Source organism: Camelus dromedarius, chromosome 4 (assembly GCF_036321535.1).
Source record: "Camelus dromedarius isolate mCamDro1 chromosome 4, mCamDro1.pat, whole genome shotgun sequence".
NCBI classification, from domain to species: Eukaryota; Metazoa; Chordata; class Mammalia; order Artiodactyla; family Camelidae; genus Camelus; species Camelus dromedarius.
Window position 1 is genome coordinate 83,412,060 of NC_087439.1, and position 72,089 is coordinate 83,484,148.

Genomic DNA, 72,089 nt, shown 5'->3' on the forward strand with positions numbered 1-72,089 from the left:
AGAAAGCACTATAATATCCACATCTCCAAAACTTTCTCTTTCACATCTACAACTAGTCAAAGAAAGTAACACTTGCGAGGGAAAAGGACATTTTAGTTCATTTTGTGTTGGCACCTGGAATAACTAACTCACTTCAGACGCCTCAAAGAACATCGGTAGAGTAAAATGGGAAACGGATTTGGCCTCTCCAGTATCCTCTTTCCCTCCTTGTTCTATTAACAAGACCATTTTTTCCTGAAAGGAACCCATCAGTTTGGGTCAGGTGGTGCTAAACCCACTCCCTGTAACAGCAGCAGTCAGACTCTATATGACTCAAACAGTAATTGGTAAAGGATGGACATATGGTACAAACCAGACTTATTAGAATCTCCAGCAGAATGTTTCTGTAGGAACTATTAGAAATATCTATAGTTTCTGAGACCAGTAAAGCTGAAGAGATGACTACAGAGCTTTTCACTGCCATCTGTGACCTCCTTTGAAGAGAAAGTGTAAAAGAGATGACAGAAAGAGACAGAGTCTTGGTGACATATGTAAACCCCTGGATCCAGCTATACCTGAAGACATATCTGCCCAGGTACATGGATCAATAAATCCCTGGGTTTATTTAAACAAGTTTGACTTGGGTCACTGCCATGAACAATTGGAAAAAACCCACAAAATGAGAATCAATGACCCAGAGAAACTGCAAGCAATGGTAAGAAATATACCAGGGAAATCGGTTGCTGGCAGAAGTCAACAAAATGGACCATGATAGAGGACAAAGGAAATGCTGTAAGAAGAAAGAGAGATATGGTTGCCTGTAGCTACACATCAGACCCCCTAAGGATGTCATGAAAATGACAAGAAATGGTGAGTGGCATTCTAAATATTCTGCCAAGAGTCCACTGCAAAGGGTTACTGTTATTTTATTGTCCATCTGAAATTTTATCTTTCAGATTGGGGTGACATAGACAACCAAAGTTTATTATTGTTGAATAAAAGAGCTTTGACAGTTAACATTTGCAGAGGGGGCAAGCAGCAAATCATGGGGTATGACTTTCATTCAGCACACATCGAGTGAGTGCCAATTATGTGCTAAGTCTATGTCAAATGGACACTGGAAAGACAACAATATGACAGTTGGCATCCTTTCAAGTCAACCAAGGTGGCTACCAATGTATCGCATTCCTTGGCCCTTCCTGAAAAATTATAAAGGGAAAATCTGGGCACCAGGAGGTAGCTTTTGAGGGAATAAGAAAACAAAAACATAAAATGTTTCCTGAAGAATTTATATGAAAACAATAAGGCAACTTTGATTAATTTCAGCTGACTTTCTATTTGCGTGTATCATGGAGTGTTTTTAGCACTGGCTGGAGGCATCAGCTATTTCTCTCTCTTGCTCTGAACCCTGTCCTGTCTCACTTTCCAACCACCTGGCAACATGGCCTTGCAAAATGGTGGTTCAAGGCAGGGCAATCCTGTGAACTCCCTTCCTCCCTCTCCTGTCGGGAAAGCTCTCTGTCCTTGATGGAGAAATTACTCTAAAATGTCTTACCTTAAAAGACTTGCACTCAACACAGGAATGCTAGTAATAATAATGCCCATACTTTACGTAATGACACACAAATGCTTCAGTGAGGACTAGCACAAGTCATAAGAGACACTCTTTAAACCCTTCAAATTCCTCCCTTACCTTTGCCTCCAAATTTGTTACCTGGAGCAACCACCCTGCATTGAGTACATGGGGGTTTGATGTAGAAAGTGCACATGGTGTACTATGTATGAGCTATTAAGCTCATACATCTCAATAACAACAACAAAACAACAAATAGCCCAATCCAAAGATGAGCAGAAGACCCAAACAAACACTTCTCCAATTAAGACATACAAATGGCCAAAGTCACATGGAAAAAATGCTCACTATCACTAATTATCAGAGAAGTGCAAATCAAAACTACATTAAGGTATTGCCTCACACCCAGTCAGAATGGCCATTATTCAAAAGTCCACAAATGATAAGTGCTGGAAAGGGTATGGAGAAAAGGGAACCCTCCTATCCTGTTGGTGGAAATGTAGTTTGGTGCAGTCATTATAGAAAATAGTAAGGAAATTCCTTAAAAAGCTGAAAATAGACTTACCCTATGATCCAGTAATCTCACTCCTGGGCATATATTCAGAGGCATCAGCTATTTGAACTATAATTTGAAAAGATACTCTCACCCCAATGTTCACAGTAGCACTATTTATAATAGCCAAGCCATGGAAATAACTTAAATGTCCATCAACAGATGACTGGATGTAGAATTTGTGTGTGTGTGTGTGTGTGTGTGTGTGTGTGTGTGTGTGTGTGTGTGTAATGGAATACTACTCAGCCATAAAAAATAATGAAATCATGCCATTTGCAGTAACATGGATGGACCTGGAGATTGTCATACTGAGTGAAGTAAGCCAGAAAAAGAAAGAAAAATACCATATGATATCACTTATATGTGGAATCTTAAAAAAAAAAAAGGGAAAAAAAGGACACAAATGAACTTATTTATAAAACAGAGACAGACTCAGACATAGAAGACAAGCTTATGGTTACCAGTAGGGGAAGGAGGGGAGGGATAAATTGGGAGTTTGGGGTTTGCAGATACAAACTACTATTTATAAAATAGATAGACAACAAGGTCCTACTGTACAGCACAGGGAACTATATTCAATACCTAGTAATAGCCTATAATGAAAAAGAATATTAAAAGGAATATACACACGTATAACTGAACCACTATGCTCTACACCAGAAATTAACACATTATAAGTTGACTATAATTCAATGACGATCCTGAAGGAAATGTCTGCTCTCCGAGATTAATTCTGCCAGACAAAGTGGCACATGCAACTGGCACAGGAGTCCTCCAAAAGGGGTCTGAATAACCCATTTCCATCTGGATTTGACTTGTGTAACTCTGCCACTCTCTCTCCCTGACACTCACAGTCTTGCACTTTTCCACAAGGTACTGCAATGCTCAAAAGAAACAATTTTGCTGGCCCTGTTGCAGCCAAGAACAGGGTTCTCTGAGTAGCTTTGGACATGTGACCGGCCACCTCCGAGAACACAAGAGTACACCCTCCTCTCTGCTTCTGCAAAACACAAAAGAGGGAAAAGTTCTGAATGTCACTGTATCCTCTCACGAGAGGACAAAGAACAGAGCTTCTCAGAGTTTCCTACGGGCAGGCACACAGTTAATTTAAACACGTTCAAATTAACAGACTGTGTTGACTGAAGGGTGCATTTCTCTCTGTTTTGGATAAAAACTAATTTAAATGTGGTGGTACCAGGCTGTGAGCTCATTCCTACAATGAAGCAAACAAATGTTATTGCCTTCACTTAGACAGTCTTGCCCAATTAGGCTGATTAGAGTGATCACAGCGATGTCTCCTGAATGCACAAGAAAGTAGTCATGCTCAGATCTGTTATATAATATTTATAGACTCTGTGGTCTAACTTCAGACGAATTAAAATATACAATCTCGTATTTCTACGGACCCAGGGAACGAGAGTCACATGTTTGCCAAAAGCAGGAGACAGAGCCAGCAATTTCCCTGACATTTACGTTGAGAAGAATTTCTCTGAGAAATTGTAAACTCTGCTGTAAACTGCTATTTTAAACAACAGAGAAATAGCTCGTCTCTGTCACCTGGAAGTTTAACCCCAAATCACAGTTCGCTCTTTGCTTGACTTTAGAAATGGACTCTATCATTTTCTCCTACGTGGATCAACTTAAGACAGCCTGACTCCATAAGAAAATAACCTATGTTATCCCCTATTCAGTCTGATTATTTTATTATTATACCCAAAGTGTTATTAGGGACCTGATTTACTTAGATATTTCCAGGATTAAATATGGGCTTGACCGTGTTTCTGTGACTGGTAAATGGTATGTCAAGGTCACTAAGAAAAAGAAACACAATGTTTAAAACAGCAGTTCGTTTGACCAAGAGAACGTGTTCATGTTATAACAGAATAGATGAGAAAGTATGTATAATAAAAAGGCAGTGTTGCTGCACAGTGAAATTTTGGGTGAAGAATTTAACTCTCCTGGGCCCCTGTTCCCTCCTGTGAAATGATCGTTTTCATAGGTGACCTCATAGGTTTTTCCAGCCCTAACCATCTGTGGTCTTTGATTGTTAACACACTGGTGCTGTGGGTGGTAGTCAGGTCGAGGGGACCGAGCCCGAGAAGGCTAAGCTGTGACAAGCACAGGTCCAGAATGACCGTCATCTGTGGTTATTTGAAAACAAGAACAGAGTGTCCTCAAGGACAGGGTACAGACAAGACTGGAGGCGCTGCAAATGAATGAAATGGAGAAATACATATACACACATATACAGTTGGGAAGAAAATGCTTGCTTTTAAGGTAAACATTTGTTGCAATTTTTTTTTTGCATAATGTGTGCCTTGGGGGAGACAGCTTGTTGTTGAGGAAAAAAAGAATAAAAAATCCTCTGTGGATCTCTTTGGGTACAAAAACAAAACCTGGTTGTGAAACAGAAAAGAGCCAACGGGCCCTCCATCCCAACTCCACAAACGTCCCTCACATCTAAAAATGTAAGATAGTAACCAGTTTCAAGAGAGACGGTTTCCTGGCCAGCCTTGCACATTTGATTTCTGTGCTGTCTCTTCCACTTTCTGGCTGTGTGACCTGGGGCAAATGTCTTAACCTTTCTGAACCTCAGCTTCAGAAAGTGATGGCTGTGTTTATTATAAATATTTGTGCAGATGCTGATGACAGTGCCTGCCTGGTCTTTCACTTTACTTGAACTATGAAGTCAGAGAGATTTACCTGTGTGGACTCAGGAGCACCCACACGCTGAGATCACAGGGGAAGTCCAACCGCAGAATGCCTTTTGGTTTCTAAAGAAGGTAAAACGTAGAAAGAAAGAGGTAGAACATGAAAAGTCACAAGATTTAGCAGCATTCGTCTTAGTACCAGATGTCCTTTTGTTAAGGGCATCCCTCATTGATTTGTTGTCTTGAATTCCTGTGTTCCTAACCTGGAGCTGGATGGCTCCAGGTTAACAGGTTGCATGATTTTGATATTAGTATCAATACAGTTGTTTGTTCAGTTATTCCTTCCTTCATGCAATAATCATCTGCAAGCTACCAGACATTCTGGTGATCTTTCCTAGAAATTTTGGTTGAGTTGGGTAGATGAGAGCCAACAATTTTTTATTAAATTTTTATCATGCTTTCCAAACAACTCTCCTGTAGGTGATCTGAAGTTTCCATCTTGTGAAACTCAGACCTACAGTTTCTGTGGCTGAAGTCCACCAGCTTCACTGGAATCAGAGCCTTCTAATCTCTTCCAGGGCATACCTCCTACTCCACCTGTCTTTGCTCTGCCCAGGCTCTTGCCAGCTCTGCTGCTTGACCTCTGCACCTTCCTCAAGCTGCCCACAGACTGGCCCTGAACCTTAGCACAAAATGACACAAAGAGTAAATAATACGTAGGTTTGGCTACTTACAGAGTTGACATAAATTACAGAACTTTTGGGAAATAAATGCAACTGAATCTTTGACTCATCATGGCACAGAGTGAAGTGAAGGTTGGGTAGCCATCTGATGAATTTGATCAGTGTAGGCAGTTCACTTAGGTAAGGCAGATCCCAGTGTGTTCCAGGGACCTTTCTAGACTTAGACCTTTACAAAAACAAAACCACCTCCACTTGCTGTCACTGTGTGTAATCACAACTAGTGCTTAGCTGGGACTCACTTGTCCGTGATAGTACACATCATGTAGAGAACACAGAGACCTAGATTGCATCAGTTTAACAAAAAACTGTCATGCCTACATGTCTCATGGTATATAAAGAAGTTAAAAAAAATACTCAGCTAGTGGAGCTAGGATTAAGAGAGGCTGATGAGGTTAGTCAGATTAAGGTCAGATTTCAAAACAAAATAATCAATCAATCCAGTCATCAGTGTGCCCACAAACTTGTCTCGAGCGTATGTAGATAGATGCAGATTTGTATGTACCTGAGAAAACTATCCTAAGGATAGAAAAAGCACAGCTGGAAAATAAATTGGACAAAAAATTTCTGATCTTTGAGTATTTTGTTTGATTCATTCCTTTCTATAATTGTAAAATGCACATGGGAGTGAAATTTATGGTCCCCATGCAGTAGAATAGCATAATCTTAAACTAGGGAAATGATGGGACCAACTGCTGGTTTCTAAAATGTGGTTAGGGTGTGTGTTTAAAGAGGGCCCTATCAGGCCTTTATTCTATAAAATAGCTAGACAAATAAATCTGAGGCATCTGAGGATAATGGCATCTTGAAAGATAATGGATATTCAATCTGGGATATGGGAAGGAGATAAAGCATTGGCTAGGGTATGTTTAAAAAAAAAAATCAGACTGCCTGTTAAACTACTGGATAGACTAGTCCCTATAAATTTTCAAAGGAGTGTCCTGGGTTTCATCCAAGAGGCTATTGCAAATGAGATACTCACTGCTAAAACCCTCCACAGCTCTTCAGAAATTTTAGGGTCCGTTCATGTAACATATACCTCATGCCTGGGGTTAATCACCAGTAGTTCTTGGCAGACTGAAAGCTTTAATACTATTAAAGCAAACCCGTGAAAAAGTGGAAACATCTCCACTAGATTTTAATTCAAAGATGAGGTAGATTCTTTAAAAAATGTTACAAATGAATTTATTTACAAAACAGAAGTAGACTCACAGACATAGAAAACAAATTTGTGATTATCAAAGGGGAAAGTGGAATGGGGGTGGAGGGAGAGATAAATTAGGAGTTTGGGATTAACATACACACACTACTATACATAAAACAGATAAACAACAAGGACCTACTATATAGCATAGGGAAGTATATTCTATATCTTGTAATAACCTATAATGGAAAAGAATCTGAAAAAGAATATATATATACATATACATAAAAAATTGAATCATTTTGCTGTATACTTGAAATTAGCACAACACTGTAAACTAACTATACTTTAATCTGAAAAATGGTTAAAAAAAAAGACAGGATGGTTTCCTAACCCTATCCACTATCAGATATTTTCTAAATGCTAAAAGGAAAATTATGGGTAATCCTTACTATTGTTTTTCAAAATTTAACCACAGTTAAATTTACAATATTGTGTTAATTTCAGGTGTACAGCTTTAGGTTCTTTTCCTGATAGGTTATTACAAGATATCTTACTAGCGTTTTTGTTTGTTTCTGGGAAGACTGTGCTTCATCTACTCCATTTACTGAGAGCATCCGCTGTCAACCCACAGGACATAGGGCTTCAGTGTAATGCATTAAATGACTTTAAGGACATTCACAATCAACATCACTACCCTTTGGACAACTTCTCACATTTATAGAAAAATTTTTTCATAAATACTTCCCCCCATAAAAATTTGTATTAGTGGTGGAAGGATGGAAAGGGAGGTGCAAATATGTTCTCCCTCACTTTCTATTTGGCAAAGTGCAAAGAGTCTTTTCTCCTCCCTGTGTTCATGTTCTTTATGTCAATGTGACTTGGCTCTTCCTCCCATGAAGGGGTGAAATCTATTTCCCCATTCCTTGATTCTGGGCTGACCTTGTGAGTTCTTTGTCCCAAAGGAATGTGATTGAATAGCAGTGTGACAGTTCGGAACCTAGGACTCTTGAGGCTTTGAAGATTTCTCCTCCTCCTCTGGAACTCTGCCATTAGATCAAACCTGGCTAGGTGAATTGAGGATGAGAGACCAAATCAAGGGGAGCTCATCTGCCCCAACCAACATCTTGCCAGAGAAGCCTATGGGCAGCTGACCTCCAAAGATGTGAGAAAGTCCAGTCACAATCAACAGAGGCTTTATCTGACCTGTAACCAATAACAAACACACAAGCATGTCTAGTTGAGTCCAAAAGAATCAGCCGGTTGACTAGTAGAACTCACGGACAGTAATAAACGCTGACTGTTTTAAGCCATAAAGTTTCGAAGCTTTTGTTAAGCAATAGCTCATTAATAGAGTTGGTGGCACTAAAAATAAGAAAATGAAGGGAAGGAATCAAAATATGAGTTTCTGTCCTCAAGAAGCAAACATTTCTGTGTTTTTTAAGACTTCACATCATGTTTGGTGAGGGCCATCATGTTCTCCTAGCTTTAGATGTGGGAAGTACGCACGGTGATGATGACAATGGCATTGAGAAATTACAAGCTAAAAAGAAAATCCCAAAGAACTGTGGGTGGGGCTTATTTTGATGGGAGAAAATTTTGCACTCCTAATGATATTGCCTAAAAGGACTTTCAAATCTGTACCATACATTCAAGCCATGCATCTCATTATGCTATACATTTCATTAGGCTATAGGCTTCATTAGACACTTGAGTCAAGAATCTCATTACACACTCCAGACACACATCTCATTATACTATGCATCTCATTAAGCTCTCAGCCGAGAACAGATGTAAAATAGACAAATTTCACCAAGGCTTTGATTCCAGCCCACATGGCATTCTCATCAACAACGGAGCAAGGGTGGACCAACAATTGGGTGATTTCTGAATGACACTTGACAGAGAGGAACCGGTTCAAGCCGGCACTATTAAATGACCAAGGAGAAAAAATAGCTTGGTGTCAAATTCCACTTTGCTGTCCATTCTAGGAATGTGTTCCTACTGTCAATCAGGAATCACCTATCAGTGAAGAGCCAGCCGGAGATGTGGGGAAAGAGGGCATGTGTCTGTAACACTGCAGTCATCTGTCAGGAGGCAGACACTCAACAAAGGGGAGCATCAATGTCACCTTGAGTTTGGCTTTAGCAATTATATCTGTTCTGTGTCCCCCGCTGTAATCAGTTGTCTGGCATCTTCATGAATGGGTCCCTTGATGACGTCCTTGGTTAAGCAATACTTCTTTGGTCACCAGTGATAAAGACCCAACTCACACAACTTTAAGATTAAAATGGACTGAGCAACCCAGACATGTGGTTTATTTCAAGCCCAACTGTATCCAAAGGCTGAAGCAACATCACTAAGACCTTGATGCCTGCCTATCTCTCTGTTCTGCTTTGTTTTGTATTGCCTTCGTGCTTAGCACCCTTTCCTCATGAGATGGTTGCAGGGGGCTCTAAGCTTTCATCATCCTCTCAGCTATCAATTCTAGCAAAAGACAGTGTCCTTAGAAAGAGACAACTAAATCCTGGGAGATGACTCTCATTGCTCAGTTTCAGTCAAATGCCCATTCAGAAACCAATCTCTTGGTATCAGAAAGATGGAATAATCTGAATCCCCAGTCATCGGTCATATGCTTTCCCCTAAATATAGCCATAGATTGAAAATGGAGGGAGGGCTGGACACTGAAGGAATGATAGGGAGACAAAAATAACTCGTGTCTACTTTGCTTGCTCTGTCCTAGGGACACTCACAGGTCTGGTAAAAATTCTACAGTATATGTGCACTTTGCAAACTGGGGGGTTCTCCTTGGTCACCAGGAAAATACTTGTCACTAGTATTCAGATAAGAGTCATCTCTTAAGCAATCCAGGGGCTAGATGAATACCATGGATGTTTCTCAGTCTCTTGTGATACCACAAAGTGCAAACAATCATTGTCCTGGGAACTGAGGATGAAGCGAGTGTGCCAGAGATAGCATGATCCCGTATCCCATCAAGTCTTCTGTTTTGATGGCTAAACTAGTTCTTCTCGCTGCTGCCTCATGCCCGAATGTCTTTAGGAAAGTTAATTAGGGGAAATAAAAAATACAGAAAACAAACCAAACAGAGGGGAGAAAGTAGAGTTGACTTAATTCCACACTCAGATGCAAAAGACATCTTGAGTGCTCTCTTGAGAATAAATTGAGGGCAAGAAAAAGTAAAAAAGCACCCTCGAGAATATCAGAGATAGAGGAAGAGTAGAAGGCCAGGTAAGAAGACACGGAATAAAGGAGAGCAAGGAGGAGTGGAGAAAACCAGATGGTACTGAAGGCAAAATTCTTCAACGTCATGGTTTGCCTTGGGCAGTCCCCTAGACAGAGGTAGCACTCTGAAACTTTGAATAAATAAAAATTTTCTTTAATCTGAAAGGGTAATGATTTTGGTAGACAGCACTATGGAGGAATGTCCAACCAGAACCAGTTATTAAAGAATATTTGCACTGGAGTTTCTAGACAGCCTTACTCTGAGAAGACTGGATATCAATCCAGTCTTGAGCTTATAGGTCCCTATGAAACTTCTTGTGTGTGAAAATATTAGAGTTTAAACATTTCCTCCACATTCCTTTCAGATGAAGTGCAGCATCACCAATTGTCCAAAGTAGACAAAGCGGTTTCCTCTTCCAGCTTACCAGGTTTTTTTTCTAAAAAAAATTATTTCAAGGGAAGGTTTTAGAGCAGACCAGAGGTTGGAGTAGTAACCATTGTTATGGGTCAAATTCTAACTTCATGTAGTAATATATTCCCTCTGGTGCCACTTTTCGCTGAAACCAAATTATGTCTAATTTGCAGTTGATTTTTACCCCAAGAACATCCTAGAACCAGAGAAATTTGATCAGTTCATGTTAATAAGAGCAAACTTTTCACATACTTAAAAATAATCTCATCAGGTCTCATTTATTAAAAAGTAATAAAGTACATATGCTATTATTTTAAAATAGTGCCTTTTTGCTTTTTGTTTGATATGACTTGTTTTTGAGCTTTTTTGTTTGTATTCTTTCAATTAAATGCTTGGGTCCATCACACCATTCTTGAACACAAAGGTCAGCTGGTAAAGATTTAGCTCCTCTACTCTTTCTTGGCTTTTGGAAACATACCCTCATTCTTCCATCTACTTTCCAACAGCAGGTGATTAAGAGAGTTTGTGTGTTGTTAAAAATAAAGAATATGTGACTTTAATAGACATTTGATCTCACATTCAGAATCAGAAGCAAGCTATTGTCCCCTTTTTGCCTTATAAGTTCAACTCTGAAACCATAGACTAAGATGGTAATTATAGGGTAAAGGATAAAATGTAAAAGCCAATATGTTTTCCTGTGAAATTGGCCCCCTACAGTCCTGAAAACAAGGACACATGATTTTTCCCCCCTTTTTTCCTCTCTCTTTATTTATTTATTTGAAGTGTAGTCAATTTATAATGTGCCAATTTCTGGCATACAGCATAATATTTTAGTCATACATATACATATATATATATTCATTTTCATATTCTTTTTCAGTATAGGTTACTACAAGATAGTAAATATATTTCCTTGTGCTATACAGTAGAAACTTGTTATTTCTCTATTTTATATATACTAGTTAGTATCTACAAATCTCAAATTCCAAATTCCCAATTTATTCTTTCCGACCCCTTTCGCCCCTGGTAACCATAAGTTTGTTTTCAATGTCAGTGAATCTGTTTCTGTTTTGTAAATAAGTTCATTTGTGTCTTTTTTTTTTTTTTTTGATTCCATATATGCATGATATCATATGACATTTTTCTTTCTCTTTCTGGCTTACCTCACTTATAATGATGATCTCCAGGTCCATCCATGTTGCTGTAAATGGCATTATTTTTTCTTTTTTATGGCTGAATAGTATGGACACATGATTATGAAAGTCCATGCATCCCAGACCTCCTCCTTACATCCAGCTTTCTGAACAATATGGTAGATGGACAATGCAGTGGGTGTTAATGATAGTACAAGATAGCTCATGACCCCATTTCCAAATGATGCTTAGATTTTTTTCTTAATTAAAAAAAAATTGTCACAAAGACATTTAATATGAGATCTGTCTTTTTAAATTTTAAGTCTACAATACATTATGTTCACCATAGATATAGTATTGTAAGGAAAAATTTGGGAGTATACAGTAGGTCAATTTCAAGACAATAGTGAAAGAAATTAAGGGTCTTGGTGTCTGATTATCAATCTCATGCATTTTAGGAGAGCTTATTAGGCTGGAACACAGTTACTTGGTGGCCCACTTGACAAAAAGAAAAAATGATGTGAGCCTTTAACAGAAAATATCTACTTCAGAGTTTGGGGTCCTGTCCCTCTGAAATGCCTTTGCTCATCACAAGTCCAGGTAACACTTTTCTCTTTCCATTTTGTTGTGAAACTCTTGGCACTTGGATTTCATTTTACATACACTATTAAATAATATTTAGATATTCAAAGCTAAAAGGATTTGCTCACTTGGCTAAGGTGGTAGAATATATAGACTTTCCAAAAAAGGCGTTCTGACCTTTGGGTGAACAGTAGAACTTAAAATGCTTTTGTTATAACGTGGCATGGGGGAAGTGTGATTTAAATGTAAATCTTTTATCTCCAAAGCCATAACAGACTATGCCTTGGAGGTATGAGAAAATGCAAGCTCTAATGTGGAGCATATAAAAAAAAAATTAAAACATTTAGTGCAGCATCAAATCTGCTTTTCTGAACTGCATTTTGCTCATAAAATACTTAGAGTCTACAGTATTGTATTTATATTTAGAATGAACTGTTCTTTAACCATTTAGACTTCAGCGCCTTAGCCTCTGGTTCTGAAACTCAAGACAGCGCGCTGCCTGTGAACCCCACCTTTCTCCTCCTTCTAACCTCCAAACTCCCCATGTGCCTCTCAGCCTGCGGAGCGAGTGTCCTCATGGGCAGATCCGCCCCCTGGAAACACTCCAGCCTGGCCCCCACCTCCGTGAGCTGCGCGGATAGCGGGGAAGGACAAAGTCACTGTGGAAGGTCATAGCTCCATTTTTATTTCCTCGACCTGCCCCATGGCTTTGAGAAAAGAAATACAGTCCTGCAATTTGGACCAAGCTGTAGGCAGGACTGGGTTTATGACAGGTTTGTATATGGGCTACAGACTGGGCACAGTGGGAACTGGGGATCCTGCCCAGATCCTGCTCGCCGTTTTCCATATGGCTCTGCTGGTGTTAATCGTACGTCTCCAAGCCCACATACACGCTCCCTTTTAGGAAAATCCTGCCATTCCCTCGTGTGTTCACCGCCTGCTGGCTTATCTACTCCTGGCACCGGTCTCCCAGACGATTTTCTCTGATACCACATGCAGACCAGGCAGAAGTCTTCTCTCTTTGCCTCCAAAAGAAACAAATGTCTTCTGCAGCTCTGAGTGGAATATTTCACTTGGGTCCAAGTTCTCTGGGAGCAACGTGAATTAGAAACCAAGTCTTTTGTGTTCTCAGAACTGGCACATAATAGACACTTGAAAAGTTTGTTCAGTGAAGAAATGAGTATATTTCACATCCTTCTGACTTTTAGATTTAAACTTTAACCCTTTGTATAAGCTGAAGGAGTTATATTTTCAGAACATTTCCTGTTTCTTCTACCAGGAATCCTCTAGGATGCTATGTCTTCTTTCAGCTGCCCCTACATCCCAGGTTAGAAGTGGTCCCCTCTTGTAAACTCTTAATGCATCCAGCATTTTCTTTCTTAGCCCTAGTGCAACTAATTAAGTGGTGGTGTATGGAGTTGAACATCTGTTGTTCTCTTAACTAGACTGTAAGCCCATGAGAGCAAAGGGTCATATTTCTCTTATTCCTCACTGTACTTACAACACCAAGACAATGTTTGATGTATAAAAGGCATACTATTACATTTATCAGATGAACGATAGAGAATCAATCAATGATTTTCACAGTGTGTATATGATTGCTTGGTTTCCTGGTTTGCCTAAGATATCTTTAGTCACTCCTTTAACATCTCCTTTAAATTTCCCCGCAGATCTCCACTCCTGGCTCTGAATGTCTTTCTTGGCTCAGGGTTCTTTACGTCCACTTAGAGCTCTTTGCTAGGATGTTATAACATAACATTCATGCATATAGATAGATTCAGGACAATTCTAGTACATTCCCCGCATGTATTCTTGTCCACCCATAAAACTCTCCCTTGCATTCCATTCTCATGACAATTAAGCATTGCCCAGAAGTTTATCCTTATCCCTAGCATATACAATAATGTACATGATAATTATTCTTTCACTGTAAGACGGGAAGCCTGTAAGATGGCAGTGCCACCCCATTCTGCAGTGAAAGAATCTCAGGTTCCCTCACACACAGCAGAGTCATTGATTCACTCTGTGCTGTAGTGCAGGTCTCTTGGTCCAACATCATAATTTCTTTTTATAGTACTTTCCTTTTTTCTGTTCAGGTATTCACAGTCCTGAGCCAGATGCTGATTATTTCCAACTGGGGCTAAGAAACTTTTTCATTTCTAGAATGCTCTTTTTTTTTTTTTTTTAAGATCTGTCTTTTTCATTTCTTCTATCATTTTGTCTAAATATTAGAGCTTTAAAAAGTTCCCTGGTCATCATGCTGTGAGTTCTTTAAAGGGAAAATTCCCCAAAGGCGGACAGCTCAGCAAAGTATTTACTATCAAATATGATTAATAGATAACAATATCCTTAATATATAAAGAGCATATAAGATAAATATGAAAATTCTGAAGATTGTAATTGAAAAAAGAGGTAAGACTATAGATATCTAATCAAAGAAAGACCATAGTAGGTCAGTAAACATAAAGAAAAATATCCCTAGTAACTGGCAATAAAATAAGAGAATATAAAATTTGGGTTTTTGTTTTTTTTATGATTGTAGTTAATGTTTGTTATGTCTCATGAGTACTTCCTTAGATTTTCAGTCAGATGACCACCACTTTCAGCAAATTATAATAGTCATAAAAATATCTATGTCTATTAACCTCATAATCCTCCTCTTAGGAATCTAGCATAAAAAATATTATAAATTTAAATAAAGTATCATATAAAAATGTTCTTCACTGTGCTGGACTAGATCCTAGATTAAAAAAACAAAAAGAATTTGAAAATGGACTGTGGATTAGATAATGATATTATATCAGCATTAAAGTTTCAAATTTTAAAACTTGTTCTGTGGTTACTTAAGAGAGTGTTCTTGTTTTTAGGAAATCACACTGAAGTGTTTAGGTGTAAAGGGATAGTTTACTCTCAGTTCAAAAACATTTATGCAAGTTTAAATGTGTGTTTGTGGTGTGTGTGTGTGTGTGTGTGTGTGTGAAAGAGAGATAGAGAGAAACAGAATGATAAAGCTGGCTAAAAGCTATATGGGAATTTCTTATAATATTCTTACAACTTTTTCTGTAAGTTGGAAATTGTATCAAAGTAAAAAAAGTAACAAACATGCTCTTCACTGTGTTATTATAAAAATGAGAAAAAAATAGAAACAACCTACACGTTAAAAAGTAGAAAAGCTAATTAAACTATGACACAGCCTCATGATGAAACAATAAAGAACCTATTAACATTGTTTACAAAAAAGTTAAGAAAACAGAAGAATGCTTACAGTACACAGCAAAATGAAAAGATTTGAACAAAAATCACAAATACAACATGCCATTAGCTATGCAAAAACAGTATAAATTATTGATTGTTGGTGGAATGAATAGTGATTTTTATCTTTCTGTTATACTGTTCCTTATTTTTCATGTATTTAAAATGATAAGCATGCATTCATTTCATAAAGAAAGGGAAAGATTTCAATTTCTAATCTTCACTTTCCTTTTTCATTATCTATTTATTTATTTTCCAGGAAAGAAGAAATTGTCCACTTTGTTCCATGAAGCCCTTCACTAGAAGAGCAAGATCGGGGTCCAATGTCATCATAAAACCCTACGTTATGATGGCATTCGGCTTTTTAGATGCTCATCCACACCCACGCCCTCTTGTTTACACTGCAAACTTCCAGTGTGGGAGAACACACACTCATCACTAATTTCTAATAGCTCAGAATCACATGGCATATCTTGCTTCCGGATAATAGCGCTATTTTCCATTCTGGACCCTCGGTAAGTAGAATATTGGAGCCCTGGCTTGGAGGCCAGGAAAACCTCTGTTTGAAACTTGACTGCTAACTAACCATAAGGCCTTGAGGACATTTCTACATCTCTTTGAGCTTTAGTTTCCTCACCTGTAAAATGGGAATGTCAGGGCTTGACCTTTTAGGGTAGCTGTAAAGATTAAACGCAGTAACGTGTACAGAGGAGGTTGCCTGGTGCCTCCTCAGCTGGGGAGACGTTAGAGTCACTGTTGAGATCATCTCCTGATTTTTTTTTACAACTTGGGAGGTTGACTGAGAATTTGTCTTCTAATTCCCTAGAACAGACCAAGAAGAAACCGAAGCTCCAAGACTTGCACCTACATCCGGTCTCTTGACTCTGAGTTTTCAGTCATTAAAGACTAACAGGAACACAAGAGGGCAAATCAGGATATCATCATATGAATCCCCTTCAGGGTTCAACAAGTCACGCTTTTTTCTTGAACTTCAAAACCAGTCACCGACCTCTAAAGGAAGAGTGACTGTCCCGTGCCTTTCTTAAAGATCAGGCAATAAGGAAATGCCACAAAGCCAACCAAAGCGTCTCTCTTTTTTTTCTGCTTTCTCATAATGCCACTCACAGAGCAGCTACTTGCAGAAAATCTTTCAGACTTTCGAGTTTTCATGGCACACAGTTGTTTTCTTCAGAGGATTATATCCAAGTCTACCAAGTTTTCCCGCCAAAGCAACACAGCCTTGCTCCTGAATAAGCCAAGCTGTGGTGCACAGAGGCCAGGGGGAGTACTGTTCCCGCCCAAGCAGAATTATGCTGCCCTCCTGCAAAGGCCACCTGGGTAAGGCTGAAAGGATTTCAAAAGGATAAGAATTTAAGGACCAAATATGTAAAAATGGTAAGCCCTTGGACATGTCTTCATTTCTCTCTGCAAAAGAATGAAAGCAATTCAGAATGTTTCTTAAATGAGAAATGGTATTCAGCATTCAGCCTGCATGAAGGCATAAGGGGTATTTAGTCTCCTAAGGGAAGATGAGGTCCTTTCTTAACTCTTGATTATCACCATCCCCTGAAAAGAAAATGTCTTTCATGAACTTTCTGTTAAGTAAATCATCCTAGTGCAGACCCAACTAAAATCAGGTCTGGAAATCAAATTGTTCTGTGACAGAAGTGGAGCCACTGAACAGATTTAGTGGCCAGGACAGTGATCAGAATGGGATTCGTTAGTACAGACCATGTTCCCAGCTCCCAGGACCTTCCTACCTTACGAGAAACTCTAACTTCTTTCCTGGCACCCCCGGCTCACCCACGAGTCCCTGCCCATCCTCCTTCAGAGCTTGGCTGACAGTCTGTAAATCCCCTGTAAATATTAGCTAACAACAAAGATGTGCTCTCCTTCCCTCTAAGGGCATTTGCATCTAAGAATAAATAAGCTTTCATCTTCCCAAAAAATGAAGTTGTAATGGTGGAACCACCAGCACTGAGTCTGAGATTTAATAGTAGTGTTCTCTGATTCCAGGAACTTCATTCTAGGTACCTATGTAGGATCCAGATCTCAAAGAACTTACAGTCCAGTGAGAAAAAGCTTGCAGTCCGGCCAGTCTAGTGATAAAATACCCTATACCTCAGCCTCAGCAGGGATGTGCACAGGGTTACATGTAGCCAGAGGAAGGACATCTGAGACAGGGGATCAAGAATGCCTAAGAATGAAGGATGGGACAGGCTGTCACTTACCACACAATTTCACATCTCCCATAAGCATTAATAGAAACCTAGGCAGGGGGGTTCTGCCCATTTTGCAGGTGAGCACGCTGAAGTCAGGAGAAGTTCACTGGCCTGGCCAGGGCTAAACAGCCAGTAATGGTGGAGCCATTATGGGGCTAAACCCAGCCCTGTAGCTACTCATTCAGAGTTCATTTTCCGGGACCCATCATGGGCTCATCTGTCCTTCTTCCAAACTTGGCTAAGTGTTTATCTGCAGAGGATAGGATTCAGTCTTCTTAGGAACAGGACCAATCAACTCGGCTTAAGTGACTCAGGAGTTTCAGGGCAAATCTAAATGCAACCACCATAATGTGAAACATCAATTCCTTCACCTCCTCCAGGAAATTTAGGGAAGTGAGATGGGGAACAGAGTCTCCCTTGAATGAGTCTGGAGATTCAGTAAGAACACAGGATGGCTTAACATCCCAGCCCAGCCCTTGTTGGTGAGAAACCAAACCACTGACTTTCTGCAGAATCAGTGACATACAGCAGAAGCTTAAAAAATATATAAATAAAAATAATTTTTTACTATTTCCATTGTAAAGAAAAAAATCATTTTTGAAAAGTTAGGAGGAGAAGAGTCTGATTTCACCAAAGGCCATGGAGTGAGATCACACAGATATCTTCTTTAAAGCTTGCAAGAGTCCATTCATTCAGTCATTCAACAAATGCTTGAAGCCTACCGCAATCAGGCACAGTCACAGGACACCCTGATACAGAGAGTCATGCCACAAGGGTTTTGCTTTCAAATACCGCAAATCCTGGTGGCAGAGCGAGTGCAGTGTGGTTAAGTTCTATCAGGGAACATGGTGGGTCACCCAATCCAGACGTGGGAACAGGATGCCAGGTTGTCCAGGCAAGGAAGTGAGGTGATGTCGCGGCTGACACAGGTGTCGTAGTGAGGAAGCCAGGTGCAAAGAGAGCCACGAGGCTTCCGGGCCCAGGGAGCAGCACAGGCAGGCAGGAGGCCTTTTGAGAAATTGCAAAGGATTGTGGGGAGGGATGGGTAGAGGTGAGGCATGAAGGAAAACTGAAGCCAGTAAACTCAGCTGCAAATTTAATGGGAAGCCTCTGGAAAGTTCAGAGCAGACAGCAGAATCTATCAGATTTTCTCTTTAAACAGATTTCACTGCAGGATTGAGGAGTAACAAACAATGACACAGCTGACTTTAAAAACCCCACAAAACCATTTTGAGGGAAAGAAGTGTGAAAGAGAGCAAGAAGGCTGAATGCCACCAGATAGAGTAAGACCTCATTCATGTATACCCTGCTATTAACAAAATTCGTCCTAAGTCAACGTAGGTTGAACTAAACTTTACTTCCGCATTGTTGCAAAAACCAAAAAGAACTATTTCAAGCAAGGTAATACTGTGCAAACGAGATTGCTGTGAGACTGTTTTTTTAAAAAAAAAAAAAAAAAACTCTTTTCCCGGTTTTGTTGGACTACTACGGTATCCATTTTCTTATCAAAAATGTCCTGGGATAATTCCAAATGAGTATCAATTATTCATTAAAGCAGACCTGGCAGTTCAGTGATCTTAAAATTATAAAACTTCCTTAAAAAAAATAACACTTCAGTCATTTAGACTGGCCTCTCTCCAATGTAAGGATTTACTCTACCAGCTTTAACTGATTTGCTCGCAAGGTTAGCAAGCAGTTTTGGAATTGTGTCATCAAGAAGGACACGGATCTGAACAGCCCCCAAGAATTAACATGTCTGCTCCAATGTGAGCAGTTTATTCCCTTCACACCAGTAGATTTTGGTTCAGTGATTATTAAATTCTGGATTATTGGTAGGAAAAACATTATACGAACAAAGTCGTCTTTTAGATTTGCCCTTTTTGTTTGATTTTTGTTTATTTTCCTTGGGTCTCTTCCATCCACAGTGAGTCACTCATTTCTCAAACACACGGCACAGCCCGATGCCGACGCTGCGCTATATACATCGTGAGGTTGGGGATGCCGAGGGCTCAGTTCCTGCCTTCAAAGTAACCGGCATCTGGTGAGGGATATTGGGACAGAAACAAACCCCAACTAAATGATGATGCAATAAATCCCACAATGGAGTCTACTTTGGGGGTGATGGAATAGAGAAGAGCAGGAACCCAACTGTCCGGAGGATGCGTTCAGGGAAGGTTCCCCAGAGGACGTGACCGGGAACAGCCTGATCAAACACGTTAGCAGACAAAAGGCATTTCAGGTAGAAGAAATGAAGATGTGAAACAGCATTGAGTGTGTGTGAGAAAGTGTGACTAGTTGAGAGTGGACAGAAATGTTTTATGGGGAGAAGACTTGAGGGAAAAGGACAAGGACGTAGGTGGGGCGTCTCATAAGGGTTTTCATTCCACGCCAGGTGTCTTGCAGGCAGCTGTTGGAGCATCTATAAACGAATTCCACGCTAACCGCCAATGTCTCCAGCTGTGGAAAACCGTTTCTGCCCCGTCATTCCCAGGAGGTGTTGACATTCTGATCAAATGACAGGGACGTGATAGATTCTAGGATACCCAGAAGGGAAACCTGATGTCTTTCCCCACATAGTTTACAGGAGAATAAACGTATGCTCAGTCTATCTGCTCGCATTGCTTTTATAGCCCCCTGCACAGACACTCAGATAAGATTTTAAAAAGCCCACTGAAATTAAATACCAATCATCTTAATCACACACACTCACAGACACATGCACACACAATAAGCCAACATGATTTTAAAATATGAGGAAATGTGGTGGGAAAATCTATCCAAAAATGTGCGTGTGCCTGCATGTGTGTCTGTGTGTGTGTGTGACTGTGTGTGTGTGTGTACTTTCTTTTGCTCCCATCCATTTTAGCACAAGTAAGGTTTCTGAGAAGCATTATCCGTGGAGTAAGGCATGGACCACAAATAGGCAGGGACAAGTAGTTCCAAAAACTTGATTTAAAAATCAAGAGCTAATATTAAGAGACTCAGAGCAAAGCATTCACATCATAAATCTGAGTCGGGAAGAATTCTGGGTGATGCAAGACTTGTTTTCTGGCCACACCACGAGGGGACCTGAATCTTCTCTGGGAGGAAAGAGGGAGGGAGAGACAAAGCAGAGAAGAGAGTTTAGGGTGGGATTCCTGCCCGAGGCTCGGTCCCGCGGGGATCAAAGAAACCCCAGAATATATCTGGGTGATTGCAAAATAAAATTTAGCCAGAGAAAGATAATTTTTCTTAGAAAAATCACACTATTCTTAGAAAAGCCAAGCCCTTCTCCTGTAGGAGGGAGAAAATCTGGCAGGGCAGACATAACTGAAGGGGGATCTGAGAGTCTGCAGTTTTTCCAGGGCCACAGAGCTGTAGGGTGAAGCAGGCCAAAGCTTTCTGCAGCTCCCGGAGGAATCCAGAAGAATCTGGAAGCTCCAGAATTAGCTGGGGCTTATGTTGGGGCCAGAAGGAGACAGTGCTTCAACCCAGCACACGTGGCCACGGCAGGGGGAGCAGGGACATCTGAAGCAACACAAGTAAAGGGTAGTGACCCAGGACCTTCAGGGCTGGTCGCCTGCTCAGACAGCTGGCAAATCGGAAGACGCACGGGGACCAATACACCCTGCCCTCAACCCAGAAGCAAAAGGTCTAGGGGGAAGGAATACTGCCTTGACTGAGCAGCTACTCAAAAGTGAGTGCCTTTTAAATCCCAAGTGATTGAGTGACCTTGATTTGGCAAAACAATGTTACCAGACACAGTAGAAATGGGATCTCATGAGCCTGGCAGAGCTCAGAAATTGAGCAATAAAGTAAATTCGATTTTATGCACTTGAATTCATCACTGCACAACTTATTTTCATGTCACATGTATTTCGTCTTTAAGGAAGCAAGTGGGACACCCGAACAGGTCTCTTCTAAACTAAGTAAAGCATCAAGGAGCTGGGTTGACGGAAATAAAGCTGGTGCGGAGAGCTTTGTGTCGGTTGTCGATCACGAAATATGGAGACATGAATCCGTTCGTCTTGGAATCAAACCAACAAGCTTGAGTTTATTGGCACTTTCCTATAATTCTCTTCAAATTGGATTAGCATGTAGGGTGGAAATGTACAAAAAGTATCTTAAGCCCCTTGAGAGCATTTTCCCCTCCAATCCTGCCTTCGAGATGGGAGAGAAAGTTGGGGGAGATGGAGTGAGTGGCCACTTGGTTCTACGTGTCACTGCTCAGGGATCTGGGTGGAGCATCCTTTGCTTCAGCTATGTGAGGAGTCCTCTATAGATATGACCTCCTAATGGCCACATCCATGGTGCCTCTCATTTCAAAACCTGATGGGACGCTTATGAGAGGAGCACAGAGGAGGCCCGCCCTGTCTTAAAGGACAAGTGAAATACACAGTGATCCTAAAGGTCCTTTCAAGTCACACTTTTATAATAAGCCCAGATATCACCAGCCTTTTGGGGGATACAAAGTAGGCCCATTGCCCAACATCCAACATGCCATAAAGGAAAATTCTATCCCCCACTCTAAATATCTGAGGTGTAAACTTATTGCCAGGAAAGGAAAAAGTGTTGAGAAACCTCACAAGACCCCCAAACTCTACTATAAAGGAACCAGGTCAAATAGTTGGCTCTTGAAAGACTTTTTTTTTTTTTCCTTTCTTTCTTTTTTTCAATGTAGTCATTGTGTTTAACTGGAGAAAACAAAATTGATCTCTACAAGTCAGGACCTAGAAAAAGTGTGTAATTACTAATTACACACTTAGGGGTTTATTCTCCCCTAGATACATATGCCCAGCTCCCACCAAAATTAATCTGAGTCACTTTCAAGTGTAGAAGGGAGAATGGGCTCCCCAACTGTAACTGCAGAAGTCATGAAATGCCCTTATAAGCCCACGTTGCCTCATAATTATACCACGGTATTGAAGCTCAAGTTCGCAAAGGAGCGAAGACTCAATACAACTATTCACTGTGAAGCTTTCCCAGGAAAAGACCCCAGTGTGTATTGAATACTTTAGTATTTTCTTAGAAATGATTAGTTTTTTTAATTACTTTAAGTAGGGAGGAAAGCAGCCCTTTCATAATTACCCAGGTAAGGGGTAAGTTACAACCCCTTGGAGTGGGAGGTGGAGTTGAGACTTGGGTAGAAACAGGATTTCACCAGACCCTTCATTTTACCCTTTACTTTTCCAGCACGTTGACTCACATATTTCTTCATGAATGAAAAAATGAAATAACGTACAGCCAAGTGTGTGCGGTGGAGCTGTTGCGCACTCACGTTCGCGATGGCGAGCTGGAGGGCTGAAAAATGGAAAGAAAGAGACTCCTGCTGTACTTTTTAAAATAGAAGCCTAAATTGCCACTCATTGTACTTAAGCGTATTTGTAACTTAATTATTTTCTACTTGGAGTTTAATACTTATTGGAGAGAAATTAGAAAATACAAGGAAAAAATAAATAAAACTCTCTCTTAAAATATCCCACTGAGCCACTATCCATGTTACTATTTTCTCTTTTTTTAGACAGTTTTATGTTGATATACTTCTTTTTTTTTTTTTAAATGAAGATTCAGAATCTATCTGTGAAACAGTATACAGGTGCTCGCCAGACTTGGGAAACTGAGGCAAAGTAGACCACAAATGCCATGCTCTGCTGTGCACTTGGCGTGTGCCGGTGGTTGTATGGGCTGGAGACAGGAGAGCTCTTTCAGACATCCGACCTGGTGCAGCCTGCAGGGTCAAACTATGCAGCCTCTGTCTATTCAAGTTATCTGCACCTGGTTTGTTATTTTATGAGTTTGGGTGTTTTTGGATTTGTGCGTGTGTGTGTGTCTGTGCGTGTGTACTTTAGTTCATCCGAATTAGAGAAAGAACATAGAGTAACTATTTAGCAAGACTGAGCTCCAGAAACATGGATTTAAATATAGTTCAAACCAGGATTATATTATTAGGTGAGGGTACCCATCTCTGGCATCTAGACTGGTCGCTTCTGAAATGCGTTTGGAAGGCGCAGGACCAACGTAACACTCACTCATCTATGGGTAACGTGGACAGCCCTTGTCCTTGGAGTTGGACTGGGTAGGGAGAATCAACCTAGCTTAACAAAGATTTAACATATCTGCAGACACAAGCACGCTTACACTCTCATGCACACACACACTCGGACATGCATACACAAGAACGCTCACACGCTCACACTTACCAATATGCCAGCCTTGATAAGTCCGCAGGCCACCGTTGCGAAAGCAGCCCTCACTGTGGGAGAGGAAGAAAAAACTGGAATCCGGCCTTAAGCTTCCAATGTTTCACTTGAACTTGAGTTTACATTATCAAAGAAGGAAAAGGAAAAAAATGTGCTAGCATTTTGTCATTTCCTGACAGCTATTATTTGCAACAAATCCCCAGGTAATTTGAACTCATTAATGCTCTGATGCCCATAATCTATTTGCTCTCTTCAGTTGAGCTATTGAGGGTTTCGAAGATCTAAAAGTGCCCCCCATCCTCCCACATCTCTGCTTTCTGTCTTTTTGATATGAATTGTAGGAGCAAAGTAAACAGAGGGCTCTGTTAGAATTTCCCTTTTTACAAATGAGCCATAAAATTGTCCATTAATCAGTCCTGGCTCCCAGGGGCCAGTTCACATTGTGAAGGTTTCCTTTTCCTTTTCTGATCCCCATTTTGTTGAAGAGATTACTCAACAGAAAAGAAAAAAAAAAAATCACACAGCTATAAGCCCCAAAGAATAGGCTTAGGGAAGCCAGCTTTTTTTTTTTTTTTTTTAAGTAAGCAGCCTTTGGCCCGAGCCAGATACTCATCATTCAGCCCCATTCAAAACTTTAAAATTTACTCTGTTCATTTTAGACTTCCTTTAAAATATAAAATATTCTTCTCCCCTTCCCAGAGGATACGGGACTCCCATCGCTCTTTTGGATACCACATGTAAGTCTTTAGCTCTATAAATGACCCTTTTGGATGTCTAGGGCAGGAATGCCTGAGCACAAAATACTGAAATCCTGGAAGAACTCACTGAGTCTGGCACTTCAGGGCTTCCCTCAACTTAATTGCTACACGGGGTGTCCTGCGTTCATCTTGAGGGTATTTCCTTTAAAAGACAGAGGAGGAAATACAGATCAAGCTTGGAGCTGCCTCAGAGGAGACCCGGCAGGAGGTAGACCTTTTGGCTGCAGTGTCCTCACTGGGCAGCCACTTGCACAGACCAGCCTGCCTACCTGTATCTTTCCCATGGACCAGATTTCTCACTTCCAACAAGACTCCCCCACACAAATACGGACACTACACAAGCACCGTCGATACATAGGCTATTTTAAAATATGTACTTGTCATCAGTTTTAAATGCAATAGCAAAAGCAAGACATTGCGCAAAAGCTGGCTTTAATGGGACTGCAGCAAAAGAATTTTCTTTGTTTGATGTGGGGCTACTGGCTTTTGTTAGCATCTGAACCCTCACTGCCCCTCTCCCTTTATTTCTCCATTTGTAGTTTGTCCTTTATTTACACTAAGCTTAAAACCTCCACAAGCTGTCTTAAGGGATTTCTTTATTTTTCTTTACCTTTTTTTTTTTTTTTTTCCCCGAGCCACACTGTTTGTCTGACCTAGGGGGTGTAGGAGGGCACGGGCTAGCCAGGAAAAGTTTTTATTTCTAAAGGAGAGTCACCTTAGGTTAACTTGGAAGCCAAACAGTTTTAAATTTTTATCTCACAAGCGTCGAAGCTCAGGGCTGTAACATGGAGTGCCGTGTGTAAAACAGAGCTATTTCTCTTAGGGGGATCCCTCGCTGAGCTGTGAGATGGCATCGAAGATCTTTAAATGAGCTGAGTGTGACTAACCAGGAATCCTTCTCCTTCGGTCATTAATGTTGTTTGGGTATCACCCTTGGTAAATTACATTAGTCTTGTAATTGATTAATTGTTCCATAAATCTTCTTCTAAGAAAGTAGATGGACCCCATAACCATTCTTCTCCTTTGTGAGAACTCCTCCAATAACACTGCACTTCGGCACATAAAATTCCGGAATGTCTGGACTTGTATTGGAAAGTGACTCACTCACACCTAGCGAACCATTCCTCCCCTGCAGAGACGACAGAAGTGCGAGTTCCTTGAATCGTTGATTTCCTTCGCACAAACATGTTGGATTTTGCTAACATACCTTAAGGCTTTATTAGCCCACCTTATTTTATATGTCCTGCAGGCTTTGGCAGTTTTGCACATTTAATTGAAACGCATGGGCTTCCAGAAAAAGAACTTGCTTAAATCAGAAAGGAATTTCTCATAATCTCTCTGATATTAACACTTGGATGTTTGACAGCACCTGCTGCATCCCAGGACGTTGCGTTTATGCAGGTTGGGTCTGACTTAGTGTCTGTTTCAGGGAAGCTGCAGGAAACCTCTTGGCTGCCAAGCAGTTGGGGAGAAAGGTCAGGAAGGGTGGGGGCGGGATGCTGAGTTCAGACTTCAAGCCAAGAGCCACCTTCATTATGCATATTTTCATTGGCACCTGTGTCACCCAGGAAAACCATCCAGGAAAAGGAGTAGATGAAAGGCCAGCCTTCTGTGACAGGATGAGACCCTGCCAAGTTGCTTGGTCTGCTTGCCCAGGTCCCACTGACTTACGTGGGTTGCAGGGTTAAGTAACTTAACCCTGATGTACCTCGGGGCTCACCAGCTACTGCTGAGATCCTCCGTGAGGCAAATCACATTATCCTTCTTTGGAACAAACAGTGCATTTTAGGACCAACATTGGCAGTGCTGGCCTCATTCTCTGGCATGACACTGGAAACCAGAAGCGATTCCTGCTAGGACAAGGTGGCCGACTAGGAGTAGGTGAAAATCTCAGATAATCCGCATTCCCCATGTAGCCATTCTACTAATTCTTTCCTTATTGACCTCCACAGGGAGTGGCGGGGTTGTTCTTGGAGAGTGAGGCAGGCTTGCAGACTTAACTCACGCTTCGCGCAAATGTACAAAGGAAACGAGTGACTTCACATCTCCGTAGGCACCCTAATCTTTCTCAAAGCCATCCACAACGCTGGCGAAGAAATTGGGAAGAACACCGTAGAAATGATGGAGGTCAGCAATTTAAACTGTTTCCTTAAGTACTAGGTAAATGTTTGGTTTTTCAAGTTTCCATTCATTCCTGAAATCCTCTCCAAGATGGGGTTGGAGGTCTGTGGAACGGGGCTGCATACCATGCCAAGGAGCAGGGACTGATGATGGGAGATGGATGAGGGACTTAACGGGCTGGTCCACTCCTCTAAGGTCTGAGGACCGTCACCACCTTCCCTGGATGACTGGATCCTACTTCTGCTCTAACTAATGCCACGGCCCCCAAGGTGAGGTTGTGAGTCCCAAACAATCCCTGGACCAGATGGTCTTCACTGAGGGTCTCAGCCACTTCTCCCCACCACTGCCCCCTCATCAGCAAGCTCATCAGTCAACATGCAGCATAATTTTGTTTCCTTTTTTTTCCCCTCCCATGCCATGTAGCTCAAGATTCATTAACTTCTCCATAAATTCAGGTCTTGGTGGAGCCTACAAGGTGAATCCTTACAGACAGCAGTGTTCCCAGTGGGTAGGGACATTGAGAGCTATCTGGTCAGAGTGTGGACAATACAAGGGATAATTTAAAATCAATAATAAGACTGAATAGAAAAGATAGCTTGCTTTTTATTATTACTGTGAACCAGCAATTCTAAACAATGCCGATGATTAAAATTTTCCTTCCCTCCAAAAACTATTTTGTTGTTCTAAGTTCAAAACAATTGGTACAGTAACTATTGGGTTCTAATAATACATATATAGAGTTCAAATTAGTACATTTTATTATGTATCTTTTCACAAACTTGGAAATTTATCTGGAGAATTACCAGTTATACAGTATGTCCACAAAACAGAGTCTGCTTAAATGTTTCTCCAGACGTCTCCACTTTGAGGTTTAAGAAACATGTTAGACCCAACATTTTCAGGTACAAACAGTATATCTTCATCCCCAAATCTGCCCCATCCATAGCCTTCCTCATCTCACTTGATGGCAACACCATCCTTCCAATGGCTCCAGTCAAAACTCTTGAATGCATCCTTAACTCCTCTCTCTCTTTATATCCCACATCCAATTGGCACATCCTGTTGACTCTACCTATTAAAATGTATCCAGAACCCAACCCTCTCTGACTCCATCACTACCACTCCAGGGCAAGTGTCCACAACCCCTCACCTGGACTACTCCAGTAGACTCCACCCTGGTCTCCCTGTCCCACCATTGGACCCCGTGGTTAGCAGCCAGAGTGATCTTTTAAAATCATATACCAAGTCTCATCTCATTTCTGTTCAGACCCTTCCAGTGGTACCCATTTCTCCAAAGCAAAAGCAAAAATGTTTACAGTGATTGACAAACCGGTACAGCTAGCTCTGCCTAAAACTTTGCATGGGTTAAAAAATATGTGCACAAATTGTAAGAATGGTACTTAAAACCTTTGTTCTGCTCATACTCTTTCTAATAATGCATCCTAAGGACCTAATCATAAATCAAACCTAAAACTCACACTTCCTCCTCACAGCAGTGTTTATAACAACCGCAGTGATAACCCCAATAGCTGACATTGATGGAGTGCTTATTCCATGCCGTTTTCTAAATGCTTTATACAAGCTGACTAACTCAATCCTCACAAAACTTCATAAGGTATGTATCATCGCTGTTCCCATTTTATAGGCAAGCAAGCTTCAAGTAAATGGGTTCGTCAAAGTCATGCAGCCAGGAAGGGGTAAATGGGATCTAAACTCAGGCAGTCTATCTGCAGAAATTATGCCCTTAATTACTTCCCCAAAAGAGCAAATTAACTAGAAACCATGTAAATATCCAACCATGTAGGTTTGGTAAATAAAATATAGTGTAACTATATAATCATGAAACACAATATTTTCTAAATCCTTAATGATGTGAGAAACCGGTTGTGATGTTAAATGAAAAATAAGAAAATCAGACATAATAATCTGAATTTCACAAGTTTACATACATACACATGCATATGCATACGTATTTATGTATAAGAAAGCAAATGTCAGGACATTTTAATAAAGGTTATTTCAAGTGGACCAATTACCAGATGGTTTTATATTCTTCAGCATACTTCCTCATGTTTGATACGTTTTATTCTGCAATGGTTTTTATTTTACAACCAGGAAAAAAAAAAAAACTTGTTTTTAAAAAAAAAGTTAAACTTGTTTGCCAAAATTGTTGTTTAAATGGCTAGATAATCAAGTTTGTCATAAAGTAGTCATGAAGATTATGGCAACATCTAGTAGTAATAGAGCAGACATTTCCAAAATTTTTTCTTACCAAGGAGGACTTACAGTTTTCTCCATCTAAATCCCAAAGTTTGAAAGATTCTATTTAATTGGAAAGAATGCCTTTAATTACCTTTAAACATTCAAGAAATACTCAGAGACGGAGAACTGCAGTATTTATGCCTTTATGATCAAACTAAGACAACCAACTTTATTTGTTAGAATTCCTGCCAAAAGCAAAAAAAAAAAAAAAAAAAGAAAATCTTAATTCAGTTAAATCAAATATAATAATATCACCAAGTTTTTAAAGTGTTGAAGATTACTTGAAGACTCTCATTTCCATCTTTACAGAGGACTTTGCATTTGGAGGCACTTCTGTAAGTGATGGCGATAAATTGTTAAATGAAAAACAGAAGAGAAAATTGTTTGTGCACTTGAATTTCTCTATCAGCTCAGAATACCTTTGGCTTTGAGGAACAGAAAAGTCATCAGGGCGAGCTGGGCACTCCCCAACACGCCGGTACAGACATGTACTAGCTCACTTCATCCTCACACAACCCCGGGAGGGTGTGGCACAATTACAGACAGAGAAGAGGAGGAACACAGCGGTTGAGAAACATATCCAAAGACAGACAGCTGTGAAAGGGCAGATCTGGGATTCAATCCCAGGCGTTGGACTCCAGAGTCCCTCCCTTCTTAACCTACATCATCCTGCTTTCAGAAAAAAGGAGGGACTCCCTATGTTACCTAGAAAAGCATCCATTTTGACCTGGGTCTCTTCAATGGTCCCTGCACACAGGAAACTTGTGGGAAGCATAAGGAAGCCAGAAGTCAGCGTATTTTTTTTTTCTTCATTTAAAATGGAAGCCATTTGGGAGTTGTGCTAATGCAGCAGTTTCTCCACCTTTCTGTGTGCAGTAAAATTGAATGAAATGCCTTCCTCCTCACAGGAAAAAAACCCACAAATGAACAAGGAGGCACAGTTGCTCCCCTCGGTGAGCTGTTTGAAGGGCAGACAACTCCTGGTCCATCCATTACCATGTAAATAATTAAACACCCTGAGTCTGCAGCCAAGGTTGGGAGGCTGGTGGAGGCGGTCTGCTGTAAATGTGGGTGAGCGCAAACTCGGTCAGTCATCCCCTCCTCCCCGTGGCTCTGTGGCCTTCAATCCGGAGGCAGCTGAGGCATGGCTGTCCCTGGGGAACCGAAACCCTCGCTGATGGGATGATCAGCTTGAAGTTTCCTTTGAAGTGACAAGACCGTTCTTCACCCCTCAAGCCCCAGGACCTCACCACTCAGTGTGGGCTGCCCCAGCCCTAAGCATTGGTCAACCAACTGCATTTGCAAAACCAGGACAGGGCATGGTATGATCTGTATATGAGGCATTTATGACAGATGGTCAGGCGACCCTTTATGAATCATGCTATTAATTGAGTCCAAGCACAATTATTTTCTTTGCTGAAGATAAGTAGAGACACGAATAATCCAAAAAGACAAATAATCCATTGACGATTTACATTTGACTTTTAATTATGCTCTTGCATGTGAATGAAGACACATCTGCCACGCTTTAATCACTTCAAGTAATAGAACAAGGCCACACCTGTCAAAAAAAAAAAAAAAGAGGAAAAAATAGACTGGGAGGCTGTCTAGTTTCCCCATCTTGCCCTCCTCAAGTCCAGTGTGGAAACTCCTCCACATTATGAACCAACAGATCCCCCTCAGACTGCCGCAAGGGTTGACCATGCCCCCAGCCTTCCTGGATTAGGTGAACAAGCCCAGTGTTTGAGTTTCCAGGGACATCTTGGCAATAAAGTAAACAGAAAGAGCTGTGATGTCAACAGAGCCCTCCGTGCATAGTGGGCATCATTAATAAACTTAAAAGCCGCTTGAATAAACTTGAAACCCAAACTAAGATAATCTACCCACAGAAAACCCAGGACAGTGGCAGCAGTCAAATCCAAACAATTTTGAAAAAAAAAATGTTATGGAAATCGTTTTATTCTATTAAACTGCCAGGTTAATTAAATGGGAAGACATTCAGCTACTAAGCTTTTTTTTTAGATTTTTTTTTGGGGGGGAGGTAATTAGGTTTATTTACTTATTATTTTTTTTTAATGGAGGTGCTGGGGATGGAATCCAGGGCCTTGCTTGTGCCAAGCACCCACTCTACCACTGGGCTATGTCACCCTCCGGATACCAATCTTGTTACTATGAGTCTGAGCACATCCTTTTTTTAAAAATATTTTATTTATTTGTTATTGTATTACTTAATTATTTTATTTTGGTGGTGGAGGGAGGTAAGTAGGTTTGTTTATTTTTAGAGGAGATACTGGGGATTGAACTCAGGACCTCATGCATTCTAAGCATGTGCTTTACCGATTGAGCTATACCCTCCCCTGCTGGAGTTAGGGTCCTTTTTTTATTATTATTGAGGTATATTCAGTTTATGATGTTGTGTCAATTTCTGATGTACAGCACAATGTCATGCATGGATATTCATATATTCATTTTCATATTCTTTTTCACCATAAGCTAAAAGATATTGAATATATTTCCCTGTGCTACACCATATAAACTTGTTTATCTATTTTATATATATCAGTCAATATCTGCAAATCTCACATCTTTTTATACGTGATCCATAACCTACTGTACACTGGGTAAATATACTATTGATTTTCTTATTGCATCAATAGGTGTTAAAATTCCACCTCTTTTCTCTCACAGGAAGGTAACATACTTGAGACAGCAAAGTCATTCAAACAATTGTCACACTTACCCACCCAGCATTGCGTAGAAATACAAGAACACACACGTGTTTGCCTACATGTGTTTTTGCAAACATGTATGTGCGCACACTGCCCTACGGCAGATTTAGAGCTCTAAGAACAATTTGTGCCATCCCAGAATCCCAGGAGCCCTAGAGAATCAGCAGCAACACTGGAAGATCTTTAACAAGGAGGCTGGTGTCCAGAAAAAAAGCTGTAGACTCTGGAGTCAGAAATAAATCTAGGTTAGCATCCTTGCTCTGCCCTTGAACATCGTTTCCCCTTAAGCAAACCGATGACATCTGTAAGCTCCGGTCTAAAAGAGCAGGACTAATCCCTAATTCACAGATCTGCCTGTGGGAAAGGATTGATCCCATATAGAAACTGCTTAACCGTGCCCGGCACAAAGTAAGGGCTTCAAGATGCTTCGTGCCCTGCTGCTTGCTCTTCTTGACAAGTTCTTGCTCTGGAGAATTTCCAGGGAGGTAGGTCAAAGTGGACACACTTCTGAGGACACCAGGTCCCTAGAATATTCTTTCCTTCTCGATAGTACTGTTGACTGATTTGGGATCTCCTGCTAAGTTTTTTTTTTTTTTAATCAAATTTTGTAGTATTCTTGGTCTTCATAGGCCGATATTTTTCCAGAGTCCACCTGATAGACCCCCAACCTGTCTCCAACACTCAGCCCATGCTTCTCTGAGATCTGTGAATTTTTCCTAGATTTTGCTGTTTGTCCTTAATTTACTCACCCTTCCATTCAATGAATAGTTTGTGCTAATCTTCTATTGGGGATATATGACAGCTAAGACAGGCTCGGTTCCACCTTCATGGAGGTCATGTCTTAGAGGAGGAGACAGAAGAGTTAAACAGGCTCATAAGTGGTTTAATTATGACTTGGGACATCATGGTGAGTGTTGTGATGGGAGCTCCAGGAGCGAATGGAGGTGGAAGGCTTGGGGTGCTGATTGCCATCCTGCAAAGGATGGTCAAGGAGGCCTCTCTGGTGGGGAGGCTGGGGCATTAGGCCAAAGTCAGGATGGACTTTCTGGCCGAGGAACAGCTTGTGCAAAGGCCTTGAGCAAGAAGAAACCCAGAACAGCTGTTCAACGGGAACTTCAATAAGGAAACTGTTAGGGATGCGGTACGTTGTCAGCTTCTCTTTTTCCAGATCCTTCACCACTTTTCCAATCCTGAGTTCCTTCTCGAGGAGTTAGTTGCCTATATAATCTTCTTTTAATTTTAAAAGTTTTCTTTGTATGTCAAGTGGTCAACTTAATAAGCTAGATTCTTTTTCTCTTCACTGGCCAAGTCAGAGATGAGTGCAGCCTGGACTCCTACCACCTTGGGACCATGCTCTACTTTTTGATCTCTGCAGGATTTGTGTACCTTTCTTGGTCTTATTAATGTTCCGGGGGGGGGGGGGAGTGGCAAAGGCCAAGCGCATGGGTTCCCAGCCTCACTGCAGGAAGCCCATAGCACACTAACCGCCTGTTGCTCCTGTAAACATGTCCCAAGGTGGCCTCGTGTGTCCTCCTCCCCCTCATCCACTAGGGAACAGGGCCTTCCTTCACGCTCTGCCGGGCGCACAGTCCTTCCACAGGCAGAAGCTTTCCTGGAGATGGGCCTTAAGGTCTACAAGGGTCAGCTCAGGGAAGAGGGCTGGGTGGTGGCTGGCGGCTTCCTGTTTTCAGCAGGAGAGTTCAGCCAGCCTTTCCTCACTCTGGGAGGCTCTGAGTTTTCCTCCTGATGCTCTGGAAAGCATCCCAAGCTCTCTGTGCCGCACATCCCACCCTCCTCTCCTCCTCTCCTCCTCTGCCTCCCTCCCACCCCACACAGATCCTGTGCAGATGCACTAACATCGCCAGGCGTAGGTACCATGGAATTATTCAAAAGATCCCTTCCCATCCAGAGCAGCTCTCTCCACTCCTCCCCAAGGCTGCTCCCTCTGACATTTCCTGCATGCCCAGACCGAGCCTGTTTGGAAGCCTTCCACCTCCTCCTATCAGTCTGGACCCAGGCCGGCATCTGGGCGCTCAGGACCCCAGCAGCGGCTGCTGCGTGGAGTCCTGACCCTCTGCCATGTCAGCACTGGCCTGGCTCGTTTTCCTCAGCACTCGTCTGCTGGACCCAGACTTCCCCTGCTGGCTCTCTCTCTCTCTCTCTCTCTCTCTCTCTCTTGCCATGTGAAGGCTCCCTGTCAGAAAAGGCTCCCTGAAGCCTTAGCTTCCAGCAGCTCGCTCCTTGCAGCCTTCCGGCTAAAGGATGTTGGATCAGCCCAGTGCCTTGGTTCACAAAGGGAAATTCAGCTCAGTGAAGCCTTTACACCCTCAAAACCCCCTACCTTGCAGGTTGTACCTGCCGGTCTTGGCACTGTCTTTCTTTTTTGATTTTCTTGACTATCTTTCCTCCTTTCTGTGAAAGGACCTGAGGGAATTAATGCATGGATTTCATTTGCACTGCGTTAAAACTTTTCTGAGCCAAATTCTTCCCCTTCTGTCTAGAAAAAGAAAAAACGAAGAAAAGAAAAGAAACTCTCTTTCCTCACGCTGTAACCTTCTTTCTTTTCTGGTTCCAACTTAGAGGTGGTGTCTCCTGACAAGGCTGCTTCTTTCGGTGCATCTGCACTGACTCCCACATGTAAGCCAACTGGGAAGCACGGGAAACCACAAAATAGTAAATTCGAAGCCATCCATCTCTAAAAAGCGAGAAATTACACCTATTTACATGTCAGGGCGCACCTTTACAGCGGTTTTCTCTGCATTACACATACAAAGAATAAATGCATACACATAGGTGACCTTTTCCTTTATAGGTACTGAAAAGTGGCATTCATTACTTTACTCGACAATTTTCTTTGATCAGCTACTTCACCTCTAGCATGGTCACGAACATCAGAATGTGTGTATTAAGATATTTATTATGACCATCACCATATTAGCCCCAAATTAGAGATAGTTTTGATTCCCAACAATACTGAATTGGTTAAATAAACTGTGGGATAACTGTGCAATGTAATACCATAAGAAAATTTAAAATAGTGACATAAATACATATGAATTTAATATGCAAATGTGGTCATGGGATATTGAGTGTCTATGGCATGATTAATTTGTACATAGATATCACCTTTTGAAATAATATCCAAAATATTAATAATGTTTCTCTCTGAGTGGTGTTTCATGAGTTGTACTGTATGTTTTTAGCTGGTCCGATGACATTAGTATTTTTATAATCAACACTTATGCTCATGTAAAAAGTCAATAGGAGAAAATATATTAGGGATCATATTTTCCACATCATTATTTCTCTCAAAAATGACAGTTAATGGCTAGGTGCCACAGTGTAGTTAACTATTTCTCTCTCAATTCCTTTATTTTGTGGGAGGGGAGGGGCGGGAGTCTGACTTGGAGAAAAGGAGTCCTCGACTAATTTATGGACAAGCCTAGATTAGAGTCTAGGTGCTCTGTTTTCAAAAGCCTAAATCCCATGCTGCTTTGCAGGTGTTATAAGTCCAGGAACCTTTATGATAGATTTTAAGCGTGTAATGTAGGGAGGGTACAGCTCAAGTGGTAGAGCGCATGCTTAGCAAGCATGAGGTCCCGGGTTCAATCCCCAGTACCTCCTCTGAAAAAATGATAAATAAACCTAGTTATTCTCCTCCAAAAAAACCTAAATAAAAGTAACAGTAACATGGAAGAGCACAATGTGTGAGGGTGTGTGTGTTTATGTATGCGTGTAACATGTAAACTCAAAATGTCACAGTATTATCTTAAAAAGAAACTCAAAATGTCACAGTATTATCTTAAAAAGAGCACTTTGAGATTAGCTTGTAAAATAATCAGTTACATTTTCCAGATCATTATTGTCATCCCTTTGAACCTGAAAACATTTCCTGCTCTAACTTTACCTCAGTTTTCATTATCTTAGTTTGTTCTCAAGCTGTGGTCCCCGACTGGCAGCCTCAGCCAGTAGTGTAAGTTGGTAAGAAATGCGCATTCCTGGGCCTCACCCGGGACCTACAAAATCCGAAATCCAGGGGTGGAGGGGGAAGACTTGTGCATCCGCAGCTCCTCCAGGTGACTGTCACGCCTCCTTGAGTCTGAGGATTTCTGCTCTGCACCCATCACACCAGCAATGTCAACAGGCAACATGGAGACAAGACAAAATCCAACCAGCAGGAAGGCTAGAGTGGTCATTATTTCTCATTAGTATTTGCCTTCCTCAAATTGCCTCTCTTTCTGCCTAAACTGCCTCTTTTCCCCCAAATGATCCTAAATAAGTGTAGAGTGTGGATTCCAGCGTCAGATTGCCTCGGCTTCAATCTCAGTTGTATCCCATATCAGCTTCATGTCTTTGAGCAAATTACTCAGCATTTTCTGTCCATTTCCTCATCTGTCAAATGGAGTGGAAATCCTAGCACCTACCTCCTGGCACTATTATATGTATAGATCTGGCTCTGGTTAGACTATGTAAGTGTGTATTAGCTAGCTTTATTATTCTGCCCAGGGCCAAAACTCTATGCAGTGTTTATCCCATCAAAACCCCTAAGTGCTCTAAGTGCCCCCCCGTCCTCATTCACACTTCCAGGTCCGGTGTTTAGTCACCTAGATTTTCTAGATTGATAATATATTTTCTTATGTTCCATTCTGTGTTAATGATGACTAGCTATTTGGGGTTGAGTTGTGTCCCCCTAAAAATGCATGTTCAAGTCCTAACCCCCAATACCTGTAAATGCCACCCCATTGGAAGTATTGCCTTTGCAGACTTAATCAAGATGACGTCCTACTGGATTAGAGTGGTCCCTAGTCCAATGACCTGTGTCCACTTGGGATGAGGGAAATTTGGACAAAACACACACAGGAGGAAGGACATGAGAGGGGGAAACTGGAGGATGCTGCCACCAGCCAAATAAAATCCAGGCTGTCGGGAACCACCGGAAGCTAGGAAAGCGGAAGGAAGGAGCCTCCCCCGGAGCCTTCGGAGAGAGCAGGGCCCTGCCCACATCTTGATTTTGGACTTCTGGTCTCCAAAACCATGAGACAATCAAGTTTTGTTGTTTTGAGCTGCACAGTTTGTGGTAATTTTTTATAACAGTCCTGGGAAACTAGGATATGAATGGTTTGATATATGGGCCCTGTAGCGCATATATCAAACCATTGATGCACATGCATTGATGTCCTATTTATCGAGAAGAAATACTTCCAGTATTTTCAATAATATAAAGAGCAGTCATGAGCCCCAGACTTAAAGTCAAAAGCCCTGGGTCTAAATCACAACCCTAGTGCTTTCTAGCTATGCAAAGTTGGGTAGATTCCCAAGCTCTCTGAATTTCATGTTTTAAGATGCAAGGTTGCCAGATAAAATACAAGACATCCATTAACATATGACTTTCTAATAAATAATAAATAATTTTGGGTGTAATTATGCCCCATGCAAGTATGTCCTAGGGGACATATTTATACTAAAAAAAAAGTATTTATTTATTTATGTGAAATTTAACATTAAATGGAAGTTTTGCAATTTTTGTTTTGCTAAATCTGAAAACCCTATTCACGTGACAATACAGTTAATGATGTTTAATTTGCACTCTGTTTGCACACGTCACAGGGAAAACTGTATGTGGAAATGCCTGTTACTTTTTAAGTGCTCAATAAATGCAAATAATGAAGACTCCAGCAGAAATAATCTTTGAGAAACTCAAGTAGAGAAAATAAGCTATTTCATCGAGGCTCTCTCAGACCATCACTCCGGTATGACTTATATCCAATTTTCATAAGCATGATTTCTCTAGCTTAATTAGAAGGGGGAGGTTGAAGGTAACCAAAGATAAGATTGTGGGCAGTGAACACACAGACACACCCTCATGCACACAACATGTATATTTTTATTACAAATAAAATTATACATTTGTGTCTGCTTTTTACAATTGTTCATCACAAGATGAACATATACTTGGCAGTAAAGAAAGGAAAGAACAGTTATAAAAAGCAGATGCAAATACTTAGAAAGCCGTAGTTTGGGGTAGTTTGGGGTCAGTTAGTATAGGGTGAAAAGCAACCTTATGCAGCAAGAAATCTCAAGCAGTATCATGGTTTCATCAACCACAGTACAGTGATTAAGGACAATGATTGCAACTCTGTGTCATTGGATAAAGTTGACTTGTGCTTGTCATGCTATCTTTGCGTGTAGCATTTCAGACATATTTCCCTTCAAAACAAAAATCTGAATAGATTTAGGCACTAAAAGAGTCATCCTCATATCTAGACATTTTGCTTCTCAGTTGATGATATATTAGCATATTTTAAGAGTGATCTTCCCAAGATATAAGGACTTAATCCCAACATTTAATGTGCTGGTGGAAATTTCCAGTATTTCAGGTCCTTGGAGAGCCCCTCATCTGACAAAGAAAGGATGGTTACTTGCTTTCCTCCACAGCTAGCTGGCCCGCAAATGTGTTTTTAGATGACTAAGTCCAAACACAAATATTGAGTAATTCATTAACTAATGGTTAGCAGAGAAAAGTGAGAGTCATATAAGACAAAAGAAAAGTCTCTTGAATAAAAGTCTGATGGAATCACATCGTTCCCATCTCTAAATGACAGAATTCAATTTCAAACACTGTGCCAAGTTTTATGAACCTACAGTGGTTTTTAACTCCTGAAGAAAAATAAAATAGAAAATATGGTCTTTCAACTCCCGGGCTTAGTAAGACAGAAAATATGCATTCATGAGATCATCACAGAATATTAGCCCCATAATAATGAAATTTTGTACTTTAAGCCTGCAATTTCCATATCTATTTGACAGCAGAAAGTTTTTTTTTTTTTTAATTCCAAGAGATCTCCTCTAATATTCAGTAGAACACCCTTTGGAAAACACTGAACAACAGGGTTCCTCTCAGTATTGTCTAATAACCTCTGCCTAACTTTTCTGTGTCATCTCTGGTCCCTGCTACCCAAACCTTTTGAACTTGAGCCATTCTGGAATATTCACTATCTAGTTTTGGGAAGCCACAATTCTACAAAATGTATGGAAATACATAAAATTTATTGGTTATTGAAAAAATCAGAATGTCTACTTCTATTTAATCTAAAAAATTAAATACATTTTATAGATATCTAATAGATTAACACTAGGACATATATAATTTATAAATGATGTGCATATAATGAGAGTCTCTGCTCAAAGCATTTTTCCTGAAAGGGGCACCCAATTAAAAATAAAGGGACCACTGCTCTAAAGATCTGGAGGTGTCTTTTCTCATTCATGCTGCTCCCCTTGTTTTTTGTTTGTTTGTTTGTTTATGTGTAAGTCAGTTCTACCAGACCACAAGTTCCTTAAATGATCTTTGTAGATCCCTGAGCCATTGTAGCATTAAGGATCCTATAAAGGTTTTTTGAATGCATGGACAAGTGAGCAAATGAATTCCCAAGCTTGGATGCTTTGTCTGAACCACATACAAAGGAAATCTGAAATAGGAAATCACCTTTCTGCCAGTATAGGTTCCTACTGCCAAATTCGTGCCCTACCCAGCCAAATAATCTTTGCCTTGCATTTGTTTTTCAGAGAGGATAACTAGGGGATTTTCTCTTTAAATCAACTGCTGTCTGGTCTTCAAAGCTTAGATAGATGAGAACGCAGAAGACAATCACAGCTAGAAATTATAAGCTATGGGAACATGTAAAAATTGTAATTATTTATTGAGGAGAAGATAATTAACTGACAGATGCCTTGCTCTAATTATAACACTCTGTCAATTACTTGGCCCCATTTATCAAGATCTCCAACTTCTCCAGATCATTTTGCTGCTCAAATTAGTATGTGGAGGGACATTTTTTTCCACTCCCTTCATTAGACTAATGCGCTTCTCCTCTTGGAAGCTCAGAAATGATTGTAGGGTCTTGTTCCACTGCATATACCTCTCCAGGCACTTTCTCATGTAAGAGAAAGACATAAGATGTCTCTCAGGATTATACATGTCTGTATGGATCCAGATTGTCCCATATATATTTTAATTATATTGCATTTAAAGACTATAAAATATAGATCAAATTATTCAAAGTAAAGACTGAAGAAGAAAGAAAAGTCAGCAGGAAAGACTGGTGTTAGAGAAAGACTTACTATCCACAAGACCTATTGAGAATTAAAAAAATAAGAAGTTCCATGTTGGTTTAGATCTTGCAGGATAAGATCAATAAGTCCAGGGTTTGTGTTTTTTTTTTTTTTTTTAATTTTTAAATTTGCCTATAGGAAAAAGTAAATGCTTTTTCAAGGTCCTTTCAAACTCTTCAGAGATGGGAACACTGGCTATGTGTGAAGATCTCCAAGGACACAGAAGAGACATGGCGGTGATGCACATGTTTGCATTTTACATTGTGCCACCGAGTGAGGAGAGGAGGGCTAGTTCTGTCTTGAATTATGACTTGGAGACGGCATTGAATTGTGGGTCGGTGAAATCACACCTAGAATCCCACAGTCAAGTTGGGGCATCGCAGCTGCAGAAAGAGGGCAGTAGATGAGTTGGAGGGAGATCAGAGACAAGCTCGGAGAGTGATAAAGGTATTGGAAGACAAGACTGATGTGGCAAGATTGATGATGCACCAGACCATCTCTCTGTAAGTATAGCTTGCCAGAGGGATGACTAAGGTGATGACATGATAATACTTGAAAAGCATAAACAACCAAGGAGCAGAGAGATGCCTGGGGTTGGGGATGCTCACAACTTACAGAAATGAATAATTAATGTTTCCAAGGGCAAGAAAGGCGGGGTTGGTCTGAATATCAGGAAACAACTGTGCTCACAAAGAGCTTAATTCAACTGATTGGGTTGTTTTGTTTTGTTTTGTTTTACAAAAACTATTTGGTTGTTCTTAGATTATGTGATGTGCTGGAGAAAGATGGAAAGAAACAGAGCTCTGGGTAGTGGAGGGTGACCCCACGATTACTATGCCTTCCTAGGACCACAGAGTTTTCAGAGGTAGTCTGCCTGGGAAAGCTAACCGGGATTATTTCTTGTAACTCTAATGTTGATGCCAAGTCTTCCGTGATCTACCAGGAGCAGAGTACATAAAAACACCTGACATTTTTATATAACACTTTATTACAGGTATATAAAATAGTTGATGTAACATTTGAGGAAATATAAGGGACTAAAGTGTCATAATTCTTAATTCTTTTTAGAGTTGCTCATTCCCAGAAATATTTTTAAATCTCTAGTCCTCAATTTTCTTTGATAAAATCATCTTCTATAAAATAAGTGCCTGGACTGAGACAATCGACAAATTCTTACTTGATTAGAGAAGATTATAAGTTGCATTTCTAAGTCACTCGTCCTCTTTTAAGAAGTACTAATGTTTAAAAACATACCTTAACCAAATCTTTCTTTCTTTTTTCCACTTCCTTATAATTCAATGGTCAGTGACGTTTCTTTTGTAAAAAAACCAGAAAGTAATTGTTTTAGGCTATGCCTATCACAGGATCTCTGTCATAATTAATCAACTCCACTGCTGTCGTGGAAATCAGGAATCTACACTACATAAACAAATGGGCGTGGCTGTGTTCCAATAAAACTATATTTGTGGACACATATTTGAATTTCATATTATTTTCATGGGTCATGAAATACTGCTCTTCTTTTGATTTTTTTAATTAACATTTTAAAAATATTTTTAGCTCGATGGTGGTACAGAACCAGGCAGCGAGCTGGTTCTTTTAACCTAATCAAATGTATGAGTAATGTTTCCCACTTTCTTTCCAATAGGATGAAGCAACTGTTGATTCTAAAGTTGACGTATTAAAATCTCTGAATAAAAGGAAGTTAGGAAGAAAAAGTCCTTCAGCCACAACTGGACTGACAGAAATTTATGAAAAAACAATGATGACTTTGATAGTGACAAGAAAAATATATCATCCTTATATGGAATTAACCTGGGATCTCTGTAAATTACCAACTACCCTTCCTTCTTAGAAAGAATGAGGTAGATTTCCCTAAGAGAAATACCAAAGGGAATGACACATGTAAATGTTCTCTGCCTACTGTATGCTTTTCTCTACTCAGTTTTCCCTAAAAGAAAAATAGGATTCCTCCTTCTGTGCCACAAAAGAGGAAAAGGAAATACAGATTTTTTTCACAGCCATTGAGACCTTCTTTCTTGGCTGTTTAACTACACAGGTATCCTTTCTGCTAGTTGGGCATTCACAGTGGACAGGACACTGGCATTTCCCTTTACTTCTGAGTCCCTAGGATGTGGATGAAGTGTTGCTAAAATACGAAAATTAAAGCTACTAAGAGCAAAATCACTATTAGAATTAATTAAGTATTCCTATAAATCAGGATGCCTGTCAAAATGGTTACTTTGGAGCACCGAGAAAAAAAGCCACAATCACAAAGAGCGTCCAAGCTCAAACAGTCATCTCATTGGAATTACAGTCTTAAAATGGACGCCTCCAGAGATGGCAGTGACTCACAGGTGAGGCAGCCCGAATGTGTATCTTGTTTCGTCTCGGAAGAAAAGGGACGACTTTGGTTTCTGACACTTTCAATTCACTTGAGTAGAAAAGGCATACCGATGAACACATGTGTATCTTTGCAAGTCAGTAGAAACTATTTTCCTTTTTAGCTTTATACTGTTTAGTAAAAAGAAGTTGGGACTTCGCAACTGAAACTTTTCCTCAAATTTATAGGAACAGTTTTATGTTTTTCAGTGTCTTTTAATAGGATTACAGGATCAAAGCTGCCAATAAATGTGTTATAATTTTGAATGTTTATGTGGCCAAAAGGTAGCAAACTCACCATTGGTGGGAGGAAATACTTTCCAGCACATGCATAAAAGAAAAAAGGAGAAGAAAAGCAACTACATTTTAACTGTTATAAGGCCAGTTGAATTATTACCATTTTCTAAATCACATAAGAATTTCTAATAAAACATATCGTTTCGGTGAATCGGAGAGCAGGTGTTGAACACTGCCTCTTGCTTAACTGCATCTTCTATACCAGTACAGATAGTATGCAGTAAAACAAGAAAATATTGTTGATTCTGAAGAAATGGCATACTAATTTTGATACAGTTATATGGGTTACAAAATAAAATTTGATTAGTTCCCACATCTCTAAGAAAATAAATTGGAAAATACATAAACGTGAAGACACCCTGAAGTTTAAGAATAAGTGAGATTGGTTGACTCAAAGTACGATGTATTAACGCCGTGACACAAGAAGGTGTCCAGGAATGCAGGGATTGGGAAAAAACAAAATACATGAAAACAGAGGATGGAACATGAATCTTTTTAATCTCCTGTTCCACTTCTAGATGATCAGGGCCAGGACTGGAAAATACTTGGAAAAATGAAAACTTTGTTTAATGTTTAAAATCATAGGCTTAGGAACCTGGATTCAAACCCAAGCTCTGCTGTGTGTCCTTGGGCAAGTTACTTAACCTCTCTGTTCCTTAGTTTTATCATCTGTAAAAACAAAGAGAATCTACCACCCATAAAGTTATAATGAGGACTCATTGAGTTAATATTCATGAAATACATAAAACAGTACTTTATTGGGAGTAAAAGCCAAATAAATATTTAATATGAGATAAAGCATTTTATCTTTTTTGACTTTTCATCCTCTCTTCTGTTTGTCAGCCACATCCCCCAATACTCAAAGCAGTTCTTTTGCCCACTTTGAGTCCCCCCATAGGCAAGTCTATCCCCATCCCATTCCGTCATCCCACTCAGTAACTCCTTCGTTTTCGTCTTACCAAATCTTGATTTTCCTACATCAGCTTGCTAAGTCTGAAAAGCTACTCATCCTGGCTAACAACTCAGAAGTGTGAACTGTGCTCTGCATACAATGCCGCAGTCTTTCCTTAAAGCATCTCATTAAATCTCATTATGGGTAAGGACCCTTCATCATTTTAGAGCTAAGGAAAGTGATGCTCAAAAAGGGAATAAATTACAGCAGGATCAGAAAACCAGCACCTGGCAGGGTCTGAATAAAAACTAAAGGAACTTGAGTTGGTCCTCCCCGCCACAGTGTGTGGACACACTCCCCCCACTGCAAATCAAATCTGGGCAAATGTAGAAACTCATTGTCTGGTTCCATGTATGTATGCATTTTAACAAAGGCCACTGCAGATCACACCTTAACTCCAAAGTCCACTTCCCAGAAAACTCATGGAGGAGTGCCAGAGGGAAAAGGGGGTTACAGATCCCTTCCTATGCCCCTCTACCCGTTGCTTAACTCATCATTCCCTCTGAAGAGCTTGTAGACTTTAGAGAGCTGGGATAAATCTGTCATGGAGAAGGAACCACGAAGAGTGCTTTTGTTTATTTTTTTAATTAAAGCATAGTCAATTTATAATGCATCAGTTTTTTCTGGTGGACGGCATAATGTTTCAGTCGTACATGTACGTACATGTATTCATTTTCATATTCTCTTTCATTATAGGTTATTACAACATATTGAATATAGTTCCTTGTGCTATACAGTAGAAACTTGTTTATCTATTTTATATATACTAGTTAATATTTGCAAATCTCAAACTCCCCGTGTATCCCTTCCCACCCGCTTCCCTGCCACCGGTAACCATTAGATTGTTTACTATGTCTGTGAGTCTGTTTCTGTTTTGTAGATGAGTTCATTAGTGTCTTCTTTTTTCCTTTTTTTAGATTCCACATATGATGTCATATGTTTGTTTTTTTTTTCTCTTTCTGGCTTACTTCACTGAGAATGACAATCTCCAGGTCCATCCATGTGGCTGCATACTCTCCATACTGTTTTCCACAGTGGCTCCACCAAACTGCATTCCCACCAGCAGTGTAGGAGGGTTCCCTTTTCTCCACAGCCTCTCCAGCATTTGTCATTTGTGGGCTTTTGAATGATGGCCATTCTGACTGGTGTGAGGTGATACCACATTGTAGTTTTGATTTGCATTTCTCTGATAATTAATGATACTGAACATTTTTTTCATGTGCTTTTTTTCTTGATGGAGACAAGACCTCACCCAGGCTTAAATCACGTAAGTACTTTGACTTGAGAGCTATACACCATGCAGTGTGTGTGTGGAGGGGCCATGGAGGAGGGTAAAGGGGATCATTCTTGTAAGGAACATACTGAAGGTTTGGAAAAGCACGCAGAACAGCCTTGGTCTCCCCTCCCTCTATCCCACCCCCAGCGTCACCGTGGGAATATGTCTGTTTCCTCCTCAGATAGTTGACAATGTATTTCTTGATTGAATATCTCCTCGATCATGATTTAGCTTTATCACATGAAATTAAAACCCTACTTATTCATCGATCATTCTGTATTGTTTGATCATCCTTGACAAGGAGAGTAAATATCCTGCTTTTGAGATGGGAAAACAGCTAGTTGCGGAGAATAAGAGGGACTAGAGCTCGCAAAGATGGATGAGTGAGTGAGTTCTGGGTGAGTAAGTTCAGGAAATCAAGTGACTAAGTCCACACTTTTCATGTGTGACCATTTTTCTAATCTTTGCATCCTCAGATTTTGAAGTTCCTTAAGACTTCTCGGGTGTCACTGTATGCTGTAATATCCTACAGCTGATAATTTCTATTTAAATTTGGAAATGACTTTTCAGGCATGAGCCTTGAGACAGATAAAGCCAAAAAACAGAATTAAAAAAGTGGACATGACTCTCCTCCTTGAATGAGATGCTGACTGCGGAGGCCGCTAGTTAGAAGCCGCCATATACATATGCGCCCCACTGGCCCAGTTTTCTTTTTCTACTCTACTAATCGGTCATTTGCCTATAATTCATCATAGTGTGCTTAATTTTAAAATTAATTCCCCGGCTAATTTTAAGATTTATGACCAAGTCTTTGTCTCAAACATTGACTATACTCAGGAAAAAAAACTCCATTGAAAAATAATTAATCTGAGGTTTTAAACTGTCTTCACATTGAGTTTGGATCAGTGCATCGTCAGTCCAATAAACCAGGTCTCATTCTTGAATAAATTAAAAGAAAATAAAAGAAAAGCAATCATATTACATTTCCAGCAGTTTAGAACCTTAAAAGGCCCAACATGTCTTTAACTCTGGAGAAAAATCCCCTGTACCAAGAAGAGCTGGAAGGGAGGAAGGACCATGATTTAGGTGTCGCCAGTGTGTGGTCTCTGGGGAAGGTATTTCCCAGAACATTTTATGGCGGGATGAGGAAATTGAGGCACAGAAACATGACACAACCTGCCTGAGGACTACTCACACCTGGGGAGGCCCAGGACTCCGTCTCCTGCCCCTCCTCCTGCTCTACCTGGAGCTCACAGGCCCACCTGGGGGAGTCCATGGACAGGCTGAGTTCTTTCCAGCTCAGAGACTCTGTGCACTGTTTCCTCCTTGAACCAGACTCTTCTCCCGGCTTCATCTCATACTTCAGTCTCAGTGTGGATCCCTTGGGGCTTCCATAACTTCTCTATCTGAAAATAGAGTCTCCTTTCTAGTCCTCAGCATACTGTTTATTTGCTTCATAGCAGTTGACTTTTAAAAATATAGATTTGCTTGGTTGTTTTCATCCTTCTCTTTCATCCACCCACTAAAATGAAAACTTCGAGAGAGCAAGACACCCGGTTCCTTTCAATAAGCCCCATCGTACACGAAGCATTGGATCAGCACCTAATGCGTTCAAGGCTCCCAGTATTTTTTTAAACGGATAAAGACAAAGAATAAACAGAAGGAGGGAAAGCGAGAGTGCTGAATGGGAAGGAGAGACTGAGCCCAAATTCTGTCTGATGGTAGGATGTTGGATTTATACACCTTTGTATCGTAGGTAGACAGCGGCTGGGATCGTTTGCAGCAGACAGGAAACTTGGACATGAGGAGTGAGAGGTGTGTGATCTTGAGAGGAGTATAAATCATCGACAAGAGCGGAAAGGCAGAGTCTAAGGGACTTGTTGTCAGCCACTGCTTAACCTGAACTGCCCTCCCTGCAGGGGAAGCCACCCCACCAGCAGGACCACAGGAGCTGGCCCATTGGTCGGCTGCGGACCTCTCCACCCAATGGCCTGTTCGCCTTACAGAGGATGTGTGAACTTTCACCTCTGCGTTATTTCTGCCCTTGAATGGTTTTCTTTATTTTGTCTCTTTCATTCTTTCTCCCCTTTATTGCTGAGTTTTTTTTTAAAGATATTTGTATTTACTAATTATTTTACTCAAATTACTTTAAAATTAGTATAATTTTAGTCTATCATGCTTTATTAATCTTTTTGATATTTTAATTGGTTTTTTCTATTAAAATATTAATCAGCTTTATTTCGTTTCTTTAAGATAATTGTATTAGCTTGGGCTGCCATAACAAAATGGTATGGACTGGGTGGTTGAAGAAATAGAAATTTGTTTCTCACGGTTCTAGAGGCTGGAAGCCCAAGGCCTGGGTACCAGCATGGTCAGCGTGGGTGAATTCTGATGAGAGCTCTCTTTCTGTCTTGCAGAGAGTGGTCTTCTCTCTCTGATCTCCTATGGCTGGAGCCACCTCTCTGGCATCTATTCTTATAAGGACACTAATTCCATTGTGAGTGTCTCACCCTCATGACCTCATCTAAACTGAAGTATCTCCCAAAGGCCCCACGTCCAAATACTATCACATTGAGGGTTAGGGCATCAACATAGGAATGTGTGGGCACACGATTCAGTCCACAGCATTGTTTAATTTGTGGCTATTTTTCCTTTTTTCTTTTTGATTCCTTTAATCCCTCTTTTCACTTTGTGTTACCTCCTTTTCAGTAGAGACCTCCATTTAAAATTTTAAATTATACTTTTGGTTTTCCATGCTTACTTTCATACGAATGGGGTGCAAGACAGCATATTTATTTGTTAAAATACCGTTGGGCAGAAAGTCCCAGTGACCAATCCAAGTGAGGATGGAGAGTCCCAAAGATCTCCTAAAGAATGTTCCTCCTATGGGGCCTTCAGCCAAGCAAAATCAGGGCCAGAGAAGAGGGGACACAGTGGGGATGAAAAGGCCAGATGGAGTTTTTTTTCACCTGCACATCAGAAGGCAGGAAGCCAGCAGACACCGTGAAGCAAAGGGAAATACGAGCTCTAATAATACCTAATGGAAATGTTTCCAGTTGCCCTGTTTTTAAATGTGTTTGTCAAATATTCAAGAAAACCTCCAGACAGACCTTTCAAACTGTTTTTTCATGACTCATACATATTCCCTTTATAACTGGAAAAACGACAACTGTTTACTCTTCCATTTTATTATTTTTTTTTTTGTTAATGGAGGTACTGGGGCTAGAACCCAGGACCTCGCACATGCTAAGTGTGTGCTCTCCCACTAGCCACATCTATCCCGTATGCTTCCATTTTTTTGCCACCACAAATGTATATATCACCCAGTTTCCTTCTTCCTCCGTCACCTTCCATCCTGTTCCCATAGGAGGTAAACAGTTATTTATCAACTACTAGCTGGGATGAAGGGGTTATGATCAGAGGGGTCTTAGTCAACTTTCTTAAAGCTTTTCAATACTTGAAATCAGAATGCTTCCATATAAACTGAGAAAAACATTTCACTGTTTTCTTTCCAGGTCTTCCTATGTGGCCACCAACCTATGTTTGAACAATTAAAGTATGAGAAGAAGGAAGAAAAAGAACTAGGCTATATAAATACTCTGGCCTCGTCCATGGTTCTTTTTTCCATGAAAATGTTTTAAGAAACTTGAGGCTTTCTGTGTTTGAAAAAAGGAAAACTTATACCCCTCCCTCCAACAGCATCCATCTATAGATGCTACAGTTAACTGAGCAATAAATGAGTAGGTCCAAAAGTTCCTGGCTATTCAGTAGAAGGCAAGTTTTTTTTTTTTTTTCCAAGTTGAGAAGAGCATCAAAATCCAGACTAATAAGTTATCTTGCCTTTAACAAGTGCTCAACGTGTGGGGTTGATTGCCAGCTGTTTAAGCCACTTAAATAACCAAATATCAGCAACCAAGGAAGTAATGTGACTTGACTTGCTAAAAAGAAATAGCTCCACTAATGTGGCTACAAATATGAACCACCATTTCTTGGGGGTATTGGAATTACAAAGAAGCACAGAGTATCCAAGGATGGAACATATCTCACTGGGTTTTGTCCTTGTCTTACATTCACTTCATCATTAAATGCTTGTATTAACATAATGGAAATGGTTAAACATAATTTTGGGAATAACCAAAGAAAAACAAGTTTTATCAATTATGAATATACCATAGCAATGATTTAACATGATAAGTAAAAGTGAGTTTTATTTTTCTCTCTCAAACACACAATTGGATAAAGTGAAAGTTTAATTCAACTGGGATTTGGGCGCTGTGCAGCTTCAAATAAACATCTGGATTTTCTTTTAACCAAATGCATCAGGTGCTTTTAAACTACATGCAATGAATAGATTTAAATCGTTTTGAAGAATATAGGAAACAGGAGGGTTTTATAGAAAGATGTTTAGAAAGAAATGAGATTTATTTCTTTCTTGTTTGTTCTCTAAGCTTACTCTGAAAGCAATTAAAACAATTTTTTTTAAATCTTCAGTATTTATGGAATATATGTACACCTGGGTTCAAGTTTCAGCCTTCTCTCAGAATTGCCTCATGATCTTAGGAACCTAAATTCTCTAAGCTTTGGTTTCCTCATCTATAAAGTCAGGATCTACAACATAGGTTTATGAGCATTTAAAAGACAATAGATGAAGACAGTTTGGAATCTGACATACAGTAAGTGCACGTTAGCGTCTACCTGCTGTCCGTGTTATTATTTTTATTATTGTCATTATCATCTCCCAGATGTCTGCCAGCCGTGTTTAAAAAGATCTGTATTTCTACCTGATGTCACACAACTTCTGATCTTACCTTTTTAACAGTGTGATGGTAGCTGAAACTGCATCTTAGGAAGGAGAAATAGACTATTTAGACACCCATAAAGAAATCCCCAGTGAGACTCCTCTATGCAGATAAAAGTGTTTAGAAGAGGGAAAATACATGGGCAACATGAGGAACAGAATGACGAGATCTGTCAGCAATTTTATATCAAATTAGGAAAAGTGGCGACATTGTGAAGATTCATGGTAGTGAGTTGATGTGGTGTAGGGAGGTGCTGCAAGTATTTTTATGCTCAGCATCCTGGACTTTTTTTTTTTTTTTTTTTTTTCTATTTGTGAAGAAGGGAAGACAAAAGAATAAATGGTACAATCGACCTGTTCCTGATGGGGGACACATTAAGCACTCGGGAAGAGCCTGCAAGAAGCCTTTGAATACTTACTCAGTTGTGCGGGTTCATAAATCCCCAGGGATTAGCTGCTCATTGACAGCTAAACCTGGGAAATACATTTGGTACTGGTTCTTTTTAATAAATGTTAAAACAGTTATCTAGAAAATTCTGTGTTGATTAGATACAAATCTTGAGCAAACCAAAATCCAATTCTAAGAACAGCTTTCAAGTTTGGGAGGTTTTCTGTTTCCTAAAAGCACAAGGAGAAGCATTAACTGCAAAGCAAGCGCATTTAAATATAAAGGCACCAGGAGCCTTCAATACTTCCTTATGTGAATTTTCAGTAGGAAAAAAATAGGTCTTTCATGACAAACAATCTCCGACTCCTCCATTCCACTCAGAATTCATAGTTATGCTTAATCTGCTACTCCTTTTGGCTCAGTTACAGGTCCTGTTGGCAGGTAGTGAATGCAAAATCATTTTAATGGGATGTCCCCTGGGAATGGAGCAAAAGTTCTGAGCACTTACTGGTTCACAATGGATTGTGGCCAGCTGTTGGGCGCCTGGGGCACCAGGACCACCCCTCCCTCAAAGCAGTCATTTACATTGATGGCTTCAGGTCAGAACCTGGAAGGAAGAGGCCACCTCTGAACTAAGGATCCTCTCGGAGTGAGAGGGGGAAACAGACCATTGAATGGACCTCCGGTGACAAAGCCAGCCAGGAACATCCCTGTGTGATGGGGAGATGCCCAGAGTGGGTACTCTCCTGTCTGCTTTCCTTTTGGCAGAGGGCTGCCCTCAGGGGCAAGTGCTAATGAGAGGGAGTCTCCCGGAGATGGGAGATGCTTGGCTCCGTCAAAGACCCCATTCAGAGCCTCACCGTCTGCACCACCCGCTCAGAAGCTGCCAGACTGGCTCAAGTTCCTATCCTCTCCCCATCCCTTGAAGATAGGGTTACTTGCAAAGCCACTAGACAGCCAGGAGTAAAAGAGAAAAGCATTTCTCACTGTGAGTGTTAGATCTGGACATTTTGTGGTGCGTATTCTGTTTGTGTGTACGTGCATTTTATTTCATATTTTTAAAAATTACGAAGGAACTTCATGTTTCTTATTTCAAAGAAAAAATTTTTAATCAAAATCATTCATTCACTCAAGTAAATCTTCTTGAGTGTTTAGGGAGATAGATTATAAATCACTTGTGCCCTTTTAAAAAATAAAACTGTTATCAAAAAGAAGTTTCTTTGCCTATTTTTTGAAAAGATACTCATGCTCAAGCTGCCAGTATTGTACAGAGGCCCTCCATGTGTTGCTTTTTTCTTTCTTTTAGGGAAAAGATTTTCACAAACAAAAGGTATTATTTTTTTACTCCTGATTTCTGTAGTCCCTTTAATCGTATATATATGTGTTCATATACATATATATTCACGTATGTTCATTCATGAATAAAATTGTGTATTAAGCACTTAATATGTGCTGAATTTTAGACTAAATGCTGGGTATTACAAGAGGAGTAAGACACAGCCCAGACTGCCTGAAACTCTCCCAGAAAATGGGAAAACATGTATGTCAACAAAATTGGTGCTGGAAGCTATTAAAACCTCCCAAAGTAGTGTGTGTGTTAGTTATGACAAGAGACCAAAAGAAAAAAGACCTTTCGTACCGGGGAAGGTGTTAGTCAGAAAAAGATGCCTGGCTTTGACTGCACTGTTTAGTTTTAGTGAAAAATACCAATAATAATGTGTTTCTAAATCTCTCTCCAGCATCTCTGTTTTATTTTGAACAAGCCGTGTAGTAAGTCATGAACAATAAGGCTCACAGTAACCGCACGCTGACGGGGTGCCGGAGCTCTGGACTGTTCAGACAAGGAAGCCGGAGAATCCAGTGTCTGTGTTCATACTTGGAAAGCCTGAGGCCCTCACGGTGACAAGGAGGACGTCAGGGACCATTTGCTTGGGTCCTTAGGCGCCTTGAGATTCTAGAGAGATCCAAGTGGTTCAATACTCAATTAAAAAGAGAAGATGAAAACCCCAGATCATGAGAACTTATTTTTTTATTATTATTTATTTTTAATACAATTTTTAAAGGTTACACTTCATTTACAGGGACTACAAAATATTGTCTATATTTTCTGGGTTGTACAAAAAATCCCTGTAGCCTCACACCCAACAGTTCGTGCCACTCACTCCCCACCTCTATATTGCCCCTCCTGCTGCCCACCGATGACCACTAGATTGCTCTCTATATCTGTGAGTCTGCTTCTTTTTTATTATAGTCACTAGTCTGTTGTATTTTTTTCGATTCCACATGTAAGTGATATCATACAGTATTTGTCTCTCTCTGTCTGACTTATTTCACTTAGCATCATGTCTTCCAAGTCCATCCATGTTGCCGCAAATGGCAAAAATTTTGTTCTTTTTATGGTTGAATAATATTCCATTGCATGTATGTATGTGTGTGTGTGTGTGTGTGTGTATCACATCTTCTTTAGCCAGTCATCTGTTGATGGATACTTACGTTGTTTCCATATCTTGGCAACTATAATAATGCTGCTATGAACATTGGGGTGCGTGTATCTTTTTCAATTAGTGTTTTTGTTTTTTTTCAGTTATATACCCAGGAGTAGAATTGCTAGGTCATATAATAGTTCCACTTTTAGTTTTTTGAGAAATCTCCATATTGTTTTGCAGAATGGCTGTACCAATTTGCATTCCCACCAACATTGTACTAGGGTTCCCTTTTCTCCACATCCCCCCTCAACATTTATTTGTGTCATTTTTGATGCTAGCCATTCTGATTCGTATGAGGTAATATCTCATTGTGGTTTTGATTTGCATTTCCCTGATGATTAGCGATGCTGAGCGTCTTTTCATGTGCCTGTTGGCCATCTGCGTGTCCTCTTTGGAGAACTACCTATTCAGTGCTTCTGTCCTTTTGTTAATCGTGTTGTTTGTTTGTTTTCTTTTTTTAATGTTAAATTGTATGAGCTATTTATATATGTTGGATAGGAATCCCTTATTCCTGGGAAACTTACAGAAAACCAAACTGAATGGAGAATATAATTCTTCATTTTTATTACAGGGAACATTTTTAATATTTTTAGGGTCTAGGATTTTTCTGTAGTAATAGCTGACTAAAGATTATAGCATACACGGACTCTCAGACACAGACAAACACACACACACACACATTTTTAACCAATGGCAGTTAAATGTTAACATCAGAGAATCTGGGTGAACAGTTCTAGTCTTGAAACATTTCTGTAGGCCTGAAATGGTATGCAAATAAAAAGTTTAATGAAAAAAAAAAGAGTTTTCCCCTAGCCACCTAGTCACTTTTCCTATCAGTCTCCACTCTCAATTCTCTGTATTTCCCCTGTTGATGGGGTTTGATATGATTCTTGATTTTTGTGTAATTAGTTTACTGTAGATTTCTCGCCTTCCTCATCAGTATGAAAGCTTACTGAGGGCAAGGAACTTGTATGTCTTACCTTTGGTATAAACTATAGCTAAAACAGTCTATTTCTGACTCAGTGTTTCCTTATGGTCTCATTCCATTTGTCGCTGTCATTCTGAGCTAAGTCAACCTTGTGTCTTAGATGGAAAAATTCAAGGACTTTCTAAATGGGCTACTCCCGTTCTCCCTCTGGCGTGGATTACTTACCAATTAGCAGCAATAGTAATCACTTACAGTTGTAAATCAGATTTTAATAATTCCTTTAAAAAAATCCAGTAGCTTCTGTTAAAATTTAGAATAAAATTCAAAGTCCTCACCATGGTCTGTGAGGCCAATCTCCCCTTCTCTGGCTCAGCACTTGAAGTGCTGTTTCCTGTCCCTTGAACGCATTTTTCCCACATTCTCCCCCAATCATTCTCATTCCTGCTCAAATGTCACCTCTGTCACTCTCCCTGATCTGTTTTAAAAGGCTGTCTCCCTCCTACCCAACTAGTTCTTGTCCTTAATCTGAATCTTTTGGGGTAAATTATCCTCTGAATAATTTACCTCTCATTATTACTTAAAATGTTATTTAACTTGTATTTATATGCTTGTTTGCCTCCCTTACAAGAAGGCGTAATCAGCGCATGGATCTTGTCTGAATGATTATCACTTTACCCCCAGCCTAGGTATGTAGTAGGTGATCAATTAACTTGTGTTAAGTGAGTCAACATTTAAGGCTTCCTATAAATGATAAATATAATAAAAGAAGGCTTATAAATGAATATCCTGTCTTTTTTAGCAAAGCAACTTTTATGCCCATCAAAGTTGGACCCAGGTTTTTTGACCAGTAGGTTATACATTTATTGATAGTAATCAAAATTGTATTATGAGATTGATCTTGGTCCTGTAATCCCAGGGTTACATAATTGCATCTGGCCAGGGTGGCAGGCTGTGAAGGACCCATCGGTACCCCATGACCAGAACCTCTACCCTGTACTGAGTGAACCTGGGCTCCAGCCAAGAAATGGCCCTACACGTGGCCGCCACAATACTGCAGTTTCCACAGATACTCCAAGAGCTCTCAGAATGTTCTTGGCGTACTGCAAGAGGTTCGTTATTTTGCCTTCATGGTTTGGGGCTGGCAGAAAAAGTTTCTGAGGGAAGCATTCCAGTGATTTAACTTTCTTAGAAAACAACGGATTATTTTTCTCTGTAGTCTCAATTTTTTCTCTCAAAACCTTTTCCCACACGGGTGGGAGCGGGTTAGAAACATCTGGGCTTAATATTCCAAAGCCGTGGCTCGTATTCAAACTGCTGCAGTCCCAGTGGGGGTTTCCCACATGGGAAACCGGTGGCACCTGAGAGCCCTTAACCCCTCTGGCCCCATGATTTCATTTCATATGCAAATATAGATCAAGGTCTCACAGTCCTGTGGATGATCAGGAAAGTATACAATTACCTTAAGATGGCGTATTGGAGAGAGCACAATTTTCCAGTCAGGCAGATTTTGTTTCTAACCTTTGTTCTACCACTGACTTTGTCTAACAGGTGACTTTGGATAAGTGACTTAATCTAATTGGCCTTTTGATTTTTCAGAGGCTTTAACTTCTGCTTCAGAAGGATTTGGGGAGGATTAAAAGAGGAAACAGATGAATGCCACCCAGCCTGGAGTCTGACACATAGTCAATGCCCAATGCTTAAAACATGCCTAGTACATTAGCCTGGCACATAGTAGGAACTCAATATATATTTCTAGATGGTTGGGTGAATGGATGCCTGCAGATATGAATGCCATGTGCCTTCCCCTTGTCACCCATTTCAGATTCATCTCATCTACAAAGAAGTAACAATAATGTGCACTCAATTTTATGAATGAGAGTGATTTCAAATTGTGTCACTTCTGCTCACAATCATTGCCAGAAAGGTTTTAGAGATGGATTGGCTTTCAGACTTAAAACAAAAAACAAACAAAGAGAAAAGAATACAACTTTTTTTCCTGTTAGCAAAGACCTCCATTGGAAAGTCAAATTTCCTAGCAGATGGCACTTATGAGGGAGGGAGAGGGAAAAAAAAAAAGCAAACTAATCTACCATTAAATTAAAATGAGATCTTCAATTAATATGTAAACCTGGTTCCATCCATCATAGTCACTTGTTTTACTGAGTTGTTTGATGTGTGAAGACAACTTGTGTAAACTGAATGGATATGGCAGGTCATATACCAGCTAACAGGGGCAAACCTTCTTCCCAATCCCACTGTTTACAGCAGAGACTTATGGATACTGCCCCAAATCTATATTCTCTTATTATTCATGGCACACCACTAAGCAACATTTCCCAGTCTCCTTTGCAATTAGATGTAGTGAACTCTAACCAATGGAAAATTGAGCAGAAATGAAGTATTGGCACACCTCATTTTATTGTGCTTCATTTTATTTTGCTTGGAAGATATGGCTTTTTTTTTTTTTTTTGCATATTGAAGTGGATACCCTGCATTGTCAGAGGATGATTAATGTTTTTTAGAAATAAAGTATTTTTAATTAAGGTGTGTACTTTTTAAAAACGTCATGCTGTTGTCCACTTAATAAACTATAGCATAGTGTAAAAATTGCTTTTATATATACTGGGAAACTAAAAAGTTTGTGAGACTTGCCTTATTGCAAAATTCGCTTGACTGCAGGGGCCTAGGACCAGCAGTATCTTTGAGGTATGGTGGAGTACCGTTCAGCTATGGACCATTGCAACCGCCCACTAACCAAACACCTTCCAGCTTTCTCTCCTTCCTGCTACCAGAATGCAGTCAGCCTCAGGGTGACCTTAGAAGCTACATGCAAAGCATAGCTACACCTCTCTGAATCTGATCTCATTGTATGATTTGATGGAGTTAAGCCATTTCACCAACCCATTCATCTGCCCTGTTAAAAGAACAAGAAATAATATATTGTATTGAGTCATTATACACTGGGGAGTCAATTTGTTTTAGAAGTTACCCTGCTCTATCCATGCGCAGCAAAGCAGCATCCTTTCCCCATCAATTACTCCCAATAGAAATCAAAGAATTATAAAACCAACCAATGTTGGAGTAGGTAATGTACACGTAATCCTTGAATTGTCTTTATCTTAGAATTCCTTATCCTTAAAACATTTTCAGACCAATTATGAGAGTTTTCCATCAGTATTTGTTTTACTCTCTCACATTTCATGGGACTCAACACCTCCTGCACTCAGCATTACTTGAGCTAATAGTGAGATAAAGGATTTTTATATTAATTCCCATATTTCCATTATCAAGTCTTAACTATAAAACAGAGTTACTTAACAAATTTCACATCCAATGAGTATTTTAAAAATCTGCATTTTCTTCCTTGGTTACATGTGATGAATTACTTGAGAGCAGGGCTGAAATCTCTTATCTATGAACTTCCAGGACAGAGCACAATGCCTGCATATGGAGGGCCCTTGGTAAATATCATGCTTCTTGCAAATAGAGAAACACCATTGTCATAGGAAATACATTTTTGTATTAAGTCAGTTTCTATACTTCTGTTCATCAGTGATACATTTTGTGGACCTAATGTTTGCACCACAATGATACAGATTGTTTAAGAGATGAGATAAATGGAAAACAAACAGAAGAAATGACCTCTGCTTAGATGAGTTCCAGGAAGGGCACACATAATACAGCAGCAGTAATGAACTGGAGAACGTGACTCCAAGAAGGAGCTCATGCTGGACTTGGGAAGGCTCCATTCTAGTTCTGGACCAGACACATTTGCTAGTTCTGGGCCTGTTCTTATAGACTATTTTAAGACTCAGCAGCCTATAAGTCTCTCTCTTTCTCTCTCTCTCTTTCTTTTTTTTTTAAGAAGCTTTCCTAAGCCTTTTTGTTACACAAAGAAAAAGCTGTTTCTCCGAAAATAAAGAGCTGCTGAAACCCAGAAGCTTTTGATTTAACAGAAAACTCCAAACTCATTGATTTTAATCAACCCTAAATTGGGAGACTTCAGGATCTTAGATTTTGTACATTTCTTAACATCCAGTGTTTTAAAGAATATTTAATTAAATCAGCTAACTTGAAAAAAAAAGAGTCAAGGAAAAAATACAGAGAAATGTCTTAAGGCTTACATAGAGGATTCTTTGATTCATCACGAAAGCTGTAGGTTCATGGGCCTATAATCCAAGAAAAATTAGTTCATTCATCTTTAACCATATGCATAGTTGTGGCTCTCATATTTTTACCTGCTTACACTAATTTATAACTGTCAATCAACTCTTAAAACCTTGATTATGTTTGATGAACTTGGTTAGCCTGCCATGTTATAAAATCCTCCTAAAAATCATTATATTTCCTTCATTGTCAATGTTCTCCACCTAAATAGAGTCTTCTTTCCAAAATTGTATTCCTTTACTTGCTGCAAATCAATATGAGGGGCTTTGTAATTATTATGAATGTAGCATTCACTGAAATACTGCATGAGAACCATTAGCTAAAACAATGAACCAATTTTAATCAGTAAAAGGACTTAAGTTTGTTTTTAAGTTTTTTCATCATTTTTGTAAGTGTGTTTCCCTCTCTAATATGGCAGAAAAATTACTGACTAGCATTTGAAAGTCATAAAATATTCTGAATAGTGTTCAGAAGTTCAAACTTGACTACAAAAGACTTGTAAGTCTACTTCGTCTATATGACTTAGTAATCACATGTGGCTCTGGCTACATTTTCAGTCTGCTTTTGAAAATAAAAAATGACCACACATGAACTTTCATATGTAAATGTATTGGTTTTATTTTTTGTTTGAAGTATTTTAAATATTATTTATTTATTTATTGCATAAAGATTACCGCTGCATAATTTTAAAATTAACAATGTGTTTTAAGAGTTTTAAAGTGAACATTTCATTTTCATCCTTTTCGTAATCCATTATCCACAGTCTGTACCCACTATTATTCATGTCTTGCATACTCTTCCAGGATTCCTTTATGCATTTACAGACAAATACAAAGTACTTATTACAATGTCTGCATTTTTGACACAAATGGTCTCAGGATTTATATAGTCCTCCGTGTCCTCATTTTTAGCCTTATCGGAGGAAAAGCCTGTGAATAGAACTCATACTGTCTGAAAAAGTCTCCTCCAGATATTTTTAGTAGGCATACTATTTAGAGAAGGAGACAACAAAAAGCTGAACACAGAACAAAAGGTAAAGATTAAAATGAAAACATTCTAATAGTAGACGAGGCACTTAGGTGACAAAGTCCTTCCACCAGCTGCTGACTAACCTTGAATGGGTCACTTAGGTTCATTAATAAAATTAAGGTATAAGCAAGAAGCAAAAGTGTATAAGTTATTCAACAGAGAACTTGTACCCACTGCTGAGGATGTAACAGTAGTTGAGATGGAAAATCCCCTCTTCTCATGGAGTTGTATTCTGGTGGGAGGGGTTGCGTTCCTTGAGATGTGTGAGAGGGAGGGTCTGTGAGGGACCAAGTTTTCGCTGGTTCCTGAGGAGACCTGCAGACAAAGAATGTCTGGGGAAGAGAACCGTGAACATTAAAAAGACAAATACGCATGGCGGAAATGCTCGGGAGACTCTCCGGGTCTGGTAGGGTCTTGTGGTTCGTGGCAAGGAGTTGGATTCTTTTGCAAGTGTGAGGGGGAAGCCATTGGATGTTTTTAAAGAGGAAAACAACAAGCTTTTGTTTCCTCGAGGATAATATTCGTGAGTGAACTCCTTCGAACTCTTGGTGACTGTATTTTCATGTGGAAGATTTTAAGATAGAAAATGAACTCTAACCACCATTCCCTAGATAGTGGGAGGCCCCTCTGCTCACTTTATAAAATGCTGTAATCAAATCATGTCTGAATCTTGGCATCTACTGTGGTCAGTTTTTTAAACTATCACAGTAAGTCTTTAGTCTTCAGTCTTTTCAGATAGGGAAAATTAAAGAGTAAAATGATAAGATTAAAAATGAATGTCTTAGGGGGATATAGCTCAGTGGTAGAGCATGTGCTTAGCATGCACTAGGTCCTGGTTCTATCTCCAGTACCTCCATTACAAAAACAAACAAACAAACAAACAAACAAACAAACAAAAATGTCTTAAAAGTTTGTGTGTTATTTATTTCCTAGGGAAAGAGACATGCTTGTGGTCTGTGGTCCTAAGAAAGTTTAGTAATTCTCTAAGAATTTCATCATCATATTGAACAAGATTTCTTTAGAAAATCAAACCTTTTCTATCTTACTACATATCTCAGCAGAGAAAAGATTTCCATGAAATAAAATGCAAGTATTTAAAATGCTTTACTGCTGGAAGAGGATGATTTTCAGTTTGCTGATAAGATGTGCGTTATGGGAATACGCGTAGCATGGTGATAACAGAGATATGGTTTCATGCATTGATCCAAAGTTACAGAAGACGTTATCACATCCAGAGCAAAAAGAATAAAAGGCATGAATTCTCCAAAAAAAAAAAGAAAGAAAGAAAAGAAAGACAAGAAAAGAAAGAAAAGAAAAGAAAAAAAGAAAAGAAAAGAAAAGAAAAGAAAAGAAAAAAAGAAAAGAAAAGAAACTTAAATTCAAAGCATTTGCTAATAATGGAAGGTTTAATTTATTGTCTGTAAATTTCTATTAATTTGATGACAGCATTCCTTTCTGCCAACAGATTACTAAGTAGAAACACTGAAATAACACATACACACATAGATACTTTAAAAAAATTTAGCATATGTATATATATATGTGTGTATGTGTTTATTTATATACATATATATGTAAAATCTTGTATATTGCTCAGAAAACAACAGGATGTCTTTAGGTGGAAGATCAAATTAAATAATGCTTTATTCATATGGCAGTATGAGAATGTAGGTGGAGAACTCAGTAATTCTCAGTCCCTGACATCTGCAAGTCCATATATGCATTTATTAATTGAAGCCAATATTTACTGGGCAGATGCTCTGACTTGCATACCGCGGGCACTGGGACAGAGTGGTGAGTAACATGGATGAACCCCGACTATCATGTGTTATATTCTAACAAAGCTGTGCAATGAGATGTATCGCTCATGTGAGCTGCACACACAGATTTGTCCTTTATTTCTTTGTATTTCATATTTTAAATGAACACATTCCCCCAAAACAATAGTAGTCACTATTCTATCCAACTTTAATTGATGGACTCCACTCTTTTAAGAGCAGAAAGATGTATAGGCTTGTAATAGTTTATAAATATCTTTTTATAGAATATGTTAAATCTTTTTAAAGTATCTAAAGATGTCCATGCAACACATTCAGCAAATTTGAAATATCTTCAGACTTTCCCCTCCCTGCTACTCCATCTGTGTTTTTAAAATAATTCTTCATATATATACGTATATGTTTATATAAGACAAAGTAATGACAATTTTATATCAGGTAAGAAAAGCATAAAATTGAATCTTTAAGGACAAGCTCTGTTTTCATGGATTTGTCACAGTTCTAGAAACACATTCAGAAGTTTTTTTGTTTGTTTGGTTGGTTTTTTAATCTCTGCACCTGCTGGTTTTTCTTATTGTCATACTTTTTCCAGTCACAGGGTAAGAAGAAAGAGGAAATTAAAAAGCTTCTTTTGTTTGTTTTGTTTTAAGAAAAAATACTCATCTTTTCCCCTGATGACTCTCTGGTCTCAGTCTAGGCTACCCTACAAACAAAACGGTCCACTGACTCTAACTGCAGTAAAAGTTCTATTTGGCCCCCCTGGGTCAGATCTCTATGTCACCTTATCAAAACTGCTCAGTCATTGAACTAAGATAAGTGGTGGTCCCAGCTTACTGCTGCCTTCAAGTTCAACGCCATTCTGCATCTTAACAGTAGTCCCTGTGAGAAGTGCAGGGTCTGAGGGCCAGATTCCCAGTTCCTAGGCACTTGATGTCATACTGAGGATATATTAAAATATAGGCACAAAGGCAGGCTGACTTTTCTTCAGAACAGTTGGAGCAGCTAAACACACGATACCAACCTGGACGGGGACCATGACTAGTAATGTGACTGGAGGCTTCTTCTACACTAAAACCAGAAATGGAATGCTTAATCAGAGGCATGTCTTAATTTGAAGACTTTTTCAGATGACCTCCAAATGGGCTGCGAATTATTGAACAGAGGTCCTCCTCAGTAATGCATCAGGGTCACGTAGTAACAGGTTTATGAGAACAAGGACAGAGCAAGACAAAACTCCAACAGCATACACTATCAGCCAGAGTCCTTGAATAAAATAATGACGCTGTCGATATAGGTAACTATTCACGTAGGGTATTTTTTTCCTCTCCCTGCATCCAGTCCTAGAAAAATAATTCTTTCTATTCATAAAAATGTATCTCTTAAGCCATTCATATGCTTGAGCTCTTGCTCTGAAACTCAGAAAGGAGAGGGGAGGCTTTGGTGATGAAGACTAAAGAAGGGAGAAGAGAGTTTCAGACTCTGGCCCTTACTGAGTCCAGCTGAGTCATTGTCTCTGGCTGCAGGGAGGGAGAACTAGAGGCCACAGTTGAGAGAGGTTTTCAAAGCATGACATAGGTGGGCTTCTCCAAGCAAAGAGGAGCTTAAACCTCTTCCAACCCTGCATATGCCCTATGATATCCGAGTACCTGGAGTCTGGGAAGCTTTGCGGGCATCCAGGGCCATTGGAGTTTCCATGGGCCATGGCAGTGGAGAGAGCTTCCTATGTAGCATGGACAGGAGGTAGATGGATGCGTGGGAGCCAGAGAAATCACCAACGCCAAGTTTGTGACAACTTCTGCTGATAGGACATCTTGTGAATTTATCCGAGGCATTCCTTTAAGTGCTCTGCAAAATAGCACATGTGGACTCTGCATTTGGGGTGGGCCTGAAGTCTACGACTAGGAAGATCAGCCTATCAAACCAGTAGATACTTGGGCTAAGAAGTGGTTTATAAGGAGACTTTGAATTTATCACAAAAGAATTGGAATTTAATGAATATCAGATAATATTTTGAGAGTTAGCTATAAAATCACCCAGTTGCATCATATGAAGATGTGAAAAATCATTTGAAAGAAATGAAATAAGATTTAGGCATGCAACCCTTGCTTCTACGTTGATTGTAAGTTTTAACGTATCAAGTGAAAGAAAGTATCAGTGAGAAGGGATTTGCAGTTGAGTGTATTGGTACCCTATTGTTGCTGTAACAAGTTACCCCAAAGGAAATGTTCTACCTTACAGCTGGGGAGTCTGAGGTCTCAAATGAGTCAGCAAGGATGTGTTCCGTCTGGAGGCTCTGGGTAAAAATCCATTTCCTTGTCTTTTCGAGCTTCTAAAGGCTACTCACGTTCCTTGGCACGTGGTCCCCATCTAGCAACAGAATCACTCCACCCTGTTAGGACCTTCCTGTCTCATTTCCTCCCTCTGCTTCTGCTCTCATGTTGCCTTTCCTGACTCTGACCTTCCTGCTTCCTCCAATGTGAGTATACCACACCCACTTGGATGATCCAGGAAAATCTCTCCATATCAAAAGCCTTAATTTAATCAAATCTGCAACATCCCCACTGTCACATTAAGTAAGGTATTCACAGGTTTTGGGGATTAGGACATGGTCATCTTTGTGGGGACCATTATTCAACTTACCACAAGGGTACTAAAGGAAAAACATGGGCAGAGCTCAGTGAAGTAAGATCAGCTCAGACGGAGATCCAGTCCATCCAGAGGGCTTGACCTGACCATGGGAACAAATGTATAAAGCAGTTTGGTCCTCACACCCCGAAGGCCCAGCTTACCAAGCCATCTCCTGTAGCCCTGGTGACCCACCGGATTTTCTTTGCTGGAGAGAAGCCAGTGGTCAGCTTGGTACATGTGTGGACACATTTGACAGCTGCCGTTCTCTTTCTGAATGACCACATTTGGCATCCGGCTGTCCCTCCAGAGCTTTCTTAACATGACAATTATTGGTAAGAATAACACTACTCACCATCATGTACCAAATACACCTGCTCTGGGCCAGGTGCCGACCCAGGCACATATGGTTTTGTTTATTCCATTTTCACAATAACCCTGGAGATACTTTAATGTTTCCATAACTTTTTTTTTTTTATTTTGAAAATTCAATTCACATACTTCCCACCCCAGATAATAGACATCAAGTCTATATCAAGCCAGGTCACTATCTGGTCCTTACTGAGATTTCTTCGTCTGTATACATTTGTTTGGCTCACAAAAGTAGAAAACCCATGTCATGTTAAAAGGTTGAAGGAAACGTCACTTGGCTAATTAGGGAAGAAGGATTTGAGCATGAGAGATGACTTGGACAGCTTCATAACTCTAGACAGATTTAAACCTCAAGATGTCTTGTCTCACTCTTCCTCATTTTGCTTCCTAATCTGATCTAAGTTTAGAGTCAGATTTCTCCTTTTCTCAGCAAAACCCACGTTTCCCCAACTGGAAGGCATTTTTGCTTGTCTGTTAAATAGAAATCTGATGTAAGAGTTTTATTTTCATATACTGGCTCATGACATTAAATATGGTCATAAAAGGCAAATACAAACTATCAAAATTTATACTGCAGACTGCAGAAAGTAAGTTACAAGAGGAGAAAACTTGAGAGACATGTGGCTTGAAATTTACCTGAGAAATAAGGTTCAGTGGAGACATTACAACAATAGAAGGGAAAAAAAAGAGTTTGATTAAATCTAATTAAATCCCTCAATTAATGTTCAAAGTAATGATGCATGAAAATCCCCAGTGGAAAGAGCCCTGGGTAACTAAACTTGCATTTGAACCTGAACCTTTTTTATATTCTCAAAGAACAGTGTACAGAAGATTTTTTTTTTAATATTGGCAAACATTAATTTGGCAGCCAAAATTGTTTAAGGAAAGAGACATGAACTTTGGAGGCAATTAGCCCTGCACCTTGTCCTGCTGCTTAGAAGCAATGTGACTTAGGATAAATTTCCCTGTTCATAAGAAGGAGCTCCCACTTCCCCAGCCCTCCCCAGAGAACAGCGCCAGGGAGCTGCGCTCAGAGTCAGAGACCTGGGCAGCGGGCAGCCAGCATCTGACGTGGCAAGCGCAGGAGCCCGTTTCAGCAATGACAGGATGAAGTGTTCTCTGCTGTTGCAGCATCTGGGGCCCGGTGGGAGCTCAGCAGGTTTTTATTTATTTTCTCCTCTTACAATTACAATTGAAATAAGAAATATAAGCTCCATGGGGGCAGGAAGTTTTTCTTTTGTTTTCCCCCACTCCCTTAGCCCTAATGTCTACAGTGTCTAGATCTGTATTTGGCATACAGACGCCCAGAACAGGTGATCTTGTTAAATTCCTGTTTAATGAATGAAAACATGAGAGCATACGAATGTTAGGAGGAAATTACCAGTGTTAAGGAGAACTATCTGCACATAGTCGGCAAGATACATTCTGCCTGACTCTTTGATATTGGACGTGAAAATACAGAGGAGACAATATGTGGAACTTCTCTTCCCCATCAACAGAAATAGCTCTCAAATCACACACATAGTTTCTTGGAAATGACTCTTTTCACAGACTGGGGCCAGTAAACCATGGCCTACTGACTCAGACCAGGAGATAAGAATGACTTTCACATTTTCAAATGGTCAAAAAAAAAAAAATCAGAAGAAGAACGATACATGAAAATTACATGAACTTCAAGTATCACTCTCCGCAAATATTTACTACAGCACAGCCACACCCACTTGTTACGTACCATCTATGGCTGATTTTCACGCTACAGGGACAGAGCTGAGTACTTGGAACAAAAACGATAAGGCTTGGTAAGCCTAAGATATTTGGCCTTTTCCGGAACAAGTCTGTCACCCCCATCCTAGACAACATATTTGCAGAATCAGTGGTGGCCCAGCCAAAGTGCGGTGATGCCTTTCTTGTGGAATCACGGTACGAAAGATGGTATTAGTGAAAGCGAGGTCAGTACCTCTTGTCTGTCCTGATACCACTTCTCTAGTAACTGCAGAGCAGTACACACTAGTTATCTGTATCTACGTGGCAACGTGGGAGGATACAATCCAGTGCAAGCTTTTAAGAAACGGAATATCAAAAGAAGAAACTGATGCTTTGACACCGAACCTGCAGTCCTTAATCTTCTGGATTATTTATCTTTCTGAGACGAGAATGACAAGCTCTTTGTTACAGGTTGAACTGTGTCCCTCCAAAAGTTCATATATTGAAGCGCTAACCCCTGGTACCCCAGAATGTGAAAGCAATCAGAGAGATGGTCTTTAAAGAGGTAATGAAAGTTAAATGAGGCCATTGGGGTGGGTTCTAATCTAATGTGACTGGTGGCATTCTTCTAAGAAGAGGAAATGTGGACACATGAGGAGATACAAGGGATACAGGCACAGAGAGACAAGACCCTGTAAAGAGGCAGCAGGGGGAACACAGCTGTGAACCAAGGAGAGAGGCCTTGGAGGAAGCCAGTCCTGCCCACGCCTTGATCTTGGACTTCCAGCATCCTGAACTCTGAGAAGATACATCTCTGCTACTGACGTCACTCAGTCTATGGCATTTTGTAATGGCGGTCTGAATCCCACCCACAAAATTATGCACAGGACTTTGGGTGGGGGAGTGGTCTTCTTGAGAACCACATTGTCATTGTCCATGGGCTCCCAGTTTAAGAACTTTTACTAAAATGATCATTGGTTATTATTATTTGATATTAATCTCACTGAACTTGGAGTTGCAAACTCTTTCCTGACCAGATGTTTATCCGTTCTAGCAAAAGAGGCTTCTAAGCACTTGTTTGAAAAACACACTCCAGAGATCCTTTCCTTGAGCAGCCAGGGGAAGGCTGTGCCCGATGAAGCAGCTCAATGAGCCACATCAGTCCAATCAACCCCGGGACCAATGAGGGACAGAGAGAGACATCTCAGCCAGATCACCCCCACATTCCGTGTTCTTCCCAGCATCAATGGCTGTCCCAGCTGGTACTTTCAAAGGATCTGGTCCTAGCTTGTTGTACAAAACAAAAACAAAAAGCCTCCCCCTTTCCCCTCCCACCAGCTTTTAATTAATTCCTTACCTTCATCCTGAGGGGGTGGGGGGGAAGCTGTCAGTCTTTACGTCTGCTAGTGACTGAAAATCAAATCTACCTCACTCTTCAGCGAGCTCGTTGACATTCTGATTTTTCTGTCTCTATAGTTAAGGATTTTCGTTAGTTTATTCATTTGTTTTGTAAATTCCCTTAAAAAGGACACGGTGCTCAAATGCCTGCTTTTACCCAGGGCCTCTCCTTCGCTGTCAGAATCTGAACATCTTTTCTGTGTGCTTAGCAGCCATGCCACTGGGACTCCATTTGTTTCTCTCTTTCTCCTCTCTCTCTTTCTTTTTGATCAGTGGGTACCTGTGGCTCCTTTACTATTTTCTGTGCCTGAATATTTTCTTTCTAGCTTTGATCGAAGCTCTTTTGTTGTCGGTTTTTATAATGTCATCTATCCTTGGTTTACTGTATGTTCTCATCATCATTTGGAAAGAAGTTTTTTTGTGGAGCGCTCTGTGGTAGCCACTACCTTCATTTTACTGTCCAATTTTAACTCACAAATGAAGTGTTAGAGATGGTGTCTCTGTTCTAAAGAACCCGATTAGAGAGGGGTTGGCAAATACTTTTACTAGACCATGTTTTAATTTAAGCTTAAGCAAACTTCCAGATCTCTCAGAACATTTCTCTGCTGAAGATATTCAAGTTAAGGAGGAATGGAGCTTAGTGGTTAGAAATATGTACTCTGAAAGCAAAATGTATGGGCTCAAATCCCAGTTCCCTGGGACATGCTAGCTATGTGATCTTGGATAAGTTCCTTAAATATTCAATCATTGCCTCAGTTTCCTCATCTGGATAATTCAGATGCTATTTGGGTCCACCTCATAAAATTGTTGTGAGCGTTATAGTAACAAACATAGGAATTAAATATAGCCTGTCACAAAGCAAGTGGTATGGCAGGGTTTGCTGTGGCCAAATTGTATGTGTATTTTTGTTTATACAGAAGAGTCCTTGTAACATCTCTGTAATTCAGAATTGACACCCTTGCCAAGCAGTCCCTGCTATTGGGGAAATAGATATTAGCTAAAGGTGCTCACATAGCTCTATATTCCTAAATCTGGTGAGATCAAAGATAAAACTATTTTATCCTAAGCTGTGCACCATAGTGAATTATATTAAAAAGCTCGAGTGTGTTTGGGGATTCTCTTCTAGGACATTCAATTTACATGCGAATTAGACAAATCTAAGAAACAGTTTTCCTTGGGATCCTGTTCTAGGACACTCAGATTACATGGAAGTTGTACAAATCTAAGAAATTATCTTCCTCTTTTTCAATTTTGCAAAGACAGACAACTAGGCTCCATTGCTTATCGGGGCAAATCGGTTGGAAATTCTTACGTGTCCTGTCCTTATGCAATTTAAGATGCCTGATCAATAGGTTTATAGCTCTCTGAGGGGGCATTCTGTTTATCCAGCTACATTTTGAAAAGGCGACAAGAATGAATAGCAAACTTAAAATGAGATGGCTCCCCAGCTGCAGGTGGTAGTGAGCAATGAATCTTCCTCTTTTGATTTATTCCTTCTTTAGTGGTAATTTTTTTTTTTTTTTTTTTTTTTTTTTTTGGATAAAGCAACAAGAGTGGTTCCTCAGTATTCACAAACATTTTCTAGATAACCGAAAGACAAGAACTGATTTAGGCCTTCAGAGACAGTGAAATGAAAATTTAAAATGAATGTGAGGAGTTCTGAACTCACAGTGAACTCATTGTCTGACTATTTACAAGCCTCTTTAAGACTGGGTTAAATTTCACAATTGACATATAAGCCCAAAATATTTCCACTAGGTGATTAAATTTTTTATATTTCATATTCTTTAAGCTGTATTCATGACTCCATTTTACCAGTGAAAAGAAAAAGATGACATTAAGGAATATATAGTTGTTTATTTGTTATACAGTGTAAATACCTTGTCCAGAGGATTTTGTCACTGAGTCTAGCGATTGTTTTGAAAGGTTGCAAAGAGGATAAAGTAGAATTGAGGTCAAGTTCAGATGCATTCCTGAAGAGACAGATTGGGTTTGGAAACACCCCCACCTGTTAATAGCCTTAGGCTAGTTATGTAATCTCTCTTAAAACTCAGTTTCCTCATCTGCCAAATGAGAGTTAAAAAGTAAATTCCTCATTACCAGAAATTAATACAACACTGTAAATCAACTATACTTAAACTAAAAAGAATTAAAAATTTAAAATTTAAAAAAATACCTCCCTCACAGTGTTGTTATAACAATAAAATGATTGACACAGGCATAATCCTTACTACCACCAATGAACCAAGGCAAGTCCTTAGTGAGAACAGTCTCTTCTAAGACTAGGAGGGTCCGTTAGCCTCCAACATGTTAGCATCTTATAAGCATCTTCTCACGAATCTAGTTTATTCCAGATGTCCTCAATCAGATTTTGGTTTTTGTTTCCTTTAGAAGTTTACTTGCTTGAATGACACATAAGTCTCTATGTAGAAACCGTATAAGTATATTTTATGAATCAGTTTGACATATTCAACTAAAGTGTCAGCTGAAAAGGCTGTCACCTAGATATGGTGTTACATAAATTCTAAGTGATTGCAGTGCAGTTTCGTATGTTACTGGGATTGTGTGAACCAGCACTGAGAGGGGGCGGAGCCTATGAGATCCCGTATTTGTAAGCACCTTTGTCCCTCCTATGCTAGGTGCAGTGGGAAATGCAAAGGAAGATGGCTTCTTCCAAGAGCTTTCAAGCAAGGTTGAAAGAAAACTAATTTCAAGACCATTGAAAGAAAACTAATTTCTAGACCATAGAAATAGAAAAATCATAAATAGAATGTTGTATATGAAGGAGGGCAGAAAATCACACTAAGGGTTCATTATCATAACTGAACTGGGTCGTTATGAACCGCATTGGGAAAGGAGGGCTGAGTTCCTTGTAATGGTTGGCAGTGAGTGGAAACACAGTACAAGCTAAGGGAGAAGACAGGACCATTGTCAGAAATGAGAATGGAAGGAAGGGTGGGAAGAAGGCGCTGAATTAGCCCAACAAGATCAGAGCATTTGCTTGGAGGGAAGTTAGGCAGAGACAAGAGCCCAGACTTCAGGGCAGCACACTGTACAGGTTAAAGGCAAAACCTATGGAGACACATTGCCTGGGTACAGATGGCTGCCAGCCCTTGAGCGTATCGGCAACTTCAAGTGACCTGACCTCACCATGCCTCAGTTTAATCGTATACAAAATAGAGAGGGTAACACTGGTTATCTCATCACAACATCCAGTGATGGCCGTGAGATTTAACTAAGATGACGCGTGAGCCACTTAGCACCCAATCATGCTGACTGTCCCTATATGTTAAGTAGCAGCCCTTCCATGTGTGTGGATAAAACAGCTTTGTAAGTCTCAGGACAAGACCAGCAAGAAGGTATTTTGTCCCCATTTTAAAGCTCAGAAAATGAGGCTAAGAACATAAAGTAGGTACCAAGATCACACAGCTACTAAATACTGGGTTTTGACTAAGACCCAAGACCTGCTAAATCCCACAACACATTTTCCCCCATCACACCATCCAGTACAAGCCCATTAGGTGACTAAACCAAAGCTGGGTTAGAGAAGGTCTTATAGCATCAACATGGTCCCAGGCTAGACCAGTGGACAGGAGCATCAGCATCATGTGGGCACTTGTTAGAAATGCCCGTTTTCTGTCCACACCCCAGAGCTGCTGGATCTGAAACTCTGGAGACAGGACCAGTAATCCAGCAATTTGTGGTTTAACAACACCCCCGCCCCCCGGCTATCCTGATGCACAATAAGTTCGAGAACCACTGCTCTAAGTGAAGTCATATAGTTCTGAAAATACCAAGAAATTATTAGGACAGAGCATGTTTTTAAATCTCCTTGTGATCGGCTACATAGGATAAAGTCATTTAAAAAGAGTTACCGTGGCAGTGCCTACCAACTCCTGCCTTCCAGTCCACACCGCCCATCAATGAAACTGATGAACACAGTCACTAAACTCAAACACTGTAGTATTAGAACCGGTGGGGCAGGGCTGCAGTCCCGCAAAGAGATCACCTAAGGAGTACATCACACCAAACCGCACGTCTGCTCACCAAGAGAAACACAGAGAACTTGGCACCGACCTTCATGCCTGCAGTCTGTTTCCATCAGCCGTCTGGTCCCAGTTCCCACCACTCTCTGGCTCAACTGTACACTTGGCAATATTTCACAGTAAATTCAATTGCAGCCTTTTTCCTCATTGCCTTTGTCACCATCCTTTCCTGCAATGCTGATTTCTCTTCTTCCACTGAGGACTGGCTGCCCTCCTACCAACCTTATCTGGGCATCACAACCTGATGCTCACCCCCACACCCACCCCCACTGCCCTTAGGCTGCCCGCTTGCCCTCTGTGATCTCAGAGAGCCTACGAAAGGTGACATGGCTGCACGCTCCACACTGAGCAATGGAGAGTCCGGTGGTTCTGCGTGGGGACCCCGGAGTTCAGCCTCTGAGGTACAAATCTCAGCTCTACCAATATACTCACTTGAACGGTTTATTTAACTTCTTCTTTCAAAAATATTTATTTGTTTACTATGTTTTACTTAACTTCTTTGTGCCCAAGTCTCCTTGTCTATAAAGCGAAGATAAAAATTATGATGTATCTGCTTCTTGTAAGACCAGTAACATCATCAGAATTTGTATCTGTCTTCCTGGTGCCTAGCACATTCTAGCAAATAGTGCATGCGTGTGCACGCACACACGCGCGCACACACACACTTGAAACTGAGTCAGATCTCAGGAGTGGAATCCTTCTTAAAAGTCTTAAACTTCCAGTTTTGTGCCACAGACCCCTTTGGCAGTCTGATAAACTGTGAATTCCTTCTCAGAAGAATGTTTTAAAAAAAAAACACATGAAATGAAATGTGTTTAGGATTAATTACAAAAATTGTAATGGTATTCAGGTCTAGATATTAAAATATGTAAAAGTAAATTGTGACATACTAATATTATGCTTCTTTCTTATTAAATAACGAAATTGAGTGACCGAGCCAACGGTGAGACTGATGCAGCAATGGGAATGTAATGTGAAAATAACCACGGCTGCGTTGGTACCAGATTCAAAGGCACTGTTGGGGAACTACAGTGACGTGTTGCTTTGATTCATTGTTAAAGGAAAGGCTACATTTCCATTAGAGGTTAGCGAAAAAACAGATGTAATGGTTTCCTATCTAGGTTCCTAGATCCTCTTAATCTCAGGTTAAGGTCTGCAAGTCTGAAGCTTAATTCATAAAAAATCCACGAAGTCTCCTAACAGAGACGTCAGTCACGATCGGATGAAGCTGCTGACTGCACATTTCTAGTTCATGAGCTTTACAGGCAAAACCAGCTTCCACCGGAGTGAGGAGTAATGACTGTCCAATGGTGTTGGTTTGGATGAAGGATGTGCTGTTTCAGAAACAAAAGGGTCTCTCCTCACCTCTTCTGATGCTTTCCTTCACACATGGTCCAGTTTAGAAACCTCCTGCTTAATGGCTTAATTATTACATTCAGAAAACGTAAATATGATTCTTTGGCTTTAATTAGAGAGGAAATAACGTCGCCTTTACAATGCTGGCACCGTGTCGAAGTGGGAGGCAATTTGCACTAGGGAAGGCTCTCCGTCCTTTGGGCTGGAGCCAGGAATCTTGATAATGCTCCCTTTTATCTGAGTGAATCCTGGGCCATTGCCCTCCTAACATATTCAACCTCTTTTAATTCTATTTCTGCCTTTTTAGTAAAATACTAAAACCAAATAGGATTCTGCATTCCAAGTTCCTGTCTTTTAGAAGTCATGGCTATGCATTGTTTTTGTGGAGGGAAGACCCAGGGAAGATGCGAGGGACATTCAGTAATTAAACCAAGTGAAGGTCTTTGATGGAGAAACAGAAAT

At 40.1% G+C, this 72,089-nt stretch overlaps 1 non-coding gene across 1 annotated transcript; it reads right to left on the reverse strand.

The window, feature by feature from the left end:
* Positions 1-31,086: 31,086 nt before the first annotated feature.
* TRNAS-AGA (transfer RNA serine (anticodon AGA)) lies at positions 31,087-31,160 on the reverse strand. Its single transcript has one exon. It is a non-coding gene; the product is annotated as a tRNA-Ser (tRNA).
* Positions 31,161-72,089: the final 40,929 nt, after the last annotated feature.